This window comes from Protopterus annectens, chromosome 2.part0 (genome assembly GCF_019279795.1).
Source record: "Protopterus annectens isolate FY-2018-M chromosome 2.part0, PAN1.0, whole genome shotgun sequence".
Lineage (NCBI taxonomy): Eukaryota > Metazoa > Chordata > Ceratodontiformes > Protopteridae > Protopterus > Protopterus annectens.
The window spans coordinates 1,397,548,983-1,397,621,071 of NC_056728.1; positions in this window are offsets into that span (position 1 = coordinate 1,397,548,983).

A 72,089-nucleotide genomic window follows, 5' to 3' on the forward strand; every position below is an offset into this window, starting at 1 on the left:
ACCACAGTTATGTGGTACATAAACAAGCAGGGAGGAACACATTCTTACCCCCTATGCAGACTGGCCATGTCACTTTGGAACATGGCCATGGACTTACAAATGGAACTACAAGCACAGTACTTGCCAGGCAAGGAAAACACGCTGGCAGACAACCTAAGCAGGAATATGACAGATCCACACGAATGGAAGTTGCATCCAAAAGTTTTTACAGAAATAATCCAAGAATGGGGAAGGCCAGACATAGATCTATTTGCCTCCCACAAAAATCATCAATTGACAAAATTCTGCTCAAGGATCTTCCATCCAAAGGCCTGGAGAGTGGACGCTCTCTCTTTCAGTTGGGCATCAATGACAGTTTATGCCTTCCCACCTCTTCCTCTACTGCCCAAAGTACTATTGAAGACCAGAGCAGACAGACCAAAGATGATCCTCATTGCTCCGGACTGGCCAAGACAACACTGGTACCCACTCCTGAGGAGCCTGACACATTCCCCACCATGGACCCTGCCTCTAATGCCTCTTCTTCTGACTCAACACAGCTTCAAAACTCTTCACAGTCAACTAAAAACACTCAATCTAGCCGCATGGAAGACTCCTTAGCATCACAGCAGGCCCTACTCTCCAAGGAGGTGCAGGATGTCATTTTGGAGGCCAGAAGGCCATCAACTAGGAAAGCTTACTCCACAAAATGGAAACATTTTTGTACCTGGAATGAGAAAAAGGGCCAGGACCCTGGAAAACTGAATTTACCACAAATACTACAATATTTGACTGAACTGCTAAGTAGTGGACTTTCTTTCTCCTCCATCAAAATCCATGCCTCAGCCATTTCTGCAGAATACAACATTGATCCACCTTTATTCTCTCACCCTGTCTTAAGACAGTTCCTCAGAGGGGCTAAGAATTTGAGACCTCCAAGGAAACAACCAGTACCTGCTTGGGATCTTAATTTCATTCTGGAAAAACTGACCCTGCATCCTTTTGAGCCAGCTGCTTCAGCAGATTTGCAATACTTGTCCTGGAAAATAGCTTTCCTTCTGGCTATCACCTCAGTTCGTAGAGTTTCAGAATTACAGGCTCTCATGGCTGTCCAGCCTTTTATCATCTTCCATCAGGACAGAGTTTCCTTATGAACCAACCCGTCCTTTATGCCTAAAGTGGTATCCAGGGTAGCTTTAAATCAGGCCATACACTTACCTACTTTTTATCCTAATCCTCAAAACAAAGGGGAGAGATTACTACATTCCTTGGACAGCCACAGACAACTGCGTTATTATTTGGACAGAACAAAACCTTTCATAAAATCAGAACAGCTCTTTGTGGCCTATGCCGTAGGAGCTCAAGGAAAGCCAATTTCCAAACAGACAATTTCAAAATGGATAGCCCACTGCATACTCTTTTGCTATTCCTGTCATGGCAAAACTGTACCTACAGGCATTAGAACTCATTCCACCAGGGCCACAGCCACCTCTACAGCCTTCCTCAGAGGAGTTCCTACCAAGGATATCTTGGAAGCAGCCACTTGGAGTTCTGTGCATACCTTCTCCAAGCACTACAACTTACCATTATACCCCAAATCTAGAGCAGGCTTTGCCACTGCAGTCTTGCAGGGCATTTTGGCTCCTCCTAGTTACACCTAGTGCCTACCACCCCTTTCTTAGCTTTGGGATTCTACCCATCTGTGAGGACTGCAGCTGTATGCACGATGAACATAGTACAGTTTTGTACCTACCATAAATGTAGATGTTCGAGTGCTAATACAGCTGCAGTCCAGGTTTCCCACCCTCCTTCCCCTCTAGGGGTATTCTTTTATGATGTATTTGCTTGCAACTACTGTTTTTTTGATTTTATTGCATTGCATTATTACCTAATTTTATGTATTGCCTTCCTTCTGGGGGCACCTGACATCTGGGGCAAGAAAAACTGAAGAAAATGGCGTTGGCTGGTTCCTTTATACCCCTGTTGCACTGACGTCAGGGAAAAAGTGACGACAACCGACACTGGACCTAGACTTTGGAATTCGGCCGACCGAGGACCCACCTGACGGCAGGATAACCCATCTGTGAGGACTGCAGCTGTATTAGCACTCGAACATCTACATTTATGGTAGGCACAAAACTGTACTTTCTTCGTGTTTCACTGTTGCAGTCATTACATTTGGGTTATCTGCCTGCAGGTAGCCCTCAGCCGGCCCAAATACCAGAGTCTTGGATTCCTGCATCGGATGCTGCCTCTTCTTCCATGACGTCAGGTCTTCAGGGGTATAAAACATGCAGCTGATGCCATTACATCAGTCCTTCTTGTCACGTGGTACCCGAAGCAGAAGCAGTTCGCAAGTGCCGATCAGCCGACTCCTGAAATTTTCGTTTTCGAGTTTCAGAACCGAAGTCTTCAAATAAAAGTACCCCATTGGGGATCCTTTTTCTAGCTGTTAACCAGTGTCAGTAAAAATTAGCAATTGTCTTACCTGTGGAAAGCAAATACCTCATAAAGATTTTCATTCGTACTGCATTCCTTGCTTAGGCCTAGACCACGACGTCCCTCGCTGTCGGTTTTGTGCCTTATTCAACCCCTGAACTATTCATTGTCTGTCTATTTTCGCAGCAAATTATTTTGGTACTCAGTTCAACTATCCAGAAATGGCTTCAGTAAGCCATCTGACTACCGATATTCTGAAAAAACGAAAGGATAAAGACAGAGACAGACCGCATAGGTCCAAAATTGCCGACGACGCTTCCGTTAAGCTAGTCGCCAGTTCGCCGGTACTCAGTGAGGTGCTATCGCAGCCCCTGATGCCCGCTAATTCAGATTCGCAGGCCTCTACTGAGACCCATTCAGTGTCTGGTATGCCGCGAGATGCTTCTTCGACTATGGAACCTGCGGATGTCTCTACCTTGGATGGGTCCAGAGCCAGTGTGCAGGCACTGGATTCTGAGGGTGTATTCAGGCCTACAGATTTGCATTTTAAACATGCCGTCTTCTTCATCCAGGCCTAAAACTCGACCCACGCCTAGAAAACCGATGTCCAAACCACATGGTCAGGCCCATATGCCTAAAAAAACAAATGCTTAGAATGGCTGAAGACCTTATTACTTTAGTTAGGGGAAGCCAGCCATCCCCCTTTAAGAGACCTAGAACTGATTTTCCTTCTGATTCTTCTGATCAGGATTCTGAAATCTCTGTTTCTTCTGATTGCCAGGATTTGCCCTTATCTACCTATGAGGATTCTGATGCAGAGGATTCCATTCTCTCTGCTTCCCCTCCAGAAGATTTTTCTTTTGTTGAAACCTTGCACACACTTAGGGAGCATTTCCGCTGGGAAAGCCAGAATTACTCTGACTCCAAAAAGAGGCTTAGGGAATTCTTACTTCTCCCTCAACACATGCCTTTAGCTATACCTCCTGTTCTGGACATTGTAGATGATACCTTCTTGGAATCTAACCTGTCCTCAGACACTTTACCTCCAGCTCCCAGAAAACCTGACAGGTATTACAGAGTACCTGACTCTCTCACAAGTTCCTCTTCAAGAATCCTACTGCGGATCCAGAGACCATTTCCCAAGGACCAAAGGGCATTAAAGGTACTGCTGTCAAAAATCCTACCCCCTCTGATAGAGATTCTAGGGCCTTGGACAGATGGGGTAAGAAGGTGTACACTTCTGCTACTTTGGCCATTAGGGCCTTAAATTGCCAGTTTCATATGTTAAAGTATCAGCACATATTATGGGACTACTTAAACAGAAAATGATGTTGATTCCTGACTGTGCTGAACATAAAGAATTCACAGGATTTAATGCATTCTGCTGAACAAATTGGTAAACGTACTTTGCAATGTGGTTTTGACTCTTTAGAGGCGTCTTGCAGGGCTGCTGTCACTGGGTCTGTACTTAGAAGGCATGCTTGGCTTAAGGAGCAAAACTTGCCAGATCATGTTAAAGCTAAATTACTGGATGCTCCCTTAAGCCAAGACCACCTGTTTGCCAACAAAGCAGAAGTCCTCAAAAAGATGGAGGAAAAAGCTAAATCTATGCAAACGGTTAAAGATTTCCTGCAAGTACAGCCTCCCAGATTTAGTAGGCATTGGCCTTCAAAGAATTGGTCCTTTCCAGTCTCTTCCAGGCCTTCTCAGTCCAAACCCAGGAAAAGCAGACCACCTAGGTTACAGTCTCAGGCTACACACAGGCCTAGGCAGTGGGGGGCTCCCACTTCCAAAACAGGAAGTAGTAAGACACCCCCCTACGGAAAAATGTCACAATGGCTTAACTTTAACCCTTCCAAGTCCTGCCCAACTGCCTGCTCCCTTAGGAAGAAAGCTCGCCCTGCATGCAAAAAACTGGGAACTCATTACCCAGGACAAATGGGTTTTAAATATAGTTTTCCAAGGATACAGATTCCACTTCCATACCCTGCCAACCCCAAACTGTTGGCCAGACCTACCCCCAAATCAGTGGGCAGAGGCTCAACAGCAGGTTCTCTCTCTTCTATGTATCAGGGCTATTCAGCCTGTCCCAGCAGAAGAAAGGGGACAAGGTTTTTACTCAAGACTTTTCCTGGTACCCAGAAAAGACAGCTCCTGCTGTCCTATCCTGGACCTCTCTATTCTAAACACCTTTTTGGTCATCCCAAAATTCAAAATGCTAACACTTCCAACAGCTGCTTCCTATGTTAGGCAAAGATGCCTGGTTGGCAACCTTAGACTTAAAGGAAGCTTACCTGCACATTCCAATAAGGGACTCTTGCAGGAAATACCTACGCTTCAGGGCAGGCTCCATGCATTATCAGTTCTCTGTGCTTCCCTTTGGCTTATCTACTGCACCCAGGGTATTCATAAAGTGTCTAGCTCCAGCCATTCATTTTGAAGGCAGAGAAATATTCAAATATACCCATACCTGGACGATTGTCTGATTCAGGCAGAAAGCCAGGACATGCTATTAAAACATCTGACATTCGTAAAGAACCTTCTAACCTCGCCGGGGTACACCATAAATGAAAAGAAATTTCATCTAGTACCCTGCCAACAGATTGTATTCCTGGGAGCAAACTTGAACACAACTTCCCAGATGGCTTACCTCACGCAAGAGAAACAAGTTTATTTGACAACCTACTTCAAACTACTGGTCACAAAGACCCAGCTATCTGCAAGGAAAATTTTGCAAGCCCTTGGGTTCATGGCCTCTTGCATTCTACTAATTCCATATGCAAGACTGCATATGAGGAAACTACAGTGGTATCTAAAAAGCCTATGGTGTCAACATTCTCAGGACCTGGAATTAATGATTCCTATCATTACTTGTATAAAGACAAAGTTCCTTTGGTGGGCAGAGGCCTGCCACCACAACAAGGGACTCCCTTTCAATCTACCCCTGCTGCCCAAACCCTAACAACAAACGCATCAGACTATGCATGGGGGCTCATTTGGCAGGGCAATGCATTCAGGGCAAATGGAACCCAAGTCAGATGCACCTGCATATCAGCCAAAAAGAAACGTTAGCTGTACAGAATTCCCTGACAGCCTTCAAAGACCACATCCTTCCAGGACAATTATTGGTAAAGAAAGGCAACACCACAGTTATGTGGTACATAAACGAGCAGGGGGGGAACCCACTCGTACCCTCTCTGCAGACTAGCCATGGCTCTGGAATACAGCCTTGAGCTACCAATTGCACCTACAAGCTCAATTCCTGCCAGACAAGCTAAATTCAGTGGCAAACGACCTAAGCAGAAATCTCATGGACCCACACAAATGGAAACTGGAACCAAAAATATTCAACCTCTTGAGGAACAAATGGGGGACTCCAGAGATAGACCTGTTTGCCTCCCCCCAGAACTACCAATTGGACAAATTCTGAACAAGGACTCCCCACAGTCAGGCTTGGAAAGTGGATGCCCTGTCCTTTGCCTGGGAAAGCCTCTCGGTTTATGCCTTTCCCCCTCTGCCTCTTCTCTCGAAGGTTCTGCTAAAGATCAAACAGGACAAACCAAGGACAATTCTTATTGCACCAGACTGGCCCTGCCAGCACTGGTATCCCCTCTTGCACAGCATGATACTGCTGGATCCATGGCACCTACCTCAGACACCTTCCCTGCTGTCCCAGCAGGTGGGCCAGATTCTGCACCCTCAGCTTCAAACCATGAACCTTGCAGCCTGGTTAATTCCTTGGGTTCTCCAATAGCATCCCTCAGTAAGCAGGTGCTGGATGTCATTCTGGAAGCAAGGAGACCTAGTACTAGAAAATCCTATGCTGAAAAGTGGAAAATATACTGTTCCTGGAGCCAGACCAAGGGTATGGGCACTACAGTGTCCAGCTTACCTCATATTCTTCAGTACTTAACAGAAATGCTCCACAAGGGCTTATCCCTTCTCATCAATTAAAATTCATGCCTCTGCAATTTCAGCTCATTATAATACTGAACCACCCCTCTTCTCTCACCCCTTGTTAAAGTAATTCCTCAGAGGGGCTAACAATGTAAGACCCCCCAGGTGAGCCCCTACTCCAGCCTGGGACCTTAACTTTGTATTGGAAAAGCTCACTCTCCCTCCATTTGAACCAGCTGCAACTACAGAGTTGAAATTCCTTTCTTGGAAAACAGCCTTCCTTCTAGTCATCACTTCAGCAAGAAGAGTGTCTGAATTACAGGCCCTCATGGCAGTGGAGCCCTTCATTATCTTCCATGCAGACAGGGTTTCCGTCAGGACCAAGCCTTCTTTTATGCCCAAGGTGGTGTCTAGTGTGGCCCTAAATCAGTCCATTCATTTGCCTACCTTTTTCCTGAATCCACAAAACAAAGGAGAATGAATTCTGCACTCTTTGGACGTGCACAGACAACTTAGATTTTATTTGCACAGGACTAAGCCTCTCAGAAAATCTGAACAGCTACTAGTTGCTTTGTGCAGGGGAAGAGTGGAAGGCCATTTCAAAGCAAACCATTTCTAAATGGATAGCCCATTGCATTAATTTCTGCTATAAGCACCATGGAAAACCTACCCCACAGGGGATAAGATCACATTCCACTAGGGCTGCATCTACCTCTACAGCCTTTCTCAGAGGGGTCCCTACCTGGGACATCATAGAAGTTGCTACCTGAAGCTCTGTACATACCTTCACCAAGCATTACCACATGCCTTATTTTTTCTAAATCCACAGCTGGCTTTGCCACTGCAATTTTGCAAGGCTTAATAGCTGGCCCTAATGCTTTCTAACTTACTCCTCCCTTCCTTAGCTTTGGGAACCAACCCAAATGTAATTACTGCAACAGTGAAACATGAAGAACATAGTACAGTTGTGTACACTTATCATAAAGGTAGATGTTCGAGTGTATTCACTGTTGCAGTCCTGGTTACCCTCCCTCCAGACCCCTGACTTCTCTTGGCTCTAGCTTTGCTTCTTATTTTAAGCTTTCTGGTGTATTTGCTTTTTGATGGAGGTGTAACATAACATATAATTGCTTCCCTTTGTTGGGGGCACCTGACATCTGGGGCAAGAAAAACTGATGTAATGGTGTCAGCTGCATGTTTTATACCCCTGACGTCATGGAAGAAGAGACAGCATCCAACGCAGGAATCAAAGACTCTGGTATTAAGGCCGGCTGAGGGCTACCTGCAGGCAGATAACCCAAATGTAATGACTGCAACAGTGAATACACTTGAGCATCTACATTTATGGTAAGTGTACACAACTGTACTTTTTATTTTCACACCTTCCCTGTTCTGCAGGGGCACCCAGACATACCCAGAACTCTCAGAGCAGAGGTAGAAATTCAAATTTCCTCTCTTCTGACTTTGGGGGATATAGAGCCAGTTCCTGCAAATTAGGCAGGCCTAGGTTTTTATTCAAGACTTTTTCTGGTACCTAAGAAAGGGGGCACCTGGCACCCCATTCTGGATTTGTCTATTCTAAACACTTTCCTGGTGATTCCCAAATTCAAGATGCTCACCCTTCAACAGTTACTACCAATGCTGGGCAAGGATTCATGGCTGGTAACTGTGGATCTCAAGGAGGCTTATCTGCACATCCCAATAAGGGAGAGTTGCAGGCACTTCCTCTGCTTCAGGGCTGGGGAGCAACACTTTCAGTTCTCTGCACTGCCCTTTGGCTTCTCTACTGCTCCCAGAGTTTTTACAAAGTACCTGGCTCCAGACATTGCTTATTGCAGGCAGAGAAACATTCAAATTTATCCTTACCTGGATGACTGTCTCATTCAAGCAAACTCCACAGAACAACTAGAAAAGGATTTGGACTTTGTTTAGAACATTCTTACCTCTTACCTCTTTGGGTTATACTCTCAACAAAAAGAAGTCAAAGTTGGTTCCTACAAGGGAGATTGTTTTCCTGGGTGTGAGTCTGAATACAGCCACCCAGATGGTATACTTCCCTCAACAGAAGCAAGAAGATCTCTTGGCTTACTTCATGAACTTGGCAAGCATGACCCAGCTCTCTGCAAGGCAATTCCTGCAAGCACTGGGATTCATGGCTTCTTGTATTTTGATGATCCCATATGCAAGGCTGCATATGAGAAAACTTCAATGGTACCTCAAGAATCTTTGGTGTCAACACATGCAGGACTTAGGATTCTTCCCCTAATTCCCTGTCTACAAATGGAGTTTCTTTGGTGGGGGACAGCCTGTTCTCAGAACAAGGGTCTGCCTTTCCACCCACCACCTGCCACCCAGACTCTCACCACAGATGCATCAGATGTTGTATGGGGAGCTCATCTGGAGGGCAGGGGCATAGAGGGGACATGGAGCACCTAGCAGATTCATCTGCACATAAACTTAAAAGAATTGCTGGCAGTGCAGCAGGCTTTGCTGGTTTTCAGGGACCTACTCTACCCTGGGACTCTGCTGATCAGGATAGACAATACCACAGTCATGTGCAAGCAGGGGGGAACTCACTCTTACCCCTTGTGCAGACAAAGCATGAGACTATGGCCCATAGAAGCTTCCATGGGCATACATCTAATAGCCCAGTATCTTCCAGGGAAGTCAAACTTCCTGGCGGATCATTTGAGCAGACATGTTCTGGATCCTCATGAGTGGCAACTGCACAAGGACATTTTCCATCACATCACTCAGCATTGGGGTACCCCACAAGTGGATCTTTTCTCCTCTCACACCAATCATCTCCTTCCAACCTTCTGCACCAGGGAGTTTCACAACAAAGCTTGGAGGGTGAATGCGTTGTCCTTCCCATGGACAAATTTCTCAGTTTATGCATTCCCTTCCCCTGCCTCTTCTTCCCAGAGTGTTGGTAAAGATAAGGGACAAAAAACCAAAGGCTATTCTGGTAGCACCAGATTGGCCCAGGCAGCATTGGTATCCCCTTCTTCGCAGCCTTTCCCAGGCTCAGCCTTGGCATCTTCCCTTGGTACCAGATCTGTTAAATTCCTTCACCCTCATCTTCAAACTCTGCATTTAACTACCTGGCTAATACTTTAAATCTTTCCCAACAGGTGGTTGAAGTTCTTCATGAGGCCCGGAGGCCTAGCACCAGAAAATCCTATGCAGATAAATGGAAGAGATTTTGCTCTTGGATGCAGGCTCAAGGAGAAGACTCTTCTCATCCTTCTCTTTCTCTCATTCTGGATTACCTAGCAGGATTGCTTAATGGTGGACTTTCCTTTTCTTCCATCAAAATTCAAGCTTCAGCAATTTATGCTCATTGTTCTTTTGAGCAACCTATTTTTCTCACCCCTTGATGAAGCAGTTCCTGAGGGGTGCTAGCAATCTCAGACCTCCCAGAAGAGCTCCTACTCCAGCTTGGGATCTTAATTTTGTCCTAGAAAAGCTTACTCTGCCTCCCTTTGAACCAGCTGCCTCTGCAGATTTGAAGTTTCTTTCTTGGAAGACTGCTTTTCTTTTGGCTATCACTTCAGCCAGAAGGGTATTGGAGCTGCAAACCTTAATGGCAGTAGAACCTTTCATTATTTTTCATTCAGATAGGGTTTTGTCTGAGAACTAATCCTTCCTTTATGCCTAAGGTATTTTCCAGCTTAACTCCAGTCTATTCACCTACCTACATTTTTTCAGCAATCCCCAGATTAAAGGGGAAAGGATCCTGCACTTTCTTGATGTGCATAGACAGCTGAGATTTTACTTGGATAGGACTAAATCCTTTCGAAAATCTGAATAGTTGTTGGTTAGTTTAGCTCCTGGAGCTCATGGTAAAGCTATTTCAAAGCAAACCTTCTCCAAATGGATTGCTCACTGTATTTACTTTTGTTACCTGCAACATGTGAAGGTTCCTCCTCAGGGTATTAGGACTCATTCTACTAGAGCAGCCTCTACCTCTGCAGCTTTTCTAAGAGGTGTGCCTACTAAGGACATTCTAGAAGCAGCTACTTGGTCTTCTGTCCATACTTTCACAAAGCATTACAATCTTCCCTTGTTTTCTAAATCCAGGGCTGGTTTTGCCTCTGCAGTCTTGCAGGGCCTCCTTTACCAACCCTTAATCTGTGATCCTTCCTCCCCCCTTTTTTGTCTTTTTCCTGGGCTTTGGGAATCAACTCATATGTTAGGACTGCAGCAGTGAAACATGAATATAGTACAGTTGTGTACACTTACCATAAATATAGATGTTCGAGTGTATTCATTGTTGCAGTCCTGGTTTCCCACCCTCTATTCCCCCTTGTTTCCTAAGGCACAGACTATTTAATTTTAATTTTTGTATGACATGTTTCCAGGGTGCTTCCTTCCTGGGTTAGCCTTCTTTTGGGGGTCTCTTGACAGTTAAGGCAAGAAAGACTGAGGAAATGGCATTGGTTGCCTCCCTTTATACCTGACGTTCTGACATCAGTTTTACAACTGGCGCCAGCCGACATCATATGCCGAGGACTCTGGTATTCAAGGCGGCTAAGTACTATCAGGAGCTGGATAACCTATATGTTAGGACTGCAACAGTGAATACACTCGAACATCTACATTTATGGTAAGTGTACACAACTGTGCTTTCCAAGGCATCACAAACTGGAGAAACACTGTTTACATCCAATTGGTCATGCAACCAAAGGTCGATCCGGCAGAATTCTGAACCAAATTGTCGAATCCCATTCGCACAAATGCGCAGAATGTCACTTGCAACATTGAATTTGAATTTCCTGATGGCATACTCGATGCAACAAGCGCTACCATAGGTCAAGAGGGGGGTATGGTGGCCTGGCCAGCGTTTGGTATTCTCGGGTTCGACATCAGTAGCTTCGACATTCTGCAGTCCTGGGGTTCTGCAGTCGGCATTTTCACATTCAACCATTGGCCATACGTGCAAATGCATATACACCGGGAAACACAGGTCAGCCATTAGAGATTGTCATGGGATGTTACTGTAGCAAGGTATTAAGAGGGTAAATGCCAGTGCAGAAAGCCACACAAGAGATTTCCACTACTTTTAATTCGTTTAAATAACCTAACTTGTCCACAAGAATCTATTGCCGTTTTGATTTAGTAAACGTATCAATTAAACATGCATTATGGGATGTAAAAAATAAACATAAATGGACTTCCACAACCATAGCAATCTGTAGCTTATAGTTTCCAAGTCACTAGTTCAGCAAAATGGTACAGGTATTCACCATTACTGGAATGGACTACTAATTGGTGCTATTTTATGTCAAAAGATCCGCACCATTTTTTTACCCCAACCAGATTTTTGTATGTATCTTAAATAGGCAAAAACATAGAACAGAAAGAAACTTTATCACAGCATCACTGAAATGTAACAGTACTGAAAAAGAACTCAAGCAGTACAATACAGCCCACTACCTTCACTGTAGTTGTGATGCTATCATAAAACAACTAAATAGGTATAGATGCTATGCAGTACCCTGACAACTAAGATAGCTGCCCTGTAAAATAACTTCAAAGTGTTTAAACAGCATAGCTACATATCACAAAAACAAACTTCAGGAACCTTGAGAAAATGAAGAAGTGATGATTGGCACACAAGACAAACATCTGTAATGCCTTTGTGATAGCAACATTTGGATCTGTATCAGCATCTCGAACGCTGACAATATCGAATCTGATATTGTCGCCTCGAGAATGCCGAAAGTGCAGAACATCGAATGGGTAAACGGAAATCTCTGTAAAGGGAGATTTCCATTTACTTCAGTGTAGTGCGGTCTCGGAGTTGGTATTTTTAAGTAGCAGGGGGTGTGGGGGGTGCAGGGGGCCTTGCCCCCTGCCTGCACCCTTTAGTCTTTTTTTTTTTTTTTTTTTTTTGGGGGGGGGGGTATCTGCAATTGAAAATTTAATAGTTAGATCATTTCAGTTTAATATTTTGTGATTCGAGCTATTACATTTTCAAAATGCTGATATAGACCTGCAACAGTTCTCTACATGATATGCAGTAAATCCATGCAAGTTAAATGTAGTTCAGCCATGCTGTTTCTTAATTCTTAAAAAACTAATGAATGTTACTGTCATTATAGCAAGAATAAATAAAGCTGTTCTGATTTCTGGACTAGTCTGCATCTAACTGCTCCAAGGTATCAAGAATGGTGATTGGCGGGGGCGGAGCCTGAATGGCTAACTGAAAGCAGCAGTATTTTAGAGCTCCATATAACTAGTTAAATAAGACAGGAAAAAAATATTCTTTTTTTTTTTCTTCAAAGTATAAAATCTTATAGATACAGTACAAATTTACATAATTAGAAATGGTGAAGTTTTACAAATAATTTCCTGTCAAAAAGCTTGGAGATGAGTTGTCTTTGAACATGGATGATTTTAAAGAGAACCTGGGATATCTTAAAACAAGCAGTCAAAAACAGGCCGACACCCTCAAGGAAATGCTACAACAACACCAGGCAAGGATAACAGGAATAGAGGTTTCTCTAAATAACTTAGAAAGCAGACTTAAAGAAGAGGAAACACAGAAAGAACTGCTTCTTAAACAAAACACTTGGTTGGTTAATAAAGTAGATGACTTGGAAAATAGGGAGAGGAGAAATAACATCAGGATTTTCGGATTACCTGAAAACACAGAAGGTGAGGATATTATTTCCTTTTTATCAAGCTGGATACCCTGACTTTTTACATTTTAAAAGAAGGACTTTCCTTTGGCATTAAAAGGGCACACAGAGCTCTTGGGAAACCTGCCACTAACTCAAACTCTCCTCATAGGTCAATAATTATCAATTTTCTTTCATACTTGGACAAGGAACTGATTTTAAGATCTGCTTGGAGAAAGGCACCTCTAAAATATAAATAGAGCCTGATAAAATTTGATAACGACTATTCATGTAGAATAATGGAACAAAGGAAAAAAGTGTAGCCAATGATAAAGTTTCTGAAACAAAATAACATCAAGGCAAACTTGCATATCCAGCTAAGATAAAAATACTGTATGCCAATGAGATGAGGACTTTTATTGACTTAGAGGAAGCCTCTTCATTTATTAAAACTAATAATGTGATTACTTTACCAGAAGATATGGATTGGATGTCACCTTCTCTCAAGAGAACAAAAGAAACAAATGTCTGGACAGATGTCAAAAAGAAGCAGCAAAAGACTGGTACTGTTACAGCCAAATCTCTCAAAGCATCTACTATGATATGAATTGTTTTAACATTACTTTAAAGGACCAATTTTACGGCGTAACTAACTACTGGAATCTTTATCTATATGTTTTGAAAATAGATGACACGAGTGTTTTCACATTACCTCAGGTATGTAAAACAGGGTACTTTTCTTTCACAGAAGGAAGGTTATATAGCACATATAAAATATTTATACTGTAAATCAACATACATAGTATATGTGTATTTTCTCTTTTCTTTCTCTCTTTTCTCATTATTTATTTAACTGCATCTTGTCTTCCTTTCTAAATTCTCTCCTATTTACTATATTAATAGAGTCTGTATGCATTTAATAACGCACTATCTATACATAGATAAATAATAGTCTAAAATAATCTAGTTTTCAGGTAGACTAATTAGAATAGTGAACTTAATTGTTATTACAATATTTATTAGATTAATGATGGTCACTGTTATGCTTATTGGGATTGGGGACATGTTCGTGATTATCTCTGAAATGTTCAATTCATGTACATATGTCCTTTGAATTATTTCCTTTTAGTATTAACAAATACATAAAAAAGGAGGGAACAATGTACTGTTGGTTAAGAGAAGTGAAGCTTTCTTAACATTCTATTTACGTTGCCATAGCAACAGTAAACAATTGTTGCAGTTTCCAAGGACACTGTGAATCTGTGAAGTGCATTTAGCCTCACAGGTAACAAATAGTAAGAAAAAGTAAAATTGTTTAGTTATTAAAATGAAAAACAACATAAACAAGGTAAAATAAATACATAATAGGATTATTTGTAAATATTTTATGATTTATCCTCACAGGATTACATATTCCTGGAAACACAACTGAAATTTTCCCAAATTACATGTGCACTGAAATGTAGCTGCTTGATTAAAAGTATTACTCATTAACATGCTGATTTCACAAGCTGTCTCCACTGTAAAAGTTACATTTTATGTTACTTGAAATTGTCAGTCTCTAGAGCATATGAAAAGATACATATTACTTTTTGCAACATGTTATCTTTGCAGTTATCTCACACTCTGTACAAACTCACTTGGTAACTGATAGCTGTTCATTTAAAATATCAATTTAAATATTAAATGTGCCCTTGAAATGCTATTGACATTTTGACAAAATATAATCTGAACTGGAAAATGAATGACTTGAAAGAAGTGAAGTCATGCATAGATTTCGGACAGTTCTTGACACTACAGTAAAAATATATATTCACACGGAAGTATTGAAATGTTTTAGTCTTCCAGTTAAAATAGCTTACTGTCAACATTTTGCAATATCAGAAAGTTTGAAGAGCTAGGAAATTACTATGCGTTGTCTTTATAATGATTATTAGACAGATGTTAGACTCTGCTTAGTTTCATGAATTGTGACATGTTTATGAGGAAAAGTGGACTCAGTTACTCACATTGGACTACACATTCCTGGAAACTCAACTGAAATGTCCCCAAATTACTTGTGAACTTAAATGAAACTGCTTGATTAATAAGCATAATTTACTTTAACAACCTGAATCCATAAGCTATCTGCTCTCTATATGTTACATTATATATGTTACTTGCATATGGCAGTCTCTAGAGCACATGAAAAAATACATATTATTTTTGCAACATGCTATATTTGCACTAACCATACATTCTAACCTAACTCAATTGGCAATTGACAAGTTATTTATTTGAAAAATCAGTCTCAAAATTAATTGTGCAATTGAAATATTGTTGCCGTTTTGACAAAACAAAACCTGAACTGAAAAAGGAATGGTTTGAAGAAGTGAAGTATTGTACATATTTCAAAGACAGCCATTGACACTACAATATAAGTAGAAATGTATACATGCAAGGAAAATTTTAAATGCTTTATAGTTTTAGTTAAAATAGCTTATTGTTAACTTTTTGCTTTATCAGAAAATTTGAAGAGCTAGGAAATTATTTCTAATTTGTATTCATAATGTTTACTAAAGTGATATTAGTCACTGACTTGTTTAATGGATTGTGAGTCATGTACAAGATGGACTACTGAATGTTATTTCTGTTTACCTATGTTTGCTGAATTTCTTTTATTAGTACCGATTTAAAACAAGGGAAAGAAAGGGAAGGGAAATCTCAGTTTTTGGTCAAGGGAGGAGAGGCTTAAGAGTATTCTAACTGCCCCAAGAACTCTCTAAGATGCTCTAAATACTATTTGATTAATACTTACCTAAGGTAAGTCTTGATTACCATATACGTACCTTCACATTCATTCTAGACCTGATGTGATTACCCATTCTGGAAGCAGGAGGTGCCCTATGCAGGATGGGAATTGTCAGGGTGATCATAGTTCATTCTTAGACTCTGCATTGTAAATCTGTAAATATGTAAAAGCACTGCACACTAGAATGTAGGGCGCCTCTACTCAGAGTCAGTATACCACTGATAAACCATGTCTTTTTAAAAGTGTAAGATGAAGTTGGTGAGCTGAAGATTGGAAAAGTAAAGGAAAACAGTACACCTACAGTAAATTCATATTTCATTGGTAATCACTCGTTGTCTCCTGTAGAGTCCTTTTAGTCAAATTATTTTAGTAATAATCTATTTGTTGTTGGCTTATTTAGTGTATGCTCCTCTGTTGCATTTAATTTATCCAAAATGACATATCTGACATGTTTGGGATCTTTTAAGGGTAACTAAATATTGGATATTTTCTAAGTCAACATAATAATTGTTTACACTACTAACATTCCATCCTGATATATAAAATACTATAGAACAATAATAGAATAATATAGAATTTCATGTCTCTTTTAAGAAAATTCTCCATATAATAATTTAACATATGGTGCTCAGCTGATATTGTTGGTTAAAGGTATGAGTGATAATCCAATAGATCTATCTTTATCTGTTGGATTAGGAATGACTTTCATTCCATGTTTAACGGGAAATTCATATTTACTTGTATTTGATACTTTAGAATTAATGTTTTATAGAAGTACTTTTTTAAAGCCTGACCAGAATTTTACCCTACTTATATTTAAAGAAGAAAGAACATTAAATTACACTCCAAGTTTACACACACAAAAATAACATCCAGTGTTATCAGAGAATATGGTATAACTACTATAATCAAAAAAAAAAAAAAGAAGCAAAAAGTTTCTTACAACAATAACTTGAAATGGATTTAACATTCTTATCATTAAATACAAAATGGCTTAAATAATGCAAATAGAAGATCAAACTTACTAAAATATTTAAATCTAAATAAGTCGCAAGTAGTATTTCTCCAGGAAATGCATTTTAAGACTAATGATAGCTTTATTTGGAACCCTAAGGACTATGCAGTCTTAGCTCAATCCTCCTATTGAACAAAGACAAAAGGAGTATCAGTTCTCTGGAAGAAAAACATAATCACTCCAAAAGTTGTTTAAAAATATGAAGACAAAGATGGTCTACTAGCATTTGTTATAATTAAATTTAATAACAGAATATGGACCTTAGCTAATCTATATTGGTTCCCAGGAATTGGAGCAGGAACGGTTAAAAAACACCTAGATTTTATTTCCAACAATTATACAGGAAATCATATACTGGGAGGAGACTTTAATTGTACCTTAGAAGCTTCTGAAACCAGCAAGAAGTCTTTTTGCATAGCATCTATTTCAAAATCCTTAAAAAAATGGATTGATTCATTTCATTTAATTGACACTTTTAAAGTAAAAGATGATAAATCCTTATTACTCTCCCATAAAGACCATAGATTTGGAACACAAACCAGAATAGCCAAATTATTCATAGTTCAAGATTTACAAACAAAAATCCTCAACTTCTCAATAGTTCCATGCCCCTTCTCAGATCATGACTCTGATAATGAAGCTCCAAATAGAATTTAAACCTTTAATCCTCTCAACTAGAATTCCATCATATATCACGAAAATTAAATAATTCAGACCCTGGATGTTGTCAGAACTACAATTATTTATTGAAATTAATAATACAACAGAAATCAGTAGAGTCATGGTTTTTGGGACTCATTAAAAGTGTATTTATTTTAGAAGAGCCTTAGCTGGTACAAAAACAAAGTTAGAGAGTGGGAATCTGAATCATTAGACTTGCAAACCAGACTCTTGACAGCAAAATCTAAAAAAAAATCAGAATTGTCCAGAAGTCAAAAAAGAAATAGAGGAATTAATTAAAAAATATAATAAAATTCTAAGACACAAAACTTGTCTAGCCTTGGAAAAGTTAAAAATAAACTAATTAGCCACCTCCCCCAGATATCTGCATGACTTATCTACAAGAATTAAAATACAATCTAAAGAAAATAACATTAGTAGTATATATCATGAAAAGAAAGGGAAAAAATGTATCCGATATAGGAGACATCCTTGAAGCATTTCGGTTCCATTATATGGAACACTTCAAAAAAGACGATTTAGATACCAACCAAATAAACTTAGATACAAACCTTATCAATATATTAAAAAAACTCTCAAACTTAAAACTAGACCTACATAAACCTATATCCTACAAAGAAATTGTTGACAAGATAAAGTAAATCTAACAAAGCTCCAGGGATAGATGGTATAATTACAGAAATTTACAAACTCTTCCCTTCAACAGTAATCTCCCTTTTTCATAAAACATTGCTTAGAAGTCCAGTCAGAGGCAAAAATACCACCCTCATGGAAATATTCTCTCATAACACCAATTCTAAAAGATAATAAACCATCAGACCTTTGCACTTCATACAGACCTATATCATTACTGAATAATTATTACAAAATATTCATGTCAGTACTAGTTAACAGAATGAAAATCCCACTTTCAAAGACAATAATCATCAAACTGGATTTTTATATAACAGGCACACATATGATAATATTTAAAAGGATACTTACTCTTATATATGTGAATAAATTCTAAATGTAAATGAAGGTCCCTACCTGAATAAGACAAATATGTATTTGTTATAAACAATACATGCTATATCTAGGAAATGCATAACCAGAAGGTGGAATTCAAATATACCCCCGACCTTGGAAGAATTCTACACTTTACTGAAGACAACTGCATTGATGGAAGTAAAAATCAAAGAACTATGAATCTGTCCCAGGCCATTGGTAAATAATCCTTGGAAGAAAGTTATATCTTTGTTGGACCCTCTGCAATAATCAATTTTGTATCTCTGATAACTGATCTGTTAATTCTATATTTAATAACACACAGTGTATATAACTGAAAGTCAGGCTGTTGTAAATATTATATATAGTTGTTTAAAATGATATTTAAAAATATTATGTAAATGTTATTTTAATTGAAAATAAAAAAAAAACTGAGGAAAAAAAGAACGGTGATTGGCCTCTTCTAACCAAGGTAATATTTCCTATACTGCAGTCCATCAGTGGTTGGCCTCTTTTATCATTGTGCCATTTTCAATCTTACTGCCTTTTAATAATGATGAGACTTTATAGAGTAGAAGACTAGCCTGCTTTGGGAATAATTAGTGCAGACGTATACAAATTGGTTTCATTTCACCAATGCTTCTTTTTATCCTGAGTTTTTCTACACTTTGAAGGTCACCCTGCTTGAAAGTAATGTCTTTCTCACACCACTGCTCACCAAATGTCAGTTATAAGGTAGACCATATAAAAGCAACTTTGCTCATATCTTCTTATGCATAGCTTGGCCCTTTAAAACTGTGGAGGAGCTGAGAGACAGTATTGCTCTTTTATTTAGAAATATCTGTAGTTAGCTGAAGTGTTTGTGTGGTCTGCATTGCTGTGAGTATCACTCATCTCTGCATTTAATTTTCATTTGAAGCTCTTTATTTAAGGTTTGATCACTTCTATTTTGTATCTTATTCTAGTATAACATTTGTTTTAAGTTTTCTGTTCTGTTGGGGTTTTAAGAGTCCCTCCCACCTGCCCAGTCCTTGTTGTGTTCTTAAATTTGGTGGCTTTTGAGTTGCCCGCCTCTGCTATAAATCTCACTTTGTACACTCATCCCAGTCCTACCTCATCAGCTTATTTTATTGAGAAGAGAGAGATCGTTTGGGAAGGCCCACCCCATTAGTTTCTCAACTATAAATTATCGTGTTTCATCCCTTCCCACTTAACCTAAAAAAAAAAATTCACTTTATTTGTCTGCTTTTACTGTATTTGTGTTTCTTCCTACTTTATTTTGCTTTTGCTGCCTGTTCTTAAAAGTACTCAATTGCATTTATTCTGCTGCATTTATTACTGCTTGTTAGTAGCCTGATTAAATTGTAACTGTTATTCTAAGTGGTTAATGTTGCTGCCTCACAGCAAGAGGTTTTCTGGTTCGATCCTCGGCTAGGGTGCCTTCTGTGCGAGTCTGCATGTCCTCCCTGTGGTCGCGTGGGTTTTCTCCAGGTGCTCCGGTTTCCTCCCACATCCCAAAGAAATGCTGTAGATGGATTGGACACTCTAAATTGGCACTAGGTGTGAGTAGGTGCATGTGCGTGCCTTCTGTAGAAGGTTGGGTGCCAGGCTGGCAACTCGACACTGTAAAACTCCACTGCCAATCATGAGCAGACAGGTGATCCACTCTGGTGACCCCTAACTGGGAAAAGCCGAAAGAAGAAGATTCTAAGCCTTTTGGTGTAAAACTTGGGCTTCAGGCCAATTGTTTTACATTAAGAAGGTTTGTAGTCTGCACTCTTGTGGCAAGAGAGGTAGCTTACATCCTTTTAAGTTGGGAGTTGCAGGTTGAAGTCTTAGTGTCTCTTATTCTAAAAGTGTCTTAGTTCTAGTTTTAGCAGTTGGGCTTCAGGCTAGTTATTTTACATTAAGAAGGTTTGTGGTCTGCACTCTTGTGGGAGGAGAGGGTAGATTCTCTCCTTCTGAGCTGGGAATTTCTGGTTAAAGGCTTATTGTGCCTGCTTATTTGAACTGTTTCTTTCTGAAATTGGTGCGCCTTATGTGCTGTAGGATAGACTAGATTCAAATCTCCTGCCCTGTACCTTGCCAAGCACATGCAGTAGTTGGAGAGACCACAGAGGTTACTCATGAGGAAAATCCAGGGTCTCAGACACCTATCCTGTACAGATAGGCTAAATGCCGTGTCCCTCTACTCAGTCTCATACAGACTGTTCAGAGGTGACCTGTGTCTGGCATACAAGGCCATTTCAGACCCAGCCTTGATGGAGTCACTGCATATCCTTAAGACAAACTCCATTCGTGCAACCCACACGGAAGGCCTCAACCTGGTCTGTGACATTAATAGAACTTGTTGGCGGGATAGATTTGTGTCCCAAAGGCTCCCCATCTGCGGAATAGACTCCCTCTATAAGAGGAACACAGACAACTGGATGGGAAACAGAAAATATACCCCTGGGATCCCACTTGTGTCCCTGCTAGACAGGGGAAACAGGTGCTGACTTTGAGGGAACATGGGCAAAATTCTTAGCTAGGCTTATAAGGGCCTCCTGGCCAACAGTTTAGTATCATCCTATGAAACTATGGATCACTTACATGCATTTTGCATTAATGAGCAGTTAATTGGTTATTTTTACCCACTTCATAAGTATTCAAATTTTTCATACTATGAGGAATTGGTTGTTGGGTCTTTTTGTCTGTGGTACACTTGAAACAGACTGACTCCCTGTTAATCTGATTAATTAAGCTTGTATTAACAAATGACTCCAAAAAGAAAAGAAAAATCATTCAATGCGTTTTTTTTTTCTGTTTTGTTTTTGAGCACTACATAACACTGATGACTTTCCACGCTGTAGTAAATACAATACTGCCTCAAAAATAATGAACACGAGCTTTCTGTACAAAAACAATGAAGTTTATATAAAAATAATAAAAATGATAGCTGCTGAATTAAGAAATCATTAATATATATGATCGATTTCTTGTCTTCAAGAAATGTTTCCTTTAAGGAACTCGTTAATTTGATTAGAGCTTTTGAGTATCCTGACTATTCCTGAATGTTTTCAGAACCTTGCCAAACTTATTAATAAAACCCCAGATCCTTCACCTCCTACAGACTCCAAAATGCAGTTGAATTTTTTCTATAAGTTCTATAGTTCAAAAGAACCTTTACAGAAATTTAAGAAGACTAGTGTTTCCCTTTCCTTGAATTAATACCAGAGCAAATCATCTATATTTGACACCTTTCTTCATGATAGGAAGTCTAAGGTGATAAGGTAGATATCCTAAAGGAATGCATACCTATTCCAGCTTAACAGCCAGGTCAAATAACTGTACATCCCATATGGTTCAGTGATAAATCTCCATTTTAGAACAGGAAGTTGACACTACACATCACTTCCTGACATTGACACCAAGTACAAGGTCTGCAAATTATCATGCACAGCAGATAAAATAGACCGTTATGTAGCAAAGTGTATATTTAATACACTAAAAGCTAATATGATGTTAGTGATTATGTACTGTTATCATTGTTAGGGGTGGCTAGTTTACAGTGAAATCCTTCCCTGCAATATAGCGACAGAGATGTATTGCATGTCCCTTTAAATGTTGTCCATTAAGCCATTAAGCCATTTAAATGTTGTCCATTAAACCATTAAGCCAGTGTTTCACACACCTCTACCACAGTGTTCCAAAAATGTATTTCAGTGCCATAGAGGCCATTCATTAGAAATCAACAAAACTCATAGTGACAGATGTAGCATAAACACGACAGCACAGAACCACCCACAGAGAAAGCTTTATGCCTCTCCTTACTGATCACATTGAATTCCCGCATCCTTTCCCTTTTTAGCTACATTCATTCCATTTACTCAGAAAGTTGAGGCTTCATTTCCTACTGAAAATGGATTAGGTCAGACAAGCCAGCATTTACAGCAACCCACAGAAACTGCCACCTTTTCAGTAAATATTCATAGGTGCCATTCCAAAGGCTCTACCACAATCCCAGCCCATTCATTTTGGATCTTGTTTTGTAAATGTTGATTGAAAGACAGTACAATATGTGTATTTCTACACCATGAAACATGGTTAAATTTATTCTCGTCAAGCTTTGTGTGGCCAAAAACACTACAGCTGGTGATTGTTTGCCTTAGCGGGTATAAATAGGTTCATTATAGCAAAAAAATTCACGGATAAAAATGGACATGAAGAGCAACTGCCTTCATATTCTGTAGTTTCAGAAAAGGCCCTAATATGTGTGCTGCCATTCTCTTACTGTCTGACCCTATACCGAGAGCAATAGGCAGTGGAGTGCTGACTAAAGTCGTATTCTTGACTTACGACAAACATTTTATTCTGGTTCATACTTTGCTCCTTACTGAATTGAAAATGTATGGACTTGAACTCAGTGAGTTGGACTGGTTATGAAGTGGCCTCCATGCAGCATTAATGATAATCACAACATATAATACTGATGGTATAATATTTGGGAGAGCTCATAATCACTACACAAAAATTGAATCTGGTATACCCATCAAATTTCATTTGCTCATTACTGGAGAAAATAAGCCTGTTGCATAATTTTAGTAAAACAAACCTTATGCTGTTTGTCACCTGTAAAAAGTTGACAGAGGGTAGGACTAGACTAGCCATCAGTGTTGTAGGTGGGACTCAGACTGAAGAGCTGGACACCTAAAACTACTTTGGTATACAGGTGCTTACCTGTCTCACAGAACATATGTGAAAGAGATGCTTAACTGTCTCACAAGGGGTTCACTTCAGAAGCTCGAAATACTGAAATCTCGAATTTCAGTATTTCGAGTCCACATAACGAAAACTAAAAATTGCGAAATTCAAAACCTCGAATACCAGAGGTTTTGAATTTCGTGGTTTTACTACACACACACACACACACACACACACACACACACACACACACACACACACACACACACACACACCATACTCCACACAAACGCACACAATCACTCTACTACATGAAAGGAGGGGGGCAAGCCCCCCTGCACCCCCCTACTTAAATATTCTCACTCCGAGGTCGCACTACATACAAACACACACAAAACACCACCACACAAGCTAAATTCTCCTCGCACACACACATCACAGCAACAAAACACATTGACACATACCACAGCCCCTACCCAAACCCTTTAACACACACACTTACCTGAATACATGACCACAGCGGAAGTTTAGAAGCGCAAAATTCAAAATCACCGGTATTCGAGGTTTTAAATTTCACGCTTCTAAATTTTCGCTGTTATGTGGATTCGGCTTCTTTGGCATGAAATACTGAAATTCGATATTTCAGTATTTCGAGCTTCTGAAGTGAATCCCTCACAAGACATGTTGTGAGAGAGATGCTTACCTGTCTCGCCTAAAAATACTTTGGTGTACAGGTGTTTACCTGTGTAACATGCATCCTGTAGATTAGAAATATTCTTTATAACACTGTGGTTGTTTTGGTGTCCTTCATCAACTAGAAAATATTCTGTTAAACCAGGGAACCCCCTAGCTAATGTAGTTATATTCTGTGTGTTTGGGGTGTGTTTGTGTGTGTGTTGGTGCTTTTTTGCAAGGCCATAGAAAAATTTAGTAAGCACACATCATTAGCTCAAAGTAATTTGTTTAACAACTTGTGGCCCTCATAGAAAACACCACTGCAGTACAGATTGGCAAAATACTTACAGTTTCACAGCTCAACTACTCATTTGCTAATTATTGCTTAAAGTTTTAAACATGGACTACTGTAAACGGCTGCTTAAACTTATCAGCCTGAAGTATCCATATTAGAGCCAAGATCCAACTCGGATAAAAAAGGAGATTTGTCATATGACTGTGAGGACTCCAGAACATCTTTAAGGCCTTTTCAGTATTAGCCCCCTCCCCCAATCTGGAATGTATGTTAACTTGAAACTAGAACACCTTCCTGCTCATGCATTCTTCACAAAAACATTAAAATGACCTTATTCAAGAGTGTGAATGTAAACACATGGGTTTATAGACAAGTCATATAATTCCTTTGGTACTATAGTACGTTATTGTTGAAGGCAAGCAGGGGTTTGAATGGCTGAACTGAATTCGGATGAGTAGCTTATTTAAACTTTCTGTCAGGGGAGATCTTTGGTACACTGGACTTCTATGCTTGTACCTAATACTCTATGTGTGTATGTTACTTATTGGTATTTGGACTGGTTTCTTCTGCACTGATATATAAATAGGCCATAACTGAAAAGAGACCACAGTATTCCATTTCATTTATTACCTAAATCAATAACTACATTACTTTAATCAATCAATTAATTAATTAATTCAGTATCTTATTTGGTTCTTTCCTTTAGCCAAAGAGTGGTTTTGTTTATTTAAATAGGAGGCTTACTCAGCTCTTAACAGCAGTCCCTTGGAGGCTGATCTATATCTGGACTCTCATATTTCATTATTAATACTGGTTCTCAAGCAAAATTACCAACATTACTTCTCCTCTGCCTACGGTGACACTAGATCTGAATCAGGATGTTTCTTTTGAGCATTCTGACAGTGATGGATAGGGGCTGCATTGCCTTATTTTTTGTGAATCTCAATGTGCTGCTATTTCCTTTTGTGATGTTATACATTTAGCAACTGGAACAATACTTCAGTTAATTTCTAAAACAGTGATTCATTACTTGAATTAAGTCTAAAGTGCTTAAGCGCTTAATTAGTCCATTTGTGGCAAATCTTTTTGTTGACACAGTTTAAAGCCATAGCCCATAACCATGATATTTTATCAGCTATATCTTGTAAAACAAACTCTTTTCGGGGCTGTGAAAGGTTTTATTTTTGAGAGAACCATATCTGAATTTGTATTGTTTCCACAATGCTTTAATTTCTAGTCGTAATAAAATACTGTACCGAGTGGAATTAAAGGTCATCGACAAAGTAAATAACTTACTACAGATATAACTACATACATATTTATTCATTTTGATGAGTATTACAAAGTATAAAACAATGTAATTAATTTCCCAAGCTTCATTTGTGTTGGCTGTAAGTATAAATTCAGAGGTAACTGTGACGATTGGGGAGAGATGGGTGAAGGCTGCCAGCCTAGTCAAATAGAATTTAATACATAATTCTATCATAATTCTATCATTTGTGTAAATAAATGTAAAATACAGGCTTGTGTTTTTAAATGAAAAAATGTGAACTTCAAGATTGTTACAACACTGCCCCCTTGCTGTAAAGAAAAACTAAGTCAAGCTTTTCAGATTTGTCTTTTGCAATTGAAATGATTGTATGACATTCTTTGATCTTTAAAGTTGGTTCCGATCAGGCTGGCTGAAGACATTCTATCAATTGTGTTAACTAAGGACTAATTGCTAGAGTGTATATGTGAAATGCCTTTTAGTGTTGTATTCTCCTGTGCAGGTGTTAGCTTGCTAAATAATGTAAATGGAGTTGCTATTAGCCTGGGAACTCAGAACAGGTGTCAAGAAGATGCAATATGAATACTGGGAAAACCTAAGTGTCAAAAATGATGTAATCTGGGGAGGACCCAGAGACATGTTTATTAGTGATGTTTTATAAACTGTGTCTCAGAGAGAGATATAGAGCATTTTGACTTTGGACATCTAACCCAGCACTGCTTATGCTCTTTATGTAAGTAGGATTGTAGCACTGTTTTTTCCTCTTAAGATTAGCTAAAGATTAGAAAGTTAGATTAAGTATTTTTCTGTGTAATCAGATCTTTCCTACAGTATTATTTTAAGTTTCTGTGTGATCTCTGAAATCTTAGCTATCTCCGTGGTGTAATAGTTTTGTCTTGTGTTTTAATTATTGTTAAATATTTTTAAAACCTTTTACCTGTGGTTGGTTTATGTAGAGATAAATTATGCTTTAGAGTACATTATATATTTATAGAGTTTGCTGTGTAAGACCTTCCAATAAGCCTTAGATTGAATAGTCACATTACCATTGGATATTAATATTGCACAGTAATAAATGGACACCCTTTTAGTAGCTGATATGTATTAACTGGGTGGTGGCAGTAATTACTACCATATAGTCTCGACACTGTAAAACTCCATTGCCAATCATGAGCGGACAGATGATCCACTGTAATGACCTCTAACCGGGAAAAGCCGAAAGAAGAAGTCATCTGGTAAAGGGACACAGCTGGTGAATCTGTGTCAGCCTTTCCCAGGAGTGTCTGTGAAGTTGTATAAATACTTCTCTCAAAGTGTGTGGGTGTTGTGTCAGCTACTTGGAAGGGACACAAAGCACTGGTTGGACAGAGAGGGTACTGGAGGTTTTAGCTTGCCCAGTTAGGCTGAGACCTGGACCCTATAGCTGTGCCAGTGGGGAGTCTTATTGGGGACCTGGTGAACAAGGGACCAACCAGCCCCAAACTGACTGTGATCTGTGTGTGCACTTAAGGGAAATTGTACTTTACTGTGTGTATTAGTTATCTTTTCTTCTTCTATGAGATGACCTCCCTGGTGTTAGTGGTGAGGATTGAGGCTCCTTGATTGCTGGGCCAGGGCACAGTCGTCACAGTAACCTTGAAAAAATAACACTGTTTCTACAATATAATTTAATTAATTTTCACTTTGACAGTGTATTCCTTACATTACCCCATTTCTCATTGTTTTCTTCCAGACTGAACAAAAGCCCCTTTATATGGGTGTGTGTCTATAGCTAACTTGATCATTTAAAAACAAGTAGGTAGCAAAGGCGTAAAGGACATTATATGACCTTACTATTATTTTTTTAATGTAAATAATTCAGACCAGTCACCTAACATATTTTTCTTGTGACTGTAACTATTGAAAAAATACTTTTTAGTTAAGACTAGTATATTTACATGTCTTGACAGGATGGGTGGAGCCCTCCCTCACTCTTAAAGGTTAATACCATCTACTGCAGCATTTTCAGCACAGGATATCTGTGTCACTTACTTCCCTGTAGAAGTTTGCAAAGTGCTACAGTGTCTGGATTTGCTTGCTGTGTGCATGTGCACATTAGTTCATCATTACCAGAGCTTCCTTACCTTTCTTTGGTTATGAGATTGGTCCAGTCAATAGCAGTCACATATTGTGAACAGAGCAAAACAAGTATGCAACGTTTTCACCTTAGCCATAGCCGGCTTTAGGCACCAGTGAACTCTGCAGTCGCAGCAAGTTGTTTAACCCTGATATTTTGTAACATGTATGTAAAACCAAGAAAAGCTAGTACAGCAGTCTTGTATACTTAATAAACCACAAGGGTAATAACTGTTAAAATTCAAAGATATTTCTGGTTGTAGTATCAGTGTTTTGTCAATTAACAGGCATCAGAATTCCATTAAATATTTTACCACTAACACAGTGCCCACAGCTTAGTTAAACTCTGCTGTTGGACATTTTCTCCACTAAAACTAACTACATAGCCAGGTTTCGGTTCCTGAAAAAAAACATGGCTGTAGGGGGCCCCCTTAGTCATCCTTGACTGTGCAGCGGCCCCACAAAAGCTGCTGCTGGTTGAGGAAAAATAAGGAAGAAAAACATGTATTAATTTCCTAATTATGCTCTTTAACATGAGCAGAGCTGTGTTATGACCCTGTTAGGATGAAACTGATAATGAACATGAGCAATATAAGATTGTGTCTGAGCTGAGGGCAGTGTTCCTCACAGATTTCAGAGGTGTACAAAGAGGGTTACTGTAGCTTGTGTAGGAGTGGTGTACTGTCCAGGAGCAACAAATTAGAATATATTACTGAAATCATTCTCGCAATCACATATCAGGTGCATATACATATGGCTGCCTTTGAGGGCTAGGGGTGAAGAATATGCCATGTGCATGTATATCAGCAATCACTTCAAATATATGACTAAGGTAGTTTAAATCTCTGCTTTCCACAGAGTCTAACAGCAGAGGAATGCATAGGAGTGACTTTCAGGCAGGCAGTATTCCCACACAAGACTGTATTCCCACAGCTACTGGCTTGTTAGTTTATTGTGAGCTACTATTTTGTCAGCTTTGAACATTAAGCCTTGGGTACAACTTATGTCTTCCTTGAAAGAAAAAAAAGACTGAAATTCTTTTCTTTTTCATGATTTTTGTTTAGGCCACCATTGGAGTAAAATGTTGAGAAAATGCATCTCAGACTATCTGCAAACCTATGGCTTTTTGGGCCCTGGCGTATTTGAGTTATTTCCGTCAATGGTCATCACTGTGCTGTCTTGGTCAGGAAAGGTGTGTTAAAAGGATGCAAGGAAAACTAAAGCTGAACAGCAGCAGTGAATTTCTTTCCTTAATCATAATTTCTGTTCAAGCCATTATTGGACAAAAAGGTTGTGTAAAAAGAAAAAAAAAAACTTTAAAATGCACTTCAGCGCATATAGAACATTATGGCTTCTTGAAAAAAGCTATGGGTAAGGCAAAATGTGAGAAAAGGAAGAAAAAATTAATGTATATAGAATGGGGAGCCCAAAAAGGTGTGGGGGGGGGTGTCAGAGGAAAGGACTGGAGGTATGTGGGAGGTGTTGAAACGGTAGGCCTTGACATAATTTCACTTTAAGTCCAGACCTGTACATAGAGTTGTTGTAATGTATCATTGTTGCAACTAAATGCCAGTAACTGTCTCTTTGTTAGACAGGTCAACATAGTGTGGTATATAGGCCTGTTGTAATTTAAGAGCTTGTAGCTACAGGTCTGTTTGTGCATACTACTCCTAAAAGTTTGCAGCATGAACTAAAAGGTTACTTTGTCGGGATGGCATTGACAGGATGATACTTCTGCTGGAAGTGTCTAGGGGGCCTCCAACTTGACATTTCCTCAAACCAAAAGACAGCTGGTTCACCCAGGCTAACACTGTGCTGAAAAGCAAATAAACTGTCTGTGCAATCCAGTAATAAAAGTTCTGTTAAAATCCAGAATTTAATGAAAAGAATAAAATAAAACAAAATAAGAACAAAAATAATAAAAATTAAGTCCCTTGTCCAATGATAAGCGCTTTCGAATAGTTCTTCTTCAGATCATATAATCAAATGGGACGTTCATCTGTATATATAAGCCAGTCAAAATTATTCATCCAATGAGAATATCAACACCAAGGTTCCAGCCAATCCATGTTTGGATTTCTCTATCTGATTTGCATAAACCGGGTTAACAATCCCATTTTCTAAATGGATGCCTGACACAGCTTGCCAATGTTCAGTACTAATGAAATATGCAAAGTAAGTGATGTTAGTAACCAATAGCACTTCCAAAAGAAGTAACAGATGAAGCAGCTAGCTTTTATGCATACTTAGAAGCATGCCTCACACTAATGTATTGAAGTCAGAATATGTAAAATAGGTGAACTAAACAGCCAGTAGTGGCTTCCAAAAAACAGCAAAAGACAAATTTGCTAGCCTTCATGTATTCTTATTGAAAAAACTTGTCAAATAATCCCAAAAGCAGTCCTTTACATATTTCTAATATTCAATAAAGGAAGTTGTGTTTTAACAGCAGCTGAACAGTCGATATTGCAAAAAGGTTTGACTTTTATTCCCTCTTTTAGATCTGATTTAAGTGAATTCGTCATTGATCTAAAATGTTTTGGTCAAAATGTTACATTGAAGAATATATTTGGTAATAAACAGGAGCTCAACAAGAAACCAAGAAAACCTAGCACATTTGTACCTGTTAGCCACCCGGCAGTTGAGTTATTTACAAGATTATGTACCAATGAAGTAGAGAAATTGAGGTTGGATCCCCGTACCAAACATTTCAGTAACATAACCTCAGAAGAGAGGGAAGCTATTCAGCATTTACAACAGAATAGAGAAGTTATACTGAAACCAGCAGATAAAGGTGGAGCTATAGTAGTTATGGATTCCTCATGGTATTTCAGTAAAATGGAAGAAATGTTAAAGGATTCGAAAACTTATACTGCTGTTACACCTTTGGATGTCAATCAAGCTATACCTAAAGTTAGATCATATCTACATGATATGGTTTTACAAAGGCAAATTGACTTGGATCTATTTAACTTCCTAGATGTCACCAATCCTACAGTTCCCAGTATTAATGGCTTACCGAAGATACACAAAAAGCTTCAAGATCCATCATTACGTCCTATTGTTTCCGGCCAAGGTTGGATTACAGAAAATATGTCTTTATTTGTAGAAAGAGAACTGAAAGAAATTTTAAAGAATCATGGTACAGTGTTAAGAGACACAGATGACTTCCTTCATAAATTGCATCCAGTGATGGAAGCAATAATGGATAAATCTAGCCTTCTTCTTACCACATTAGATATTAATAGTCTTTTTACTACCATACTGAATGAAGCAGGTATAAATTCAATAAGAAGACTAATATCTGCAAGAAAGAGTGCATTAGAGACTCGAACTATTTGTGATCTATTTGAGTTGATTCTGGAGAATAACTTTTTCTTATTTGGTGAACAAAACTATTTGCAGAAATGGGGGGTTGCCATGGGCACTCCCTGTACCAATAGTTATTCGAAATTAGTTCTAGTTCAGTGGGAGTTGGAATTTGTTTTAAATACTGACAACCCATGGTTTGATAACATTCTGTACTATGGACATTTTGTAGATCTTATGGAAAGGAAGTACAGAGCAATTTCAACTCTTCCATAATTATTTGAATACAGCCACCTCGTTCTTGACTTTTAGCTCTAACTATTCTAAACACACAGCAAGTTTTTTGGATGTTAATGTTATGCTCAATGAAATAGGAGAACTAGAAATCGAACTACACATGAAAAGTACCTGGCATAACCATTACCTGCTGGAAAGCAGTATGCATCCTAGACATATTTCCAGAAACATCATGAGAAATGAAACTAATAGGATTTATAAACATTGTAACCGAGAGGACACATATAAAAGAGAGGTGAGTCTTTCACAGGACAAATTTGAAAGAAAGAGGCTATAAGGGGAAAGACTTGAGGTTACCAATGCAGGAAAAGGAAGATGGGAAGAAGGATAAAGATACACTGACCAGATTTGCTTTAACTTATAGCACGGATAACCATCAAATTCAGCAAATAATTCAACAGTTTTGTCCCATTTTAACACAAGATTCCCAGTTGAAAGATATAGTGGGAGAAAGACCACATTTCTGCTATAAAAACAAGTGGAATCTGAAAAGATTATTGTGCACAAATACATAAAAGACGAAGCGGATTCAAGGACAGAAGGGGACTTTCATGTGTGGCAATTGCAATATTTGTACTCTGATAGATAGTAGTAACAAGCTTGAGCATCCAAGAAAGAAGAGACTTTATACATTTGATGTCAAAGCAACCTGTACCACGAGCAGTGTTGTTTATCTGGCTACATGTAGATCATGCCAGTCATTTTATGTAGGCAAAACTAACCAAATGTTTAAGAAACACATACAGAGGCATCAAAGGGACATTGTGAACCAAGATGTTCATAATGCCCTAGCTAATCATGTCAGTCAGCATAACGATCACTTGTTTTCATATAAAGCTATAGAGACCATATATATTGGCCCAATAAAAGGGGATATTGAGAACATAACTGAACGTAGGGAAACCAAATGGATAATAAACCTTAGAGCTGATCAACATCCGGGGTTGAATAGTGTTGTACCGTTGAAACCTGTCTTGAAGAGACGCAGATCGACCATGAGCTAACAAGATCATAAGTGATGAATGATAAATATCTGAAGAGACATGGTGGAATCCTAGTAAAATTTCCTATTGATCTTGAATGGATGGGATGAATTCAGAAACTTATACATATTGATCTTGGATGGATGGAATGAAGTCTGAAATTTGCATACATTGCTATAGTGAAATAACATACTTGTTATTTTGCTTTATAAGAGCATTTATATCCTAATGGAAGTTTGATTAAGTTCAATTATGTTAGTGTCAATATTAGAAGATTTGATGCTGTCGACATATGCTATTTGTAGTTTAATATACCCATATCTTTCCTGCTCTGGTTTCATCAATACAAAACTGGACAATATGATAAACATCTGAACAGAGATGGTGGAATTCTAGTAAAAGTTCCCTATTGATCTTGAATGGATGGGATGAAGTCAGAAACTTATATATACTGACTTTGGATGGATGAAATGAAGTCTGAAATTTGCATACATTGCTAGAGTGAAATAACATACCTATACTCTTCTCAGGAAAAACTTATAGGCAGTCACCATGTGAATTTATCGAGGTACAAATGTGGACATGCAAGACATGGAGCCTTGACATTTATTGTCACTTAGTAATTCTCCTGCTATATTCCTGTCTTGAGAAATTAAATTTTAGTAATGACATTGGGCCAAATTCAGGAAGCCTCCGTGTAAGAGTTATAACTCTTACACGGAGGCTGCAGTTAAACGGTGTGATGTCAGCATGTCATGCATATGCATGAGGTGCATGAGGCATGCTGAATCACACCGTAACTCTTACACGGTCCGTGTAAGAGAGTAGGGGGCGTGTCCGTAGGCTAAGCCCTGCAAGCGGACACGCCCCCGGAAGGCTAGAATGGCTGAAAGTAAACAGCCACGAGAGAGGCCATGGAAATGTGAATAAACACACTACACAACACATGCCCCCACAGACCAGCAATGTAAAAAGTGAACAGATGTTATAAAATGAAAAGAAAAACTGTTTTATTTTTTTTAAACCCCGTAAATGTGTGCTACTGTGTGCGCGGGTGTGCTACCAGCGCAACTGCAGTTAGCAGGCATTGGAAAAGGATATAAGAACTAAATATGCAAAGTAAGCCAAGAAGTAATAGCATAGCGGTAGAGTTGTTGGCTTAAGAGCAGGCAGGCATGGTTCGAGCCCACACAACAACCTTTTTTATTTTTGTAAATAAGCACTAAAAAGGCCCCTGACAGTATTGTACAAATGTAAAAGTATTTCCTTTTTTAAAATGGAATGAAATGGAGCATATATTATCAAGTAATACAATAATAAAATATTTAGAAATGTACTGATAGCTAAGCTGCTGTCAGACAGAGTGCCCATAGCTGAGTAGTGTTTCAAAGGTTGCAAATTGCTTGCCCGTAGCTAAGCAATGGTTTAACAGGCTCAAACTGCGTGCAGCTAGCTGTGCTTAGCTTAACATGCGTGTTACTAGCCAATTAAAGTTTAACCCAGTGCACACCGTTTACGCAGAGGTGCGCGCCGCACCCACAAGCTAACCGTCGGTGCGCATGCGTTAGCTCCGCGCAAACGAGCGCAGACCTGGTTTTAAGTGCTTAAAAGTGCTTTTGGCATATTTGATTGACAGGTCCTCAACTCAATCCTAGACAGTCATGAAATTAAAAATCAGTGGTCAGATTCGAACCCAGGATACCATGCACTAGAGTCAAGGTACTAAACCACTAAGCAATGACAGCAGTACTTAGAAATGCAGAAATAGCATATATATAGGATATAATCCAGAATGGAGCATGATAAAGCAGTTTCTGTGAAGTAGCTACAATTCTAAACCGGCCAATCATAGAAATGTGCGGGAAAATTGGCATATATAAGCCCCATAGGGGGAATACACAGCAAAAACGATTGTAGAATAGACCTGCAGGCAGAATGAGTGGAGTAGGGGAGGGACGTTGCTTTTGAGCACAGCGGTGGGGCGTTGAGGAGTCCAGATACATGGTCTGGCATAGTTCACCATCATGAGGCCCAACTCATGCAGGGCCAGGTCTCATGGGGAGCGTACAGGGTGGAGGCATGGGACCAGTTGGCTCATGATCTTACTAGTGCTACTGGGATTCCATGCACTGGTGAGCAGGTCCGTCACCACCATGCGGACCTGAAGCGACGTAAGCAAGACCAATTGACCCAATGGATCCAGGAGGCCCGGGATATGCCCAACGCCCCACTACTGAGTAAGTTACATTTCACTTATGTATGTAAGGAATTCAACTAGCTGATACCATGGAGATGTGTATCCCAATATTACTTGTTTTGTATTACAGCTGCAGGTGTCCGCTCTATGAATCGATGGGCACATGACCGCAGGCTGGTGCAGCTGCGCCACCATGCAGGTTAGTAACCCCACCTAGTACTTGTAAATAAATATTATAGTGTAGCATGTAGCAGAATACTGCAGTGTATTGATTAAAAGTAATAGAATGTGCAAGCAACAAGTGCAAGTCTGCAGGTATAGCTGCAACAAGTTCTATGCAAGTGAAACTGGAAATATAAGTGATAGAAATAAATAGTGCTGTAATACAGATGTCCCACCATTAATTAAATGTAGTATAACCTGCAGTAGTCTCAAGAGTACAGCTTCAGAATCTGAGGTAATCACATGTGAGATATATCCCCTGTTGAAATGCTGAATCATGACAGAAGTGAGGCTGCTGGAAAGTGTTGGAATCCCCACAGGTCTAATATGTGAACAAAGCCTAGAAGTACCAACCTGAACTGTGAAATTGCAGGATGTGTGAGAGTGACAGAAAGGGTCATGTATCAATGAATAAAGTAGTAATAACTCCTGAATATATAAGCTTCAGTGTGGTTCTACAGAACTAAATGCATGTGGGAATTAAAACTTAACATCCCAAACTGATTTCAGTGTGTCTGACTCTTGAATGTTCAGGCCAAAATCTGTATATGGTGATCACAGTCAGCAATTTGCAGATAGAATGAATGATTGTCTGACATACTAAACATCCATAGTTGTCCCCTGCCCCTGTCATCAAAGTGTAGCAGGATGAGGTGTCTGATCAAATTCAAAATAACTAGGATAGTGATGTATCTGTAACAGGTCTAGCATGACAGTTAATTAAAAATCATTTGGAAACCATCACCCACGAGTTAATTGTGTTTCTATTACAATTGTATATCAATGTATAATTTATGAATGTGTCATCATTTTCTTTCTCCACCCCACCCTATAATTGCAAATTAAAAAACTCACTAAATATTGGTATGTGAACATTTCATTAACCATGGACATTTGTCCTGTTTCAAAAATATATGCATGCCTGTTGTTGCATGTGCCCTGTTCATACCTGCAAACCTGATGGCTTGTTGCCATTAATCAACCCTGCATGTTGTTTGATCGTGTATTTCCGTTCAAATAATGCATGTGATATTGATATGCCCGTTGTTCAATGGTGTTAATATCTGGGTGTTTGTTTAATAGGAATACCAATGCATGCTGTTACAACTAATTTGAATGGAATAATATGCCACTAACCCAAACTAACATAACATACTCACAAACCTAGAATGCTTGGGAAGGCAGGTCCCAGCGGACCCACCTCTCCCACCTCAGCTTGCGACTGCACCTGGCACTAGTGCCCAGGCTGGACCCTCCTCCGATGGCCCTGTGCCACCTTCGGGTGGAAGTGCTGCAGAGGATGGGGCCCGTCCCCCCTCTGCAAGCGTAGCCGGAGGAGCTCGTCCACTCACCCTCCAAGGTGTCCGGTCTGTGGTGCGAAGGGAGATCCAAGACTCTGTTCTTGGGCCCCTACGCCAGCTTGAGGCCCGGGTGGCATGGCTTACGGGCATGCCCGTTGTCCCACCTGCACAGCCCCGTCCTGGGCTGTGAAGGAACAGTGGCAACTGCCTATGGGTGGGGATATCAGTTCCACTGTTGCCATCTGTGGGCTCATGTGCCCTGGATATCCCAACCTCCATCCCCGTCAATTGTGTAACCCCCCCCACATGTGTCATACACCGCCCCTGTATGCGTCTTGTCTGTCTTGTCTGTTAACCTACCCAACCTACCTCCCCAGCTATACCGACTACCTCACCTGACATACCACTCTCACCTGATAAAAAAAAAAGGGCACTCTGTACCCACAAAAAATTACGCCCCATACATAGCTGTCCATGTTGCACACATGTCCGCTGGACATTGAAACTGTTAATTACAATTGGCTGTACAACAGGTATTAATGTTGTCCTGACACCTTTCTCAGGGGTGGAAGGTTCCAAATGTCACACCAAATTGCATACAAATGCACAGCTGTTGCTGGGAAAGACATGGGCAGCTATGGGCCTCACCTACATCCTTCCTGCAAATTCCAAGCTTGTTTCCCTACTGTCTTACTCTCTTTGTGACCCCTTTTTCACCACTTTCCTGTCACCCCTTTTTCTTTTCTTTCAAAGAAAATAGCGCGGGTGTGCGCTTGTGTGTGCAGAGCTCACCGCCAGTGCGCATGCGTGTGCTCCGCGCAAACGAGCGCAGACCTGGTTTTAACTGCTTAAAAGTGCCTTCAGCACTTTGATTGACAGGTCCTGTACTCATTTCGAAAGAAAAATAAATTCCCACTGCCAGTCTCGAACCCAGGACCTTGGTAACACTAGTCTGTATGACCTACCACTAAGCCATGACTGTCATACAAGAACACAGTGCTAAAATAAATATAACATGTAATAGTAGGAATCAATATAAAGGCAATACAGGATGTGTACTACCCAAAGCATGTCAGGTAGATTTTTAATGCCTGGATTACTGGATTCCCATACTAGTTTAGTGTTCACGGAAACAGCCCTGCTAATTGTCAGCTTGTACATAATAATGTAAGGTAATGTACATATGTGAAGGTATGTGTATGTACACATATATATATATATATATATATATATATATATATATATATATATATATTAATACATATGAAATATAGTGGTAGGTGTCAGTATTCATACACACTCACTACAGGAAACAGTGAAGATAAATGCAGCAACCAGAATCTGCAACACAGCCTAACTCCTGTGAGACTTACTAACCCCTTTAACTGCTTAAAGGTGCCTCCAGCACTTTGATTGATAGGCCCTGTACTCAGTTTGAAAGCAAAATATAAGCATACTAGTAGGCCCTACCACAAGACCATTGTAAAACTAGTCTGTATGACCTACCAGTAAGCCATGACTCTCATACAGGAATATAGTGCTAAAATAAGTAGAACATGTAATAGTAGGAATGAAGATAAAGGCAATATAGGATGTGTACTACCCAAAGCATGTCAGGCAGACTTTTACTGTCCTAATTACTGGATTCCCATACTACTTTAGTGTTAACAGAAACAGCCCTGCTAATTGTTAGCTTGTACCCAATAATGTCAGCTAATGTACATATATGAAAGTATGTATATGTACACACACATGTATTGGTGTATATATATATATATATATATATATATATATATATATATATATATATATATATATACCAATACATATGAAATATAGTTGTAGGTGTCAGTATGCATACACACTCACTACAGGGAACAGGTGAGAGAAATGCAGCAACCTGAATTTACAACACAGCATGAAGCATGAGAGACGTACTAACCTTCACACTCACAGAACACTGTTGACAGCATACCAGCATGGTCCACGCCCTTACAATCTGAAAGGGCAACGCCTATCTCACATACCCTTTTATAGCACTGTCCTGAAATCACAGTGAGACATGCAATCAGTACAGAACTGGCTGCATCCAATTAGCAAATGCTGCCTTACAATTGGTGCAGAGGCCATCACATGGACCTATGCAGATACCTACAAAAGCATCCAGTACTCGCACTCCACACATGCAATACATTCATTGCACAAAACTGACAGAGAAAGAGAGAGAGAGAGAGAGACAGAGATAGGAAAAAAAAAGAAATAAAGACAGCCAGCAACAAAACCAGTAGCAGCAGCAGCAAACAGCAAGTAGCACCACTGACACAGCAACAGCTGACACAAACACAGGTAATGCAAAGTAGCAGGTTAATACTGTGTTTACTGTGAAACCTCCAAATGTATCATAGTTCACTATCTATAGGTATGTCCATGAGATAGGTTGTGTGTACATTGTCCTGATATATATACATATGTAAACTAATAAAAAGTAAATGAGCCAAAAAAATTGTAACCAAGAAAGGTGTAACAAAGACTCCACCAGGCACAAATGAATCGAAGCTCCAAAGGTAGAAAATGCTTTAATAATATACATATGTAATATTGATGTACATGTCGTCCATACTTAAAACTTCCATAGCTTAGAACACAAGGCCAGTTATGCATATGATGCAGTAGTTCCCAGGGTCAGTAGAGGTTCCTCCTCATTGGTGTGGGACCACTGTGTATGTATGGCACTGTTCAGGTATACATCCTGTAGTATGGCCAGGGTTTAATATCAGTCTGTAATGTGGTGCTATGTCCTCTAGGGGTGAACGCATCACACATCCAGGGATACCATTTTGTAACAGTGATGCTGTGTGTTCTTGAATGTTGAGGGTGGCCCTCACCTGGACATGTGAGATGATAGGGAGGTTACAGTCATCTGTGATAACTAATTCCACTTGTGTAGGAGAATGGGGGGGGGGGGGTACCTGCACCTAAACTGTCTGCAACAATGTTGCCAATATCTATGCTTTTGGTGAATGTGAAGCATCTTACCACTGCTGACCACAGATGCCTTGTCTTCATGTGAATCTGCCCTGTGCTGCAGTAGCCTCCTGCTATTGTTATACAATGTGCCTGTATCTGTAGTCCATTGGACAGGATAAATAAGTGGTGTGCATACGGTCTGGGTTAGATATGTGTGTGCACATTACATGCACTATGTGGGATGTCTGTGGTAAGCTTTCGCAAAGGGGCCAGCAGTGTGTGTTGTGGCTTCCACTGGCCCAGTGGGCTGCATGGATAGCATCACAGTCCTAACTAGTGAATAACTGTGTAATTACATGCATACATAGCAAGGTAGTGTACTGTGCTTGTGGTGTTGTTGGGACATGTATATCCAGGCTGTGTAATGTGTGTCCACATCACAGGGTTGGATGGCAACACACATACAGTATGTAGGGATGAACACCCAGAGTGTTTCAGACGTGTTGCCTGTGCAGAAATATGTGGCCATTACCTGTGCATCCCCCACAACACACACACATGCAACATATGGCAGAAGTACTATAGCAGTACACATAGGTTCATAGGTTCATACTAGGCTATTTGCCCTAGGGCATTGATAAGCCTAGTAGAATGTGTTTGTCTTTTGCCACCCAATTAAAATCTATGCTGCTATGCCCTTTTCCGAGGTTAGTATACTGTGCCTCTGTCTAACAGTGACATAGAAGTGATACCCGGGGTACAGCTATGATCTCCATCCACTCATCCAGATTCCTATGGAAGAGAGTCAATGAGGGACTCTGCCCAACCTGTACTGTGAGTTCATTACAGAGTGAAGGGAGCCTCTGGGTTAGGAATATGTCCCTCCAGCATGTCCTATTTATGTCAGTGCTAAGGTTCAGGTCTCCTGAGCGTGTGGTTGTATGGGAGTTTGATTTCCTGAGGTGCAGCATGTACATTACTTCTGGGTTAGACATGGCTGTATATGGCAGGCACAGATTGCCTCTGAACAGGCAGTATGCCACTGAGTCCAGCTGGATTTTCTTTAACTGGGCAGCATATGGCATCTGTTTGAGCCCTTTGATCCTCTTGATGAGGTACTGTTGGGGTTTTTCCAGTTGCTGTAGGTGTCTGGTTAGGTACATCCCAAAAGGGGCATTGTACTCAATTATAGGCCTGATGATGGATGAGTAAAGAGGCACAATGACCTCCCCTGCCATACATGTGAATCCCTTCATGATTAGCTGGGCTATATAACATGTCTTTCAATCCACTTTGGCCACGTGGTTGACAAATGACAGATTGCTATCAAGTTTGTTCCCCAGGTCCCCATTTACATCTTCTGTACTCAATGGCTTAACACCTATGTGGTACTTTGCCACCAATGTGGAGGTGTGGGAATCTTCGATGAATATTGATACTTCCCCTCCTTTTGTTGTTTGGTCCAAGTGTTGGGGCCAACAAGAATGGTAACAGGTATAACTTGGTAGTGCTGGTGTGCTCCTGGGAAACCTGAAACAGGTTTCTGTTACTGCACAGATATCGATGTCCATAATGCTAAGTAGAGTTTTGAGTGCGTGTATCCTGAGGTCTAGACTTCTGGTGTTGAGTAGCATTACTCTTAGTTCCTCATCCTTTGTGATACATATGGATGTGGGTTTGCCTTATGAGCCTTGCCTAATAAAGGCACTATGGGTGTAGCAAGAGCCTTTGCCAAAATCCAAAAGGCCAGGGGTGACAGGTGCAAGCTGTCCCTAGCAAAGCATCGTAGCTTGTACAGCATATCACCCCAAGATGACAGGCATTGGCTCACCTGTGAATGACACCAGTACTTCAGTCAATTGTTGAAAGTGATCATCTTGCCTTGATATTGTGGCATCATTCTTGGTGAGGGTAAGATGCTACTCAAGGTCAGGGTCATACTGTCTTGGGCTACATGCTCAGAGAGCTCCTTTCTGTCTCATGTCATGTAGTCCAGGGAGGTATGTGTCAGGTCATTCACACCAGCATGGACATTGAGTGAGTCATACCTGTACTTGCCTTGGAGTTACTTGAGTGTTTGTGTTATGTGGCGGGTCGTAGTGCCCGACAGGCTGCACACTGTGACCCTCTCCTCGTTAAGCCTGGTGAACGTGATGTCAGTGTGCCTGATGATAGAGGCACCTATTACAGGTGTATGAGGTGTGTTGTTTACTGTTAAAGGCTGTGAGTGTTCAGCACATTGGCTTTGTGAGATATGTGTTGCACGTGTTTGTTTTTGTGGTAGTGGTTGCTTGGGTGTCTGCTTTGGAGGTCTCTGCTGCTTAGGCAGATCTTTATTCTGAGCCTCAGAGTATGTTTTTGTGTGATTATGTGTTTGTTTTGCTGTCGTGGTAGGTCTATGTGAGACTGGAATTGTAGTGAGTGTGGTTTCCTTCTCCACCTGACTGGTTATGGCAGTATTGAGTAGAGAGAGCCTAGCCTCCAGTTTGGTATATGGTTGCATCACTCACATGTGTTTGAATTTGTTGTTAGGAGGAGGGGGTTGTCAGTGTACATGCGGCTGTTATAACATTGCCTCTGGATTACCACACTCACCAGCTGGACTGGAGAGGAGATTGACAACTGACCTTTGGACATGCTAGAATACCATTGTGAATTCCGTAATAATTGAAAACAAGGTCCAGTGGGGAGTGAGGGTGTACTGATATCAGTAGAGTATAGTATAGTATAGTATAGTAAATATATATATATATATATATATATATATATATATATATATATATATATAGTATATAGTATAGTATAGCCTGCTACAGACCACCCTCACAAACACAAAAACCGCACTTGGCCTTCCTGAAAACAGTTGGAAATATGTAGGTCTGTCCATACACCATTATATTGGGTGGGTTAAACTACCCAGACATAGACTGGGAGCATGACTGTAGCTCCAATACCCTAGCCCACAGATTACTGGAATTTATATACCAATATGCTATGGAACAACTTGTTACCACTCACACAAGAGGGGAAAACATACTGAACCTGATCATCACCAACATGGGGACTCTATGCTCCAGACCAGAAGTGTATCCCTCACTGGTAAGATCAGACCATAACGTAATCTCACTGGATATTCACATCCCAAGGCCACCCCCTGCACAGGAGAATACAGTCAACAACTCATGTCAAGCATGTTCACACTCCTCATAAATGATGTGGAAACCTTCAAAGCCCCCAGACCTGTTGAAAATATGGACCAGACTGCAGATACCTGTATAAAGGCATTCTATGGACACCTTCAGGAATGCATGGATCATGCAATCCCAAATAAAAGCAAGACCCAATCCTCCAAAGGCAGACGTCCTGTGTGCTGGACACCAGCCATAAACAGACTATACAATAGAAGGATGAAGCTACTACATGATACAACAAACTCCCAAAATGTGAAGGCATCACTGATGAGTATTAGAAGACAACTACAGGCACTCATACGATTGTCTAAGGCCATTTTTGAGAGAGGATTCCACAAGACACTGAGGATAATCACAAGGCTTTCTGTAGTTATGTTAGGAACCTGGGTGGTAATACCCAGATATGCTCAGAGGTAATCCAAGATGTCACACGAAATACAAAACACACAGACATTGCCATCATCCTAGTGGACAGGTTCACTGCTACCTTCTCCCCCCCTCCACACCAAAAGGGCAAATATTTCTCCCAGCAGAGTGCTGCCCCCCCTGACATCTCAGATGCTCAGGTAAGAGCTGCCCTCTCCAAAGCAATAAACACTGCATCAATGGGACCAGACAGTGTCCCAGGCTGTGTCCTACATGAACCCCAAGAAGAGCTACACCCAGACATAACACTACTGTTCAATCCCAGCCCTACTACACGATATGTGGCCAAAGAGTGGCGTACAGCAACAGTGGTCCCTCCACATTCAGGTGGTGCCTTAACGGATCCTGGACACTATTCGCCCCATAACGTCTGAATAGCTTGGTCTGCAAAGCTATGGCAAGGATCATCATGAACCTCATAAGTATAGATATTGGGGACCTACAGACATGTCACCATACACAGTTTGGCTTTGTTAATGGCAGATCCTGCCTCTCAAACCTGTTTGATTTCTTTGAAACAGTCACCAAGGCCACTGTCAAGGGGAAGGTGGTCTACACAGCCTACCTGGACCTTGCATAAGCCTTTGATACAATACCCCACTTGTGCATTCTAGGGAAGCTCACCAGTGTACATATTAACCCCTATGTCACTACAGATATTGCACAGTGTCTCAAGGGCAGAACACACATGGTTAGAATCGCTGGAGCCATGTCAGCCTAAAAAACAGTTACAAGTGGTGTCCCACAAGGCTCAGCCCTGGGATCTGTCATGTTCAGTATATATTTATCAGAGGTACAGGCCAACATGGAAGTACTGTGGCTGAGCAAGTCGCAGATGACTGCAAACCGGATGCCATAATCAACTCTCCAGCTAACACACGCATCCTCCAAAAGGGCCTCTTGGAAACACACGACTTGTGCCACAGCCATGGCCTCAAGCTGAATGCCAAAAGGTGTATAGTCATCCCCTTTGTCAAAAACAAAGTGACCACAAAGTACCACATATGTGTTAATCCATTAAGTGCAGACGAAGGAATTATGGACCTTGGGGTACACAGGTTGATAGCATTCTCTCATTTGACAACAACATGGCCAAAGTGGTTAGGAAAACATTTTATATGGGCCACATCATCATGAAGGGATTCACATGTAGATCAGGGGAGGACATTGTGCCTCTTTACTCATCCCTCATCATGCCCATAATTGACTACAATACCCCTGTCGGCATGCACCTTACCAGACACCTGCAGCAACTGGAAAGACCACACACGTACCTCAACAAGAGGATCAAAGGGCTCAAACAGATGCCACATACTGACTGGTTAAAGAAACAGCAGCTCTACTCAGTGGCATACTGCCTCTTCATAGGCAATCTGTGCCTGACATATAAAGCCATGTCAAACCCTGGCTTAATGGCCATGCTGCACCTCAGAATATCCAGATCCCATCAGGCTACACGCTGGAAAGACTTGAACCTCAGGAGTGATATACATAGGACATGCTGGAGGGACACATTCATAACTCAGAGGCTCCCTTCATTCTGGAATATTACCCCACTAGAGGATAGGCAGAGTCACTCAGTGACTATCTTCCAGAGGGATATTAATGACTGGATGTGACATTGTAGGTTTACCCTGGGTATCACTTATGTGTCACTGTTAGAGGCACAGTATACTAACCTTGGAAAAGGGCATAGCAAGATAGATTTACAATGCCTGGTGAAAGCCACACACATTCTGGCTAGGTGTATAAATGCCCTAGGGCAGATACCCTTGTATGAACCTATGGACCTATGTATCTTGTTCACCATTGGCCCTATGTGCTGTTAATCACCAATGCAATCTCAATACTATGGTAGCATTTGCAAAGGTCAGTTGTCAGTCACCTCTATGGTACAGTTGTGGAATATGTGAGTCGTGTAGTAATGTCACAGCTGCCACATGTACACAGTCAACCCTATCCCCTACCCATGGATGTACAACACATGTATGAGATGGTAACACATGGCCAAACGGTGGACTAAGCACTCTGAACCCAGCACTGGCATAACCTGTCAGGTGGCATGAAATACTACAGTGACTGCAATACCAGTCTGATGTGGACCTACACTGACAGTAATACAAGCACGGAAACACACCGGGCCATTCGTGGAGCCTAAGGCTAGCATCCTGCCTGAGTGGCAGACACCTCTGCAGCTGGCACACAGGCATGCGTTAGGCCTGAACACAGCACGCATAACACATAGCACACAAATCCTGTGTGCCAAACAAGCACAGTCTGTACTACAACACTACTGCTGCGGTTGTGTTAGGTACTTTTATTGTCCAGTACAGTGAGGTCATGCTCACCAGGCTGGACAAGGTGAAGGTCACAGTGATATGCTCATGGGGCACTATGGTCCACCACATAACACAAGCATACAGGTCAGTCAGATGCATGGACACATATGACTCAGTCATTGTCCATGCCACTACAGCTGATGTGTGATGTCCCTCACTAGGATACATGATGGGGAACATGGAAGGGCTCACTGAGCAAGTGACGCAGGCTGGTAGAACCCTGACCTTGGTTGGCATCAGACCCTCACCAGGAATGCTGACATATTACTGAATGCTAATGAATTACTGTAGCTACACCACCCTAGCTGAACGGTTCTTAGCATTCGGTCACTGCATTGCTATGGAACAACGTCTTACCACTCCCACAACAGGTGGAAACATGCAGCACCAGTTCATCAACAACATGTAGACTATATGCCCCAGACCAGGTGTGTATCCCTCACTACTAGGTTGATAGCATCTACATCTCACACTGTATATACACATCCCACATGCAGCACCTGCACAGAAGACCACAGTCATAATGTTACCCTGTGCAAATACCATGTATTCACATGTGGCAGGCATCACACATGGTAACTATCGAAGGTCACAGGTACATATGTGTATTTGGCACACACATACATCATGTGTGCATTGCCATAACTGGTTTAATCGATGTCATGCATTATTGTGAGTAACAACCCGCACACATGGGCATTCTGTGTGGGCAAAACACACGTGACATGTCTGGAATCAAAAGCCATAAATAATTGTGATATTGTGTAGAAAGGGGTATGTGCATCCTGTAGTGTGTTTTCCCAGTTGCCAAAAGGGATGTTTCTTTCATACACACTTACCCCCCTTCACACACACTTGCCACTTGCTGGATTCAAACCCCTACCTAACTATGTTATGACACTAGAGACGGACGCATTAGCAGAGCGCACTATTCGGATTACTGGGAGATTTCTTTTCTCCTGATATACTTATAGGGTGCTGACATCATCGGTGTTTAGAAAGGGGAATGGGCATCCTGTGGTGTGTTTTCACAGTTGCCAAAAGGGATGTTCCTTTCATACACACTTACCCCCCTTCATACACACTTGCCACTTGCTGGATTCAAACCCCTACCTAACTATGTCAAAATTTCCACACAGCAAGAGCGGAGCAGAGTAATTGTAGACAAGCTGTTTATTAAAAGAAAAACACACTGCAGGTAGGATAAGCGCTTTCACTCAAGATATGAGCTTCTTCAGATCACTTTAACCAAAAGGAATGAAGCTTTTTATATAAAAAACCATAATTAATTGTTGGAATACTAACTCAATCAATCAATTAACAATAAAGATAATTAGCACATCCAACCTTAAAGGAATATAGAATAGTAGATGCCTGTAAGCAAAGTGAAAGTAAAAACAAAAATGCCTAAAATCATCATATAATTGAACCTTCTGTGCTTATATATCTATTCCCACATAGGACATATTAACATTTAAAACAATAAGAAATATGGCATATAATACTACAGAATATATGTATAAAAATATGTATATATTAAAATATATATAAGAAATACTATTATTATACAATAAGAAACCAGAACAATAAATACATACATACTAGTTCAAAAATACATGTAAAAATCGATCAGATTTACATATAGATCAAATCTGTAACAGGATACAATAGATCATCTAAAACCTAATATTCCTACGTTTCTTGAGTATTGGTCTAATTGAGGCCCTCTCATTTAAACTAGCGCCTCTATCGGCTCTTAACCTAATAATCCACCTGCTTTCTCTGCTCTCAGTGTGATTACTAATGTCACCTTTCCTCATACTAGGACTAACTGTCTCAAGTACTCTAAACAAAAATCTGTGGTCACTTCCATGTTGCATGACATGCTTTGCTAGAGCATTGTGTGTAGACCCCTTCCTTATGTGGTGGACATGTTCACGTATCCTTTCCTTAAGCTTCCGATTCGTTTTCAGCTTGTCTACAATTACTCTGCTTCACTCTTGCTGTGTGGAAATTTTGACATTTTATCTATCTTTGTGTGAAGCTTGAGCGTTCACCCAGTCTCTGGCAGGATTCGTTGTTTTATACTATCCCTACCTAACTATGTTATGACACTAGAGACAGACGCATTAGCAGAGTCCGCTATTCGCATTACTGGGATATTTCTTTTCCCCTGATATACTTATAGGGTGCTGACATCATCAGTGTTTAGAAAGGGGAATGAGCATCCTGTGGTGTGTTTTCACAGTTGCCAAAAGGGATGTTCCTTTCATACACACTTACCCCCCTTCACACACACTTGCCACTTGCTGGATTCAAACCCCTACCTAACTATGTTATGACACTAGAGACGGACGCATTAGCAGAGCGTGCTATTCGGATTGCTGGGGGATTCCTTTTCTCCTGATATACTTATAGGGTGCTGACATCATCAGTGTTTAGAAAGGGGAATGAGCATCCTGTGGTGTGTTTTCACAGTTGCCAAAAGGGATGTTCCTTTCATACACACACTTACCCCCCTTCACACACACTTGCCACTTGCTGGATTCAAACCCCTACCTAACTATGTTATGACACTAGAGATGGACGCATTAGCAGAGCGCGCTATTCGGATTACTGGGAGATTTCTTTTCTCCTGATATACTTATAGGGTGCTGACATCATCGGTGTTTGGAAAGGGGAATGGGCATCCTGTGGTGTGTTTTCACAGTTGCCAAAAGGGATGTTCCTTTCATACACACACTTAGCCCCCTTCACACACTATTGCCACTTGCTGGATTCGAACCCCTACCTAACTATGTTATGACACTAGAGACGGACGCATTAGCAGAGCGCGCTGTTCGGATTACTGGGAGATTTCTTTTCTCCTGATATACTGATAGGGTGCTGACATCATCAGTGTTTAGAAATGGGAATGGGCATCCTCTGGTGTGTTTTCACAGTTGCTAAATGGAACATTTGGACTAAGCAGTGGCGGATTTAGGCTTTGGCGCAGGGGCGCGCGCCTCCCCCTTTTTAATCTGATTCTGTAGCTTGGCTAGGACATCGGTAACATAAAGTAGCTTTTTTTTTTTTTTTTTTTTTTAAAAAAAAGTATGTACATATTTGGTGTTGGCTCCTTTAAGGAGGACACCAGCCACGCGGAAGTGAGCTCATGGTATGTCCGGCCGGCTGCGAGCGGGAAATGTACAGTAATGAGCGAGTGGAAGAAAACAACAGTCGCAAATCATATGGATTATCGCTGCGAGCGGGAATTCCGAAATGTAGGGACTTGAATCACTTGATCAGGTAAGAGAGTCTGTGTGGATTATGCTTTGTGACATGAAATCTCTAAATTCTGCAAGTCTGTTTAATTTCTTGTAACAACTGAAGACATTTTTCTGCATCTCAATGCTGAGCTTAAGGATTACTGTGTTTTAATGAGTGAAACAGTGATGAAGGTTAAGAGAGAAGAGAGACAGGAAAATGGATAGAGAGGTCTGCTTTTGTACGTTTGGTAATAATTTGAGTCAAATGACTTTGTGGTCACTTGAGTACTAGCAAAATGGATGGTTTGGTATGGAGTGATCTGCTTTGAGGTAATTGTGCTATAATAGCTGTATAGCATACTGTATGTTTTATTAGTTTATGTGCCGTGGACATTTGAAATTATTTGTTGATGGACTATAACTGTTGTACAGTGTATTGTGATGGCTGTGATGTGTTAAAACCCTTAGTGTTGTACTATATGTTCATGCAAGTTGCAAATCTTTAGAAGCTGTTTAATGGGTGAAATTCTAAGGGGATAAAGCATGCAACTAACTGCATTTTGTACACCTTGGAAATACCAATACACTTATTTATACCACACTGCAATATTATACAAATCCAATGCTGGAATTCCCTGTGCATTTTAAAAGTGGTTGTGATCCATTTTGCTGAATGCAACTCCCTTGTCTAACTTTAAAGTACAGATAAAATTGTCATTGCTTTTGGCAAACTCCATTAGCCCTTACAAAATAAGGAATACGGGGATTGTTTAGATATGCATTAGTGTCTGTCCACAAATGCAGAGCATCGTTTGTACGTGATTGCATCTTTTTGCTTTTAGATTACATTTTTTACTTATCAGTTTAATTCAGCAATTCTGTAAAAAATTAATGTATGCCTTTGAAGGACTTTCATGGGAAATGTGTTGCTCTATGTCTTGGAGGCTTAAACTTTGGATCAAGTAAGCCCCCACCCACCCATATGAAGCAGAGTGCAAGAGATGGGTGCTCTGAAATTATGCAGAAGCTAATGCACTGCTTATCTCAGATGTGTACTGCCCCCATGACCCAGTGATCGCAACACCTCCTTCTGCTGGTTTCATTGGCGTGGCCCTGTGTGCTTATTGTAGAATTCTAAAAATTGGTTAGCACTCTTTTCTGTATCTGAAGTTGTTAATACCCTGTGCACATATTTTAGCACACTTTTCAACATCTGAAGTTGTTAACATCCCATGAAAATCATATATGCCATGTGTATAGTAAGTGAAAAATGACATTATTGCAAAGTATATTGTCTCCTTTCCTTCTGTCCAGTAGCTGTGTATCTCTTAAGCATCTTTGTAGATTGTCACTTGCGGTGTGTGGCCAGTTTTACTTCTCAACTGCTGTCAGTTTTGCCCTCATATTTCGTGTTGCTTCTCATAGATCTACTGATTTTCTTTATAGGGTCAGAACCATTTAAAGGTACCCATTAAGTACACTGTATGGGTATACTGCTGAATACTCTGAAAAGTAAACAAAGAAGTGCTCTTGTTTTTGATCACATACTTCACTTTTAAAGATCATTGTATTTGGACGATTAGAGGTTTTAAGATAACACAACACTTGGCGTAAAGCACATGGAGAAGATGGAATTAATAATGACATGAAATTTACAGCATTGTATCAGTTATTAACTATGCCATTTTAATATGGAGAGATTTCAAGATTGGAGACACGCATTTGTTAAATCTAACTTAAAGGGAGGTGGGTAGGACAAACCTAGAACCATACAGACCCATAAGTTTATTTTCAAAATTATGGGGAAAATAAATGGAAAATGGTTATTTTGGATAAAATGTTATAATATGAACAGCATGTACTTTGAAGTCATATATCAACATGCATATGTTGAAAATAGATCTATAAATAGCTTGTAAAATGATGTTCTATAACAATACAGTAGCTGTAAATGAAAAAGTGTGCTCTAATTTAATTTATTTAGATTTTAAGTTTAACATTTGATAGGGTCATACACAACACTGATCAATAAATTAGAGCAACTAGATATTGATGTATTCTTGATAAGATGGATAGCAAAATGAAAAAGTGTGCTCTAATTTAATTTATTTAGATTTTAAGTTCAACATTTGATAGGGTCATACACAACACTGATCAATAAATTAGAGCAACTAGATATTGATGTATTCTTGATAAGATGGATAGCTGCATCACTTACAAATAGGACATGGCAGGTATCATACACAAATTGAACAGGTAAACTTCTAGGTTACTGTTAGGGTATCCAACAGGAATCTGTCATAGCTCCATACTTGTTTAGATTGAATCTTTCAGATTCATCTTTTTTATCTGAGATGGTCTACAGTCTAAATGCAGATAATTTGTAAATGGTTAATCTGATTATGCGGTTACAGATAGGGCATGTTTACAAAAGAATTTGACTAAGTTGACCATTTGGACCCAGGAGATTAATGTACTGTTAAACTAAGCATCTGAGATTTACCAGAAGTAGAAGTAAATACAGCACACGTTGATTGATTGATTGAAACTATAGCATCATTTAAGGATCTAGGTATATGGCTAGATCCAGCTTTGAGTTTTTCTAATCATATCAGCAAATTGGTTAATGATAGCTATACAACTGTAGATTGTAGAAAAATGGTTATAAAGTCTAGGAAATCAGAAATGATGAAATCCTTGTTAATTACATTAGACCTAGATTTGAGTATAGAATAACAATATGGAAACCTTATAAGAAAACAAGCATCAGCAAATAGGAAAGAGTGCATTAGAACTATACCAATGACATTAATGGGTATGAAAATTTAAGTTATTATGAAAGCCTAAATCATCTGAACTTGTACTGTATCACACAGAAATTCAAGAGGAAAGTTCATTCAGTATAGGGCATTTAGAACATATTATCTATAGGAATGTTTGGAGTTATCAAGTAGTAGAGAATCATCAGAAAACGTATGTAGAAGATTTTGTAGGAATGGGAAGTGTATTCATTGTCTTTCTGAGAGTAGCTGATGCATGGAACAGATTACAAAATTACATTAAAGCAAGCACTAGTTTAGATATTTCTAAGAACAACCCTGACACTTGTTATGTGAATAACTGTTTTGGTATATTGGCAGGCTAGAATGGCATTATTGCCCACACTTGAAATATTTCTGTGTATGCAAAATCTAAAATGGGAGAACAAAGGCCCAGAAATCGGGGAAATATTTAAATATCACTTTTTTAAACTTAGAAAGATGTTGGGATAAGTGGATATGTGTTAGCATGCATTTTCACTGTTTAAGCGAAGCATTTTTTTCCATGTTTAGGATTCTAAAGGCTGCGTTAGTGTACATATGGTCAGTCTGATGCCAACTCAAACTGTAGAGAGGGGGTTTATTTACATTTGACAACACATTAAAATCAGTGGCTTTCCAATGAGTATTTGAATGTTGCAGCTGTTCATACCAACAATTTTATATATGAGTATTTGAATGTGCAGCTGTTCAAACCAACAATTTTATATATGTGTGTAGAAACAGTGTGATTATCACAGAAGTGGCGGTCTGTCTGGGGATGGAAAGGCAGCATAGCTCTTGATGGTATCTCATTATGAGGAATGTTCTTCAGTTTGTGAGTGTTAGCTGTTGCCATGGTATACAATACTGAATCATGTTAAAACAGGAAAACTGTTAAATAAAATAACTGTTTTCTCATACTTATGCTATGAGCATCCTAGATGAGGCTGTTAGTAAATGTTTGAATCTTGCTCCATTTTGTCACATCATGTTCTATATTTTGGAGATGAGGGGTTGAGAGCTATGGGAGGCAGTCAGTGGAAGAAAGCAAATGGCAGAATTTAGTATGTGTAGGACATATTGATTAGCCCTAGTATCCTTTTAGTAAGGCTTCTTTGTGGGCATTCCAGTTGCATGTGTCTGGACAGATACAGGCCAAAGGGGGCATTATGCTCAATGACTGGCCTAAGGAGTGCTGAGTAAAGGAGGGCAGTGACATCCTAGATCTAGACATAACCCATTTCTTTAAGCTGTTTAATATAGAAGCACTCTCTTACATAAGTAGACATACTGGTCAAAATTTAGGTCACTGTCCAGATAAGTTCAGAAAACCCAAACAAGTCTCTTCTTAAGGTCTTATTGTCATCATAGTTGTTTTCCTGAGGTAGATGACTTCCAAAGGATACAATAATGCATTTACTGGCATTTCATTTTGGTCCATGATTGTGGCACCAGTTGTTTGGGACAAACCGTCCACTAGGATGGCTGTGTAATTTGGGGTTCAGTGACTGCTCCTAACTTGTAGTCATGTGCAAACTTAGTCATTCAGAGCCCTTTGGTATTGGCTTTTATGTCAGAAAAGTAGATGTTAAACAGGAGAGGCCCCAACACAGAACCCTTGGGACTCCACCAGTAGCTCATCTCTTTCTGGAGGTAACTTTGTCAATTTTGCTTTCTTGCATCTCATCTGTGAGCCATATGGCAATCCAGTAGGTGACCATAGTTTATTCCAAGTTTATTTAGCTGTTCTACAATGCCTGAGTGGGGGATTGTGTCAAAAGCTTTAGCTAGGTCAAGGTATGCAATGTGTACCATTTTGCTTTCCTATATTGCATTGGTGACCTTTGCAAAAAAGTACATTAGATTTGGTAAGCATGACCTGCCCTTGACAAATCCAAACTAAAATGGAAACAGTATTCGGAGGGTTGCTGTTTCCTAATAAGGCTTTCCATGGCTTTGCATATTAGGCTGGCCAGACAAAGTAGACTTGTGTTACTGTCCTTTGGGAAATGCTACAGTACTTAAATTTGGTTTTATACATTGCATATAATTTAACTGACTGTTTTTAGGAATTTTTCATAAAATGTGAATTTCTTAACTTGCAATGTTCTTTAACTGAACTTCACTTGCACAAAGAAAATTATTTACATAAATTAACTTTGCTGTTTTCACATAAATCATTATTTACTTGAATTACTTACATTTGCTATGGGTCTTGGGGTGATATCACCTTCACTGGGATTCTTTGCTATGTTATCATAATGCTTATGTCAGGTATGCCATATAAAAGAACTATGACTTCATATGGGTGACCAAACATATCCTCTAGGTATGTCTTGAAACAACTGGTAATGTTTGTTAATATGCTGTGTGCTGGATAGGAGTTATGTACCTCCACTAACAGAACCACACCAGGTTCACTGGATCATACGAGAATATTAGGCTAACTGTCATGAATGGTAATCATAAGGCTAGCTAATAAGCTGAGATCAGAATCAAACCCAATACTTTGTGTCTGAGGTGAAAACCTTAACCGTTGTGCTCACTCGACCCACCACCAACAATGTTTTGCAAATGACTGTATGTTGCTGTGTTTTCACACATCCTGATACAATATCTTAAGGTGATCCTTCCACATCCCCCTTCCCCAGTGTTTTGCTTTCCTGCCTCCCCACCTCACTTGTCGACTTTCTAGACTGCACCCCCCCCCCTTTGTAAAACCCTGGATCCGCCACTGCTAAGTGTGCGAGCATGCCCAGTTCAGCCTTCCCATGGCATGTTGTGTGAAAGATGTCTCATTTATCAAAGTGTGTGAGCATGCCCAGTGTGGGCTTTCCATATGTTGAACTCTGCAGCCCATCACATTTGTGGATGAGTGTGACCTTCAACAAATATCTCCAGTTTATGGTTGTGTGTTCTGTGCCATGTTGTGTAGTTACTGTCCAAATGCTTTTTGTGTGAACACAACAGGGATTATACTGTGCCTGCAGGTTTTGCATGGGACACCGTGCATACAATTGTCAACATCCGTTCATACTGACCTAACACTGTAGTACTGTATAGTGTAGTGGTTCAGTACTTTCACTGTGGTGGACAGTATCCTGGCTTTAGTCCTATCACTGCTTTACATTTCCATAGTGTGCACGACAGCCTGGTTAGGGTCCAGTTGTGCACATCTGCAGTGCCTCTACGGACCCTGGTAATTATCACCCCATACGCTTAACAAGTCTAGTCTGCAAAGCTATGGAGAGGATCATAATGGAGCTCATACACTCAAGTGTACTAGCCTTTGATAGCATTTAGTCGAATAACAAAGCATTTACTGTAGTTTCTGTCTGTGTGTGTGTAAAAAAAACTAAAAAAACCAAAAAAATACTTCTGCTTTCCTAACTTTCCTAGCTAGTTGTTCCAGTGATCAGATTTTGCTGATCCCTGGGCTTTGTATTTGGTTTTTTGGGTCATTTCCTGTTTTTTCCAACCCCCTGCTATAAAGCACACTTTGGCGGGCTTTTCTGGCATTAGAGAACTTGGCATAGCTCCTCGTGGTCCCCTGCAGAGTTCCTAAGGCAGCAGAGAGCAGAAAAAGCGACTTTCCTGATTCTAAGTATTTTTTAAGCATTTTTATTGCTTTTTTCGACCTGTTGTGCATTTCGACCACTGTTTCTGCATTTATTATTGTGTTATTACCTGTTTTCTCTGTTTTTCTGAGCTTAATTTGTTGACTGCACTTCTTAGCTTAAGTTTTGCTTATAAGTTAACCTACAGGCTAATACACTCAAGTGTACTAGCCTTTGATGGCATTTAGTCGAATAACAAAGCATTTACTGTATTTTCTGTCTGTGTGTGTAAAAAAACTAAAAAAAAAAAATACTTCTGCTTTCCTAACTTTCCTAGCTAGTTGTTCCAGTGATCAGATTTTGCTGATCCCTGGGCTTTGTATTTGGTTCCTGTGTTCCTCCATTTTCTTGTGTGGCCAGAGGGAAGTTTCTTTGCTCACCAGTGAGAGTGGGGAGTACTGAGCTGCCTGTTTGTCCTCAGAGGATTGGTTAGAGACAGTAACTGGTAATTCATTGACCATTTTGGGTCATTTCCTGTTTGTTCCAGGCCCCTGCTATAAAGCACGCTTTGGCGGGCTTTTCTGGCATTAGAGAACTTGGCATAGCTCCTCGTGGTCCCCTGCAGAGTTCCTAAGGCAGCAGAGAGCAGAAAAAGCGACTTTCCTGATTCTAAGTATTTTTAAGCATTTTTTTGCTTTTTTCGACCTTTTGTGCATTTCGACCACTGTTTCTGCATTTATTATTGTGTTATTACCTGTTTTCTCTGTTTTTCTGAGCTTAATTTGTTGACTGCACTTCTTAGCTTAAGTTTTGCTTATAAGTTAACCTACAGGCTAATACACTCAAGTGTACCAGCCTTTGATAGCATTTAGTCGAATAACAAAGCATTTACTGTATTTTCTGTCTGTGTGTGTAAAAAAAACTAAAAAAAAAAAATACTTCTGCTTTCCTAACTTTCCTAGCTAGTTGTTCCAGTGATCAGATTTTGCTGATCCCTGGGCTTTGTATTTGGTTTTTTGGGTCATTTCCTGTTTTTTCCAGCCCCCTGCTATAAAGCACACTTTGGCGGGCTTTTCTGGCATTAGAGAACTTGGCATAGCTCCTCGTGGTCCCCTGCAGAGTTCCTAAGGCAGCAGAGAGCAGAAAAAGCGACTTTCCTGATTCTAAGTATTTTTAAGCATTTTTATTGCTTTTTCAACCTTTTGTGCATTTCGACCACTGTTTCTGCATTTATTATTGTGTTATTACCTGTTTTCTCTGTTTTTCTGAGCTTAATTTGTTGACTGCACTTCTTAGCTTAAGTTTTGCTTATAAGTTAACCTACAGGCTAATACACTCAAGTGTACTAGCCTTTGATAGCATTTAGTCGAATAACAAAGCATTTACTGTATTTTCTGTCTGTGTGTGTAAAAAAACTAAAAAAACCAAAAAAATACTTCTGCTTTCCTAACTTTCCTAGCTAGTTGTTCCAGTGATCAGATTTTGCTGATCCCTGGGCTTTGTATTTGGTTCCTGTGTTCCTCCATTTTCTTGTGTGGCCAGAGGGAAGTTTCTTTACTCACCAGTGAGAGTGGGGAGTACTGAGCTGCCTGTTTGTCCTCAGAGGAGTGGTTAGAGACAGTAACTGGTAATTCATTGGCCATTTTGGGTAATTTCCTGTTTTTTCCAGCCCCCTGCTATAAAGCACGCTTTAGCGGGCTTTTCTGGCATTAGAGAACTTGGCATAGCTCCTCGTGGTCCCCTGCAGAGTTCCTAAGGCAGCAGAGAGCAGAAAAAGCGACTTTCCTGATTCTAAGTATTTTTAAGCATTTTTATTGCTTTTTTCGACCTTTTGTGCATTTCGACCACTGTTTCTGCATTTATTATTGTGTTATTACCTGTTTTCTCTGTTTTCTGAGCTTAATTTGTTGACTGCACTTCTTAGCTTAAGTTTTGCTTATAAGTTAACCTACAGGCTAATACACTCAAGTGTACTAGCCTTTGATAGCATTTAGTCGAATAACAAAGCATTTACTGTATTTTCTGTCTGTGTGTGTAAAAAAAACTAAAAAAAACAAAAAAATACTTCTGCTTTCCTAACTTTCCTAGCTAGTTGTTCCAGTGATCAGATTTTGCTGATCCCTGGGCTTTGTATTTGGTTCCTGTGTTCCTCCATTTTCTTGTGTGGCCAGAGGGAAGTTTCTTTACTCACCAGTGAGAGTGGGGAGTACTGAGCTGCCTGTTTGTCCTCAGAGGAGTGGTTAGAGACAGTAACTGGTAATTCATTGGCCATTTTGGGTAATTTCCTGTTTTTTCCAACCCCCTGCTATAAAGCACGCTTTAGCGGGCTTTTCTGGCATTAGAGAACTTGGCATAGCTCCTCGTGGTCCCCTGCAGAGTTCCTAAGGCAGCAGAGAGCAGAAAAAGCGACTTTCCTGATTCTAAGTATTTTTAAGCATTTTTATTGCTTTTTTCGACCTGTTGTGCATTTCGACCACTGTTTCTGCATTTATTATTGTGTTATTACCTGTTTTCTCTGTTTTTCTGAGCTTAATTTGTTGACTGCACTTAGCTTAAGTTTTGCTTATAAGTTAACCTACAGGCTAATACATTCAAGTGTACTAGCCTTTGATAGCATTTAGTCAAATAACAAAGCATTTACTGTATTTTCTGTCTGTGTGTGTAAAAAAACTAAAAAAAACAAAAAAATACTTCTGCTTTCTTAACTTTCCTAGCTAGTTGTTCCAGTGATCAGATTTTGCTGATCCCTGGGCTTTGTATTTGGTTCCTGTGTTCCTCCATTTTCTTGTGTGGCCAGAGGGAAGTTTCTTTACTCACCAGTGAGAGTGGGGAGTACTGAGCTGCCTGTTTGTCCTCAGAGGAGTGGTTAGAGACAGTAACTGGTAATTCATTGGCCATTTTGGGTCATTTCCTGTTTTTCCAGCCCCCTGCTATAAAGCACGCTTTAGCGGGCTTTTCTGGCATTAGAGAACTTGGCATAGCTCCTCGTGGTCCCCTGCAGAGTTCCTAAGGCAGCAGAGAGCAGAAAAAGCGACTTTCCTGATTCTAAGTATTTTTAAGCATTTTTATTGCTTTTTCGACCTTTTGTGCATTTCGACCACTGTTTCTGCATTTATTATTGTGTTATTACCTGTTTTCTCTGTTTTTCTGAGCTTAATTTGTTGACTGCACTTCTTAGCTTAAGTTTTGCTTATAAGTTAACCTACAGGCTAATACACTCAAGTGTACTAGCCTTTGATAGCATTTAGTCGAATAACAAAGCATTTACTGTATTTTCTGTCTGTGTGTGTAAAAAAAACTAAAAAAAAACAAAAAATACTTCTGCTTTCCTAACTTTCCTAGCTAGTTGTTCCAGTGATCAGATTTTGCTGATCCCTGGGCTTTGTATTTGGTTCCTGTGTTCCTCCATTTTCTTGTGTGGCCAGAGGGAAGTTTCTTTACTCACCAGTGAGAGTGGGGAGTACTGAGCTGCCTGTTTGTCCTCAGAGGAGTGGTTAGAGACAGTAACTGGTAATTCATTGGCCATTTTGGGTAATTTCCTGTTTTTTCCAACCCCCTGCTATAAAGCACGCTTTGGCGGGCTTTTCTGGCATTAGAGAACTTGGCATAGCTCCTCGTGGTCCCCTGCAGAGTTCCTAAGGCAGCAGAGAGCAGAAAAAGCGACTTTCCTGATTCTAAGTATTTAAGCATTTTTTTTGCTTTTTTCGACCTTTTGTGCATTTCGACCACTGTTTCTGCATTTATTATTGTGTTATTACCTGTTTTCTCTGTTTTTCTGAGCTTAATTTGTTGACTGCACTTCTTAGCTTAAGTTTTGCTTATAAGTTAACCTACAGGCTAATACACTCAAGTGTACTAGCCTTTGATAGCATTTAGTCGAATAACAAAGCATTTACTGTATTTTCTGTCTGTGTGTGTAAAAAAAAACAAAAAAATACTTCTGCTTTCCTAACTTTCCTAGCTAGTTGTTCCAGTGATCAGATTTTGCTGATCCCTGGGCTTTGTATTTGGTTCCTGTGTTCCTCCATTTTCTTGTGTGGCCAGAGGGAAGTTTCTTTACTCACCAGTGAGAGTGGGGAGTACTGAGCTGCCTGTTTGTCCTCAGAGGAGTGGTTAGAGACAGTAACTGGTAATTCATTGGCCATTTTGGGTCATTTCCTGTTTATTCCAACCCCCTGCTATAAAGCACGCTTTAGCGGGCTTTTCTGGCATTAGAGAACTTGGCATAGCTCCTCGTGGTCCCCTGCAGAGTTCCTAAGGCAGCAGAGAGCAGAAAAAGCGACTTTCCTGATTCTAAGTATTTTTAAGCATTTTTATTGCTTTTTTCGACCTTTTGTGCATTTCGACCACTGTTTCTGCATTTATTATTGTGTTATTACCTGTTTTCTCTGTTTTTCTGAGCTTAATTTGTTGACTGCACTTCTTAGCTTAAGTTTTGCTTATAAGTTAACCTACAGGCTAATACACTCAAGTGTACTAGCCTTTGATAGCATTTAGTCGAATAACAAAGCATTTACTGTATTTTCTGTCTGTGTGTGTAAAAAAACTAAAAAAAATACTTCTGCTTTCCTAACTTTCCTAGCTAGTTGTTTCAGTGATCAGATTTTGCTGATTCCTGGGCTTTGTATTTGGTTCCTGTGTTCCTCCATTTTCTTGTGTGGCCAGAGGGAAGTTTTTTTACTCACCAGTGAGAGTGGGGAGTACTGAGCTGCCTGTTTGTCCTCAGAGGAGTAGTTAGAGACAGTAACTGGTAATTCATTGGCCATTTTGGGTCATTTCCTGTTTTTTCCAGCCCCCTGCTATAAAGCACGCTTTACCGCAGAGTTGCTACAGTAGCACACAAGAGCAGCGGCGGTTAATCAAGGTTAGGGCTTCCTAAAGTCCACTCTTCAAATTTTCCCTTAAAACAGCCTTCCTTGAACTGTACTGCTGATCTAACCAGCGTATTCTATATCTAAAAAGCTCAACTCTACTTGATTCCTAAGTAGAATTTTCTCTATCTGTAAAGCCTAGCACTTGTTCCTAAAGTACTTTTTTACTTGATATAGCACTTTTATTATACATAGTACCCCACCAGCCAAAAACCCCTTCCGACCACCCACATCCCCCGGAGTCTTTTAAAGTCCTTGTCTATTCCTTCTAGCATGTCGAGGGATCAGTTGCTAGTGTCCTCTCCTGCTCAGCTGGTGAATCTGGGAATATTGAGGCAATGTTACAATTGTCTCATGTACACGGACAACCCTCTCCTTCTCCCACAAAACACAAATACATGCGAGAGATGCAACTATATAGCCAAACTGGAGGCTGAGCTCTCTCAGCATAGTACTGGTAAGACCAGACAGGAGGAGAAGGTAACCACACACACCACATACCCAGTTTCACATAGTACTATCACAACTTCAAATCATACACATAAATACACAAAGACATATTTGGAGGCTCTGATCAAAAATCTACCAAAACAGCAGAGGCCACCAAAGCAGACACCCAAACAACTGCCATCTCAGGACACAATACATGCAACACATAGACTACATAGTCAGTGTTCCAAACAGTCACAGCCCTTAAGGCCAAACACAATGCCAGACACGCTCGTCATTGGTGACTCCATAGTCAGACACACTGACGTCCCGCTCACCAGATTGAACAAGGAAAAGGTCACAGTAAGCTGCCTGACGGGCGCTAGAATCCGCCACATAACGCAAGCACTCAGGTCTCTCAACAGCAGGTACAAGTACGACTCTGTCATTGTCCACGCTGGTGTGAACGACCTGAGACGTACCTCCTTGGACTACATGAAAAGAGATATAGAGGAGCACTCTGATTATGTAGCCCAGGCAGGTATGACCCTGACCTTGAGCAGTATCCTACCTTCACCAAGAATGATGCCACAATACAATGACAAGATGATCAGCTTTAATAATTGGCTTAAACTCTGGTGTCATTCAAAGGGGATCCAATGTCTGTCTGCCTGGGATGACATGCTGGACAAGCCACGCTGCTTCGCAAGGGACGGCTTGCACCTGTCACCCCTGGGCTTCCGGATATTGGCAAAGGCTCTTGCCACCCCTATAGTGCCTTTTTTAGGCAAGGCTCAAATTCTAAACCTACCACCCTAGAACACAAAAAGGAAAAAACTAAGGGTAATGCTGCTCAATGCCAGAAGTCTCAACCTCAAGATGCACGCACTCGAGGCCCTTCTCAGTATGGAGAACATCGATGTCTGTGCTGTGACTGAAACCTGGTTCAAGGCTCCTGAGAGCACCCTGGCACTATCAGGTTTTACCTCATATCATGCGTTCCGGCCCCAAAATCCGGACAACACCAAGAAAGGAGGGGGGGTGTCTATATTCATCAAGAACACCCACACCTCAAGGTTGGTGGCAATGCACGATGCATCGGAGACCATCCAGGTGCAATTAACCATAGGCAAGACTGCTCTACAATTTGTAGCATGTTACAGGCCACCCTCTCAATCTCAGGAACCTCACACAGCTTTCCTGAAAACACTGGAGGGGATAAATGTATCTCCAAACACCATCATACTAGGTGATTTCAACTACCCGAATATAGACTGGGATCACTACTCAAGCCCCAACACTCTAGCCCAAAGGTTCCTAGAGTTCATAAACTCTAATGCCATGGAACAACTAGTCACCATCCCCACAAGAGGAGATAACATACTAGATCTCATCATCACAAACATGGGGTCACAATGTTCAACACTGGAGGTATACCCTTCACTGGTGAGATCAGACCATAAACTAATCTCACTGGAAGTCCACATCCCGCCCCCACCGGAGATAAAAAAGACCACAGTGAAGAACTTCTCAAAAGCCGACTTCACACTTCTAAAGGCTAGTGTGGTCTCTTTTAAGGCCCCCGAGACTGCGGAAACCATTACTCAAGCCGCTGAATCACTTACAAATGCCTTCTACCAGCACCTACAGGACTGCATGGATCAGGCAATCCCAAACACAACAAAGACTCTTTGTACCAAAGGAAAGCGTCCAGTTTGGTGGACCCCAGCCAAAAACAAGCTCTACAACAAAAGGAGGAAGCTACTACAAGATAGAGCAAAATCCTTAAAAGGGAAAACACCCTTGATCATTATAAGTAAAAAACTAAGATCTCTCATAAAATCATCCAAGGCAAATTTTGAGAGAAGAGTCGCTAAGGACTCAAAGGACAATCATAAGGCCTTCTTTAGCTATGTTAGAAACCTGGGAGGAAACTCCCAGATATGCTCAGAATTAGTTCAAAATGATGTAAAAATTACTGTACCTACAGACATTGCCAACATACTGGCTGACAGGTTCAGTGCAAACTTCCCCCCCCCAAAAGGTGAGATATCTATACCAGAGAATTATAGCCCCCCAAACATCTCTAACGCTCAGGTGAGAACTGCTCTCTCCAAGGCAAAAAACACAGCATCCATGGGACCAGATGGTGTCCCCGGATGTGTGCTCCATGAACTCAATGAGGAATTAAACCCGCAGTTAGGGCAGCTGTTTAGTCTTAGCCTCACCTCAGGATACGTGCCTAAGGAGTGGCATACGGCAACTGTGGTCCCACTTCACAAAGGCGGTGCCTCCACCGACCCGGGAAATTACCGCCCCATCAGTTTGACAAGCTTGATCTGCAAAGCTATGGAGAGAATCATAATGGAACTCATAAATAAAGACATAGGAGACTTGCAGACCTTGGATCCGACCCAGTTTGGCTTTGTCAAGGGCAGATCATGCCTTTTAAACCCGGTTGACTTTTTCGAAACAATCACCAAGGCCATTGATGAGGGAAAGGCAGTCCACACAGCCTACCTCGACCTGGCAAAGGCTTTCGACACAATACCCCCCACTCAGGTATCATTGAAAAACTCATCAGCTTAAATGTAAACCCATACGTCACAAGATGGGTTGCAAATTGGCTAAGTGACAGAACCCACAGGGTCAGAGTTGCTGGCGCCATGTCAGACTCAAAGCCTGTCACAAGTGGTGTCCCACAGGGCTCAGTCCTGGGCCCTCTCCTGTTTGGCATCTACTTTTCAGAAGTACAAGCAAACACAGGAGGATTATGGCTGACAAAATTTGCAGATGACTGCAAACTGGGCGCCATAGTTGAGAACACATCTGACACAGATATCCTTCAAAAGGGTCTTATAGAAACGGAAAACTGGTGCCAGAGCCATGGCCTAAAGTTAAACGCCAAAAAATGCATAGTCATACCCTTCGGGAAAAACAAGGTTACCTCTAGCTACCATATAGGCGGCAACCCACTAAGCACAGAAGAGGTGATCAGGGACCTGGGTACCCAGGTTGACAGTAACCTTTCATTTGACACTCACGTCGCCAAAGTAGTTAGGAAGACCTTCTACATTGCCCACCTGATCATGAAGGGATTCACATCTAGATCAAGGGAAGTCATCGTCCCCCTGTACTCATCACTCATCAGACCAATGATTGAGTACAATGCCCCATTCGGAATGCATCTGACACGACACCTGCAGCAGTTGGAAAGGTCCCAAAAGTTCCTCACCAAAAGGATAAAGGGTCTCAAAAATATGTCCTATGCTGCCCGACTGAAGGAACTTCAGCTCTATTCAGTCGCTTACCGTCTGCTCAGAGGTGACCTGTGCCTGACATACAAGGCCATGTCCAACCCAGAATTGATGAACATGCTTCACCTCAAAAAATCCAAATCCCTCAGAACTACAAGGGCAGGAGACCTAAACCTTGACACGGTTATTAATAGGACGTGCTGGAGGGACAGATCCATCACCCAGAGACTCCCTATGCTGTGGAACAAAATCCCGGTACATGTGAGGCAGAGCACCTCGCTGGCTTTGTTCAAGAGAAATCTTGACCAATGGATGGGAGATCGCAGATATACCCCAGGGATTATCTCAGTGTCACTGCTTGACAGAGGCACAGCAAAATAATGGGCATAGTATCCTCCAAACTAAAGGGGTGGCGAAAGCCACAAAACTCTGGGCTAGGCTTATAAATGCCCTTGGGCAAATAGCCTAGTATGAACCTATGAACCTAAGATATAGGGGACATGCAGACATTGGACCCGTCCCAGTTTGGCTTGGTCAAGGGCAGATCATGCCTTTTGAACTTGGTCGACTTCTTCAAAACAGTCACTAAGGCCATTGATGAGGGAAGGGCAGTCCATACAGCCTACCTTGACCTTTCAAAGGCTTTCGACACAATACCCCACTCGGGTATTGTAGAAAAACCTACCAACCTAAATGTAAACCCATATGTCACAAGATGGGTTGCAAACTGGCTTAAGGACAGGACCCACCGGGTTAGAGTTGCTGGCGCTATGTCACACTCCAAGCCGGTCACAAGTGGTGTCCCATAGGGCTCAGTCCTTGGCCCCCTATTGTTCGTCATCTACTTCTCAGAAGTACAGGCCAACATGGGAGGACTTTGGCTGACAAAGTTTGCAGATGACTGCAAACTGTGCACCATAGTGGACAGTGCATCAGACACGGATATCCTTCAGAAGGGACTCACGGAAACTGATAGCTGGTGCCAGAGCCGTGGCCTGACATTAAATGCCAAAACATGTATAGTCATACCCTTCGGGAAAAGCAAGGTAACCCCAAGCTACCGTATAGGTGGCAATCCTCTAAGCACAGAGGAGGTTATCATGGACCTGGGGACCCAGGTTGACAGTGGCCTTTCTTCTGACACTCACGTTGCTAACGTGGCTAGAAAGACCTTCTACATTGCCCACCTGATCAGGAAGGGATTCACATCCAGATCTAGTGAGGTCATCGTTCCCCTGTACTCTTCACTTATCAGACCAATGATCGAGTACAATGCCCCATTCTAGATGTATCTCACCCGACATCTGCAGCAATTGGAGAGACCCCAAAAGTCCCCCACCAAAAGGATAAAGGGACACCAACATCTGTCATATGCTGCCAGATTGAAGACACTCCAGCTCTATTCAGTCACATACCGTCTGCTCAGAGGTGACATGTGCCTGACATGCAAGGCCATGTCCAACCAGGAAGTAATGGACATGCTCCACCTCAAAACCGCCAAATCCACCAGAACCACTATGGCAAGTGACTTAAACCTTAGCAGGGATATAAGTAGGACATATTGGAGGGATAGATTTATCACTCAGAGACTCCCTATGCTGTGGAATACAATCCCGGTCCATGTGAGGCAGAGCACCTCGCTGGCTCTGTTCAAGGGGAATCTTGACCTGTGGATGGGAGATCATAGGTTTACCCCGGGGATCGTCTCTGTGTCACTGCTGGACAGAGGCACGACAAACTAATGGGAACAGTATTGTTTCCATATAAGGGGTGGCGTACGCCACAAAACTCTGGGCTAGGCTTATAACTGCCTTAGGGCAGATAGCCTAGTATACACCTATGAACCTATGAACCTATCTGACCATGTTGCATTATGTTCAGATATGAACTACTTACAACAGCCTCATCCAACATCAGTAGTGTATTCCACAACATAGGTGTACATTGGCAAACACTACCGATGTGCCCTAGGCCATTTCTAATGATAGTCAGAGAGTGTGTTTGTCCTTCGACACATTGTAAGTGTAGTTTGCCATGACATGTGTCTTGTTTAGTATACTGTGCCTCTGTCTACCTGTGACATAACATTGTTACCCAGGGTAAACCTACCATCTCCCATCCACTCATTAGGATTCCTGTTGAGGAGAATCAATGAGTGACTCTATGGATAACCTGTACTGGTAGTTTACTCATGCGTGGGGGTGGCTTCTGTGTTATGGATAGTGCAGTACAGCTTTTCCTATGTATGTCAGTGCTGGGGTTCAGGTCCCTCATGTGCATAGCTCACTGCCATTCAGATTGTACAAGGTGCAGCATGTTCATTGATTCCAGCCTGGACATGGCTTTCTACATCAGGCACAGCTTGCGTCTGGGTGGCCAGCATGGCGGTGTGTGCAGTTGCACTCTGTTTAATCAGGCAACACATTACATGTGTTCAAGCTCTTTGATACTCCTGATGAGGTACTGTTGTGGACTTTACAGTTGATGGAGGTGTCTGCTGAGGTACACCCCACAGGGGCTGTTGTGGTCATTTGTAACACTGATGAAGGATAACTGCAGAACCACAATGACCTCCCCTTATCTAGATGTCATAACCTTCATGATTAGGTTGGTATATGGATTGTTTCTGTTAACACTACAGCCACATGTTTGTCCAATGCAGGATATCTATCACCTTGTGTACCCAGGTCTGTCATTACATGTTAAGTATGTAATGGGTTAACACCTATGTGGTAATTGGTGGTCACTTACTGTATATCCACAGAGGTTGACTATACAGTTTTCTCCATTTAACATGCTGACATGGCTATGGCACCGGTTGTCTGTTTCTATGTGGCCCTTTGTGGGATGCTTGTGTCAGCTGGAGTGTCAGATATGTTAGGCGGTTTGTAGTCCTCTGCAAACATGTTCAGGCACAGTCCTTACATGTTGGCCTGTACCTATGGGGCATATATACCAGACGGGGAAGGTCCCAGGACCAAGCTTTGTGGGATACCTGTTATATATGGTTTGTAGTCTGACATGGCTGCAGCATGTCTGACCATGACAGTTCTGTCGTTGGTCTGGTTTGCAACCCCTCTAGTGACATTGGGGTGTATATATAAGCTGGTGAGCATATCTATATTGAACACGTAGGGTATTGTATGGAAGGCTTTGCAAGGTCCAGCTACACTGTGTGGACCACATTGCCCTCATCAGTGACCTCAATCACTGTTTCAACTGAGTCACACATGTTTAGGGGCGGGGTCTGCACTTCGTAAACCCACACTGGGTAGGGTCGGGTGTCAATAGATCCCCATTATCGTTATGTCTGCGGTACATGCTGATCCTTTCCATAGCTGTGCAGAACAAGCTGCTCAGGATTCTGTGGTGGTTGTTTTTAGTATCCATTCAGGCGACACCTTTCTTGAGAACAACCACTGTTGCTGTACACTGCTCTTTGGGTGCATATCCTGTGGTAAGGCTGACATAATGTCAGGGAGGCAGCAGTCTGCTGGGAAAGATATTTGGCATTATGGGGGGGTGGGGTTTGCACTGCACCTGTCAGAATGTATGTTTGCAATACGTGTGTGTGTTTGGTATGTTGTTTGTAATATTTGTGTGATCCAGAGCATATCCAGGAATTCACAACACACTTACTACCATCAGTTGCAGCAGCCTTGGGGTTATCCTTAGTGTCCTGTACAATTTGTATCATAATAGGTTCATAGGTTCATACTAGGCTATCCACCCTAGGGCATTTGTAAACCTAGCCACAGTGCGTGTGGCTTTTGCCACCCCTTGCTATGTGAATATTATGGCCATTTATGATTTACTTAGCTGTGCCTCTGTCTGGACATGACACAGTAAAGACCCCCAGTGTACATCTACAATTATCCATCCATTTTGCTAACTTCCTGTTGAAGTGTGTCAGTGAGGGGCTCTGCCTAACATGTAGTGGTATTCTGTTCCAGGGTGTGGAGAGACTCAGGGTTAGGTATCTGTCCCTCCAGCACATCCTATTTGATTATGTGTTAAGGTTGACATCTCTGAACACACAGCTCCGATGGCTTTGAGTTTTCTGGGGTGGAGCATGTCCATTACTTCTGTGTTGGACATGGACTTGTACAACAGACATACAATGCCTCTGTGTTGGCAGTATGTGACTGCATTCGGCTGTGGTATCTACAGCCAGGCAGCATATGAGATCTATTTGAGACCCTTTCTGACTCTTGCTGAGGTACCTTTGAGGTCTTTCTAACTGCTGCAGGTGCCAGGTAATGTACATCCCAAATGAGGCATTGTATTACAATATGGTCTGATAGGGGAACAGTATAGGGGCACAATGACCTTTGTTGACGTAGATGTGAATCCTTTCATGATACAGTGTCCAATATAGACAGTCTTCCTAGACAAATTGGCGATGTGGCTGTCACATAACAGGTGACTGTCCACTTGTGTCACTAGGTCCCTGATTACTCCTTCCACACGTAATGGTTTACCACCTATGTGGTAATTTGTGTGTACCTTGTTTTGTATTTGGTGGTACATTCATACTGTCCACTGTCTTCAGGACAGTGGGGTGGGGTTCCTGTGTGTGAGAGTGTGGTCTGTAGCATGCTACAGACTGTACAGCAGTCTTGCCTACAGTTATTTGCACATGGGTGGACTGCAATGACATAAGCATTGTCAGTTAACTGGACGTATGGCTGTCTGTGCTGAATATGGATACTCACCCTCCATTTATGTTTTGTTACAGGTTTTGTGGCCATAACACATGATATGTGGTATTACCTGGTAGTGCTGGTGTGCTGTCACGAGGCTTGCAGCAGGTTTCTATCACTGGACAGACATCAATGTTCTCCATACTGGGGAGGGCCTCAGGAGCATGCATATTGAGGTTTACACATCTGGCACCTTGCCTACGGAAGGATCTCTGTAGGTTGCAAAAGCCTTAGGCAATATCCAGACGCTCATGGGTAACAGGTGCAAGCCATCCCTGGGACAGCAGCATGTCTCACTATGGAGTCACCTATTACAACTGTATCAGGCATGTTGTTTCTCCTTCTGTCCTGTGACTGTTTGGCACACCAGCTTTGTGTACTATGTGTTACATGTGCTATGTCTGGAGTTTGTTTTATTGGGTGTCTGCTTTGGAGGCTTGTGTTGGTGTTGTGTGTTTGTAATTAGGGTCTCTAGGAATGTTTTTGTGTTTATGTGTTTGGTTTACAGTCGTTGTAGGTCTATGTGGGACTGGGTTTGTGGTGTATGTGGTTACCTTGTCCTCCTGACTAGTTTTGACAGTACTGATTTGGGGGTGCTCAGGCCCCGGTTTGGCTACCTGGTTGCGTCTATCACATACATTTGTATTTATTGGGGTGAGTTGTTGTTGTGTGTGTACTTGGGACAGGTGTCACATTGCCACTGGATTCTCAGATTCTACTTGTTTTGCCTGGCCTTAGAGGATTGTATGTGTGGACACATTTTATTGCCATACTAGTGATCACTGATTACTTCATTTTTCATGTTTGATCTATCATGTGGTAGCTTCCTCATTCTCTTCAATGGTTTAGTAATTTATGGAGTCCAGCATGCCAGATGCCTGGGTGTATGGCATTGTGTCTTGTTCTTTGTGATTGCAGACTCCAAGCACTCTTGGCTGTGTTCATGGTATGCCTGTATAACATGTTCTGCAGAGTGTCCCATATTCTGGACCTGCACAGGGCTTTTCATGGATTCCACATTGGTTTGTAGGGGTGCAAGCTATGCTTTATATATGTGTTTCACTGTGGTAATCTGGCCAGGGACTGGGGTCGTGATGTGTAACTACAGTGTGATTACTCTATGGTCTGGTCTTACCAGTGAGGGATACACTTCTCATCTTGACATCCAGTACACATATTTCTGATTATCACATCCAGTATGCTTACCCCTCTTGTGGAAGTGTTACATTTTGCATGTCCATTTTGTTTGATGGATTCTGGGAAATTGTCTACACTTGTGTCAGTGCTAGTATAATACAAAGAGTATAGTGACAAACCCCTCAAAAGCTGACTTCACACTTCTTCGGACTGAGATGGTATCCGTTAAGCCCACTGGGTCAGTGGAAACCACAACACACAATGGTGACTCCTTCACAGACACTTTCTACGGACATCTCCGAGATAGCATGGACCATGCAATCACAAATAAAAACAAGACCCTCTCCACCAAGGGAAAGTGGCCTGTCTGGTGGACCCCAGCCATAAGCAAACTGTATAACAGATGAAGGATACTAATGCAAGACAGAGCTACATCTCCTAAAGGGAAGGTAGCTGTGATCAGCACTAGTAAAAAGCTACATTCTCTCATAAAGACATCCAAGGTCAACTTTGAGACATAAATCACCAAAGACAATAAAGATAACCACACTGCCTTCTTCAGTTATGTCAGAAACCTGGGTGGGAACCCTCAGATATGCTCTGAGTTGGTACACAACAACATATATTTCAGTGACCTGACAGATATTGGCAACATTCTGGCAAACAGGTTCAGTTCAATTTTCCCCCTCCCTCACCCCCAAACGAAGATAGTTATCACAGATGAATGTAACCTCACTGTCATCTCAGATGTCCATGTGAGAGCCGCACTCAGCAAACACAAGAACACAGCATCAATGGGACCTGATGGTATCCCCAGTTGCGTGCTATGTGAACTCCAGAAGGAGCTAAACCCGTATATACAAATGCTATTTAACCTTAGCCTTGCTACAGGATATGTACCTGAACACTGGCGTACAGCAACAGTGGTCCCACTCCACAAAGGAGATGCCCCCACAGACCCTGGGAACTACCACCACACAAGCTTAACCAGCCTTGTCTGCAAAGCTATGGAAAGAGTCATTATGGAGCTCTTAAACAGAGACATTGGTGACCTACAGACCCTTGATCCCACCCAGTTCAGCTTTGTACAGGGCAGATCCTGCCTTTTGCACCTAGTTGACTATTTTGATACTGTCAGTAGGGCCATTGATGAGGGCTACGCGGTCCACACAGCCTACCTGCACTTGGCTAAGGCCTTTGACACAATACCCCACTCAGGCGTCATAGACAAGCTCAACAGCTGAAATATAAAATCATATGTCACAGGATAGTTTGCAAAATGGCTAAGAAACAGAACCCATAAAGTCGACATTGCAGGTGCCTTGTCAGATTCAAAGCCAGTCACAAGTGGTGTCCCACAAAGATCTGTCCTGGGACCCCTCTTATTTGGCATTTACTTTTCAGATGTGAAAGCAAACATAGGAGGGTTGTGGCTGACAAAGTTTGCAGATGACTGCAACCTAGGCACCATAGTGAATACATCAGCCGGCACACACATCCTACAGAATGCCGTCACAAAGACAGATAGCTGGTGCCGGAATCATGGCCTGAAACTGAATGCAACTGATGTGTAGTCATCCCCTTTGGGAGGAACAAAGTACCCACAAACCAATACATAGACAGCAACCCACTGAGCAAAGAAAACAAATCAGACACCTGGGGACACATGTAGATAGTGACATCTCGTTTGACACCCATGTTGCCAAAGTGGTTAGAAAGACTTTCTATCTTGCCCACCTTATCATGAAGGGTTTTCCATCCAGATCACAGGAGGTCATTGTACCACTATACTTCTCCCTTATCAGGCCCATGATTGAATACGAAGCCCTATTTGGTATGTACCTCACCCAGCACTTGCAACAGCTGGAGAGACCCCAAAAGTACCTTACCAAGAAGATCAGGGGTCTACAACACATGTCATATGCTTCCAGACTAAAGGAAATCCAGCTTTATTCAGTGGCATACCGCATACTTACAGGTGACCTATGCCTGACATACAAGACCATGTCCAATTAGGATTTGGTGGACATGCTCCACTGCAAGCAATCCAAATCCACCAGAACCATGGGAGCTGATGATTTGAACCTCAGCACATACATGTATAGGACATGCTGGAGGGACAAAGTCATATCTCAGAGGCTTCTCACACTCTAGCGGAGTATCCCAGTTCATGTTAGACAGAGTCCCTCACTGACTCTCTTCAAGAGAAGTCTGGACAACTGGATGTGAGATTGTAGGTTTACCCCAGGGTCCTCCCTGTGTCACTACTAGACAGAGGCACAGTCAAGGTACGGGGGTCATAATGTGTCACTACTAAGTGAGAGGCACAATATTCGGAATCTATTCTGTACACTTATTACCACTATAAGGGGTGGCAATAGCCACATCACTATGGCTAGGCTTATAAATGCACTAGGGCAGATAGCCTAGTAGTAAACTATGAAACTATGGTGTATGTGTAGGTATTGTCAGTCAAGCAATATAATGTGGTTTGGGGGGCTTGATATCTTCCTGTCTTCCAACAGTTTTTTGTCTATTCCTTCTAGCATGTCAAGGGATTAGTTGCTAGTGTCCTCTCCTGCTCAGCTGGTGAACCTGGGAATATTGAGGCAATGTACAATTGCCTCATGTACACAGACAACCCTCTCCTTCTCCCACAAAACACAAATACATGCAAGAGATGCAACTATGTAGCCTAACTGGAGGCTGAGCTCTCTCAACATAGGACTGGCAAGACCAGAGAGGAGGAGAAGGTAACCACACAGACCACAAACCCAGTCTCACATAGCACTCTCACAACTTCAAATCATACACATAAACACACAAAGACATACTCGGAGGCTCTGATCACAGATCTACCATAACAGCAGAGGCCACCAAAGCAGACACCCAAACAACTGCCTCCACAGGGCACAGCACATGCAACACATAGACCACAGAGTCAGTGTGCCAAACATTCACAGCCCTTAAGGCCAAACACAATGCCAGACACACTCGTCATAGGTGACTCCATAGTCAGACACACTGACGTCCCGCTCACCAGATTGAGTAAGGAGAAGGTCACAGTAAGCTGCCTATTGGGCTGGAATCCACCACATAATGCAAGCACTCAGGTCACTCAACTGCAAGTACAAGTATGACTCAGTCATTGTCCATGCTGGTGTGAACGACCTGAGATGTACCTCCCTGGACTACATGAAAAGAGACATAGAGGAGCTCTCTGATTATGTAGCCCAGGCAGGTATGACCCTGACCTTGAGCAGTATCCTACCTTCACCAAGAATGATGCCACAATACAGAGACAAGATGATCAGCTGTAATAATTGGCTTAAACTATGGTGTCATTCAAAGGGGATCCAATGTCCGTCTGCCTGGGATGACATGCTGGACAAGCCACGCTG